Here is a 72089-nt window from a genome sequence, read left to right on the forward strand (position 1 = left end):
AGTGCAGATGATAAACAGAGAAAGAGAAGACCATCTCCAGTGTATCACCATTTAGAAAAAAAGCAACATATTTACAGACAATATTACTTTTTTCCAAAGGCAGCTGTAGCTGCCTCCAAACATACATGAGGAGTTAATCTCATTTAACCTTTCAGTTTCTTTCTGTCATTGCCATTGCATAACCCACTAGATCCATCCCCACATCTGTAATATATGGTGAGACCAGATAGCTTCTAGATCAATCCCCACATACCTAATATACGGGAATACCAGACAGCATCCTGAGTTTATTTGATTACTCAAAATTCGCAGGAGGCACTGTTGTTTTATCTTCATTAACAGTATAGCCAGTAACTGGACCATATTTATTTAATAATTCCCAAAGAAAGAAAAAAAATGCTCCAGAGATGTCAAGAAGATTGGAATGCCATTAGTGAAAAAATACTCTTTGCATTTCATATCTATTATCTTTTTAATACATTTTTTCAACCAAATTTGCTTGTGCCGCTGGTTCTATTTTTATTACAATGTGGAATGGGGAAAGATGGCATTTCTATCTTGTGTTTGACCAAATACCATAGAGATAAAATGGCCGGCATTAACAACCATTGTGGCATCATCATAAAGCTACAACAGAATTTCTAACCAAGGAAGACAGAACTCAAATGCTGTTAATACTTGGTATAAATAATCTAGTTTAAGTTTATCTGAAGCTTTCTTGTCATGTAAGACCGACAAGTGTTGATGTAACATTTTAATTACATATTATTCTGACAATAACAAACCTCAATAAATCTCATTTTAGCCTTATACCCTCTACTAAACACCCACTGACCTACCTGTGCCTACCTATGCTACCTTGTTAAGTTTTTGCTGCTTAGTAGATCTCTATAAAGGTCTTTTCATTCACATTTTATTGTACAATGGGATCATGTTGGCAGCTACTCTTTCCAATGAAGTAAGCTCCTGCTTCCTGTATGAATTCACTGAAAGTCCATTAATAGTTCACTCTACACAGTTTCTTATATATGCTTATATGCTTCATAGGTTAGCCAAGCTGGGATTGATGCTTTTCCTTTTTTTAAGGGGTATAGAATCTGTATTACTTCCTCTTTTATTATCAGAACCATAAGCTGTTTGCTATCCAGGTTTGACAATATTGTTGGAAAAATTTCTTAAAAAGGCTTGAACTTTAATGTTAACATATTTAAATCAGGTTCGCCAGACTATTTGCTTAAAATCTCTCACTAATCCCTAATCATATCAATAGCTAATAACTGTATGTCAAACCACATTAACTCCAGAGTCTGAAAGCTATATTCTTCATTTCTCAAGGTTTTTTAAAATAACATTTTAACTTGTAGGTTCATAGGTTCACAGAAGGTTACTAGACTAACAGCCTTAGAACTTTTACAAGCCTAACCAATTTATGCCAAGTTGCCCCAGTTGTCGGTGGTTAGGTGAATTAAGTTTGTAGAAGAAAGGGTCTGTGTTAGTCAATAACAACTTCCTCTGTCCAGGAAGGACATAGGTGCCATCCCAGGAGTGAATTTGGGTTTGAAGAGGGTCATGGAGGCTCCCAATTTGCAATCATCAGTGAACTTGATCAGAAACTTTCTAAGTAAATTTCAAAATGTTGTAATTATTTTTAATCTGATGCTGCAACTGTACAAGCCTACACTTACTCATTTAGTCATTCGAGTTTAAATATTATGTTTTCATTTGATTATCTTTTGATTCCCAAACCCACTGCCCGATTATAGTCAAGGTAAGACTTTGCAGCTTTAAAAGCAAATGACCTTTCAAAGTATCTCATATGGTATGAGGTGGGATAGTTGTCTCATATTCATGCCTTTAATTTCCTTTCACAAACCTGACATAAGCATATCTTTTCAAGGTAAGCCAGGAGAGTCATATTTAAAATGTCATAAACTAGGTAAAGGCTTTCATCTTATGCTTAATCCTACCAGTATAGTAGAATAATCAGAAAATATTGATAATAATGTCTTTAGCATTTCTACTCTACTGAGGGAGCTGGACCAAAACACATTATCAGTGAATGAATGTGTCTTCATTAATGGAGGGCAATGTGTATACAATGTTGCACTGTGTGATATAAAATGTAACCCCTCATATATTAAAGGCAGCTGCTGAGCCAGTCAAGTTAATGTTCTAGACAAAGGAGATGTTTTTGATTTCTTATCTAAGGCAGCGTAGCTGGGGTCAGTGAGAAAGTTAAAATCACATTCCAAAATGAGCTTATTTGTTGTGCAAATGACTTTGAGAGAAACTTGAGGATATACACAGACCCACAGTACATTGAATGCCTGACCACAAGCCCTTACAGCCCTGCATACCTAACATAAATTTCATGCCATGTATCTAAGACTTCAATATCTAACATTTGTTTAGCAAATATTACAGTTCCCCTTCTTTTTCTTAAATGGTGAAATATTGGCCAATATCTGAAATCCAGCTTTTCCTAATTCACCTTACTCCTTCTTTGTAGGCTGTCTCTTTCAACAGAGCAATCTAGTACATTGCTCCTTTTCACAGAACTGATTAAAATGAAAGATTTACAAACCAGAAAGGTGAAAGGCAAGTTATAAACTCAATAAGATTCAACAGTAAATTTCAGATATTACACATCATTCATGGAATTTATATTCTGTCATAATTTCCACAGAGAACTATTTTCTTAGGAAGAATATTCGTACATCCCATCCCAGCAAAGGGAATATGCAATATTACCAAACAAAAACCTGAGACCTTAATAAAAGTGGTGTAGCCTCCTGAAAAGTATTTATATTTTAGTAGACTTCAAAGATAGTAGCAAAACAAAACATGCTCCCCAGCAAAGTGAATGGGAGAAAAGAACCCATAAAGACTATTTTTTCCCATCCTGGTTATGGATCATATCCATCCAGACAAAACCAGTCCCATTCCTTTATTTTCTATTTACAGTCCTTTAACATTCTTCTAGATGCAGTGATGGCTATTTTATAAGACAGTACCACATAAGCCAAGTCTGTAGTATCTTTAAAAGCACATATGGAATATGTGCATATTCCAAAAATTACTTAGAATAATTCATAATCATTTTTGAGATTGTGAAAACTCTATAGTTAGTAAAATAATAAAATAATATTTATTGTAATTAAGCATGAATGTGACATAATGTGGTTCTTTTCTTTTTTTTCTGTTCTTTTCTTTTCCCTTCCTTTCCTTTCTTTTTTCTCTTACCCCACCCCTTATCTGTCCTTTTTTGTGTGTGTGTGTGTGTTACCTGGAATCACACCATTCTGATGTTACACCTTTCTGACAACAAACCAAATGTATTTCAGCACACATAGGTGGGCCAACCCTCCACAGGCTACTGCACCAACACCCAGCACCTCTGGGGCACAACCTGGTAGTACTCCATCCACAGCCCCTACCCTACTTGGTCCATCTTCATCAGGTAGCAGAACCCTGGCTGGTGGTACAGTGATACCCTCTGGAAGTACTTGTGGAGGTGGTGATTATGTCACCCACCAGGAGCTGTCAGGGATGGTGTATGATCTAACAGAGTCTGGCCTTGGTTCCCAAATCAGACAACTGGAGATGTTGTTCCTAAAAATAGACAAGAGACTCCCATGTCAAGTGGAAACTGAGGAAGGGGACCTGTAAGCACGAAGAGGACTAGATTCTCACTGTTCATGGTGTCCCCCAACATTTTTGTTTCCCTCACCATCCTTGTGTCTGCCTTGTTTGTCCTGTTTACCTGCACCTGTTTCCTCACCTACCATACCTACCTGACCTTCATCTTTTTGAAATAAAAAAATGGGCACCTGTCCCACAAAAGAAAATGTCCCATACATAACTCTCTACTTCACATATGCGTATTCTTGGCCCTTTGGCCCAATTAGCCATACAACTTCGTTGCATTGTTGTCACCCATTAATGTTGTGTTGACAGACCAAATTCATCAAATCTTTTCTACACGTGCACATTAGACTGTTAAAGTATGTATGTATATATATATATATATATATATATATATATATATATATATATATATATATATATATATCTATATATAAAACTACAGATACAGATATAGATATCATTCTTTCCTACTTCTCTCCTGCAAATGTCTGTATTGATTCCCATTCCTTCTGCTTGCCACCCCATTTCAACACTTCCCTATCAACTCCATTTTCACACTTTTAATCTGGTCAAAAAGTAGAGTTACACACAACACACATGGCCAGAAATGGACCATAAAAAAACTTCACTTTTTGTCTGTTGCATTTGCATGGAGTTTGGCATTGCACACCAATTCCATGTGGTAGTGAATGGATGTTCATATCCTATGGCAAAACCTAGTAAGTTTTTGCCATCAGCCACAGTAGTTTGGTTATCTTCATGCAATGGTGCTTAAACGTGCTGCACTATAGGAATATGAAGTTAAAGCAGAGTAAATGTACTACTGAAAAATAGTTACAGTGATAGCTCTTAGACTACTGGATGCAACAAAGTGCAACTTTTTATGTGGAGTGTTAACATAAATCACTTTCCTACTAGCTTCTTTCTTTGCCGATAGCATAAAGGGTTCGATTCCAGATGCATCTCACATTATTTCTAAGTGTGATGTTATTAATCACCCACATTTGCCACAGTTTTGAGTCCATATGGAGATATGCTTAATACTGGCCAAAAAAGAGTATCTGAAGTGACATCCATCTATACAACTATGAGATATTTATCCAACCTTGGTCTGCTTGTCATAAGCCTGTTCTCCCTCTCCTAACCCTTCTTTACCCCATCTCATTCACATAATGCTACAGAACATGGTAGTTAACAATGAGAACAGACCAAAAATATGTCCATGAATGTTCCATTACACCAAACATTGTTATGTGCATGTCCATCTCTCCTTGTAACCATCCTTTCACTCCCACCCCTTTTTTACTTGTGTGTATCTATTAGGCTGATGGATGTACAGACAATCTCATGGTTTCTATATACTGACTTGATTCTGTTGATGGATAATACAAACATGTTACTTTGATTCAATACATGATCAGTGGTCCTGTAGTGTGCAAGGTTTCAAAATCTGTAGCAGGATTCCCTTGCTGTCATGTTCAGGTGATGATGGATGAAATGTTCATCTAATATGATGTGGAAACTGTCCTTACTGTGAAGAAGTATACTACTTTTTAGGACATCCATTCCTACACAAATAATTAGCATATCTGCTCAGTCATACTAATTATTTCAAAAGATGTACCACCCCTTGTCATTTGTAGTGAACTGCACACAATTAAGTTGTGGATTGCAGTGAGGCCTGCAAAACAGCTACTAGTTGCACAAGTGTATTAAGGTAGGCATTACGGATGCAATTTGAGGAAGACACATACTTTAGTGTAGTCATTAATATTAACATTTGCATTTCTGAACATATTTTCTTAGCTAATGACATCCTGACACCATCTGTAAACCTGAATTTGAACTGTGGCTTACACATGTTCTGGCCAGGAATATACTAAATTTTCACCCTGTGCCACAGAAAAAGCTGGACATCACATCTATTTTCCGCACTCAGTACTGTCCAGAAGGCTGACAGACTCACATTGTCTCTGAGCCTGTTTGTGGGAATAAAGTAGTACTACATTACATTTATCACTGTTTTCCTTAAGCAGAGAACAGTCCTTGCTCTGTGCTTAGCATCATGCAAATAGGGTAGGCAAGGTCAACAGTTATTTATGTAATAAAACTTTGGCCCCAAGATTTAAAATAAAGACTACAGCAAGCACCGCAATTTCTCCCATAACATATCTTGCAAGCCTGATGCATGAAATATTAACAACAAACAGATGTATTTTGCAGTTAACTCTGATCAGGTCAGTTACTCTATTCCCCTATTTGTGCACAGTTTGGCAATGAGCACCAGTGGACAATACTACTGCACAAGCTCAAGTTGAATTACCGTAATTGAAATCACACATACGCTAATACTTTGCCATCATCCGAACAAATCAGTATCTCAGCGATACGCTTTGTGAAGAGGTGTTCAACATATCTAACTTTGGTTACTGGACTTTAATCCTCCGGTACATTGAAATGCATTCATAAACACAAGATAAGGGTAGTGACATGCATGCTTCACTGGCCACATACTTTCTGATATTCATGTGTGCCCTGCAGTAATGCAGTTGCAAATGATATATCAGTACTTGGGCTATTGTCAAACAAACTCCAGAGTTAAAGAGCCTAACTGCATTGTTACATTTGGTATGGGTTTATACTGACAGTGGACATTGGTCACCCATGATCATATCCCATTGATATTGTCAGCAACTTGTATTAATGTGGGCATAACTCCATCATTGCACTACCTCTGTTTCCAAAGTGTGTGTGTGTGTGTGTGTGTGTGTGTGTGTGTGTGTGTGTGTGTGTGTGTGTGTTATCTACACAACATCCTGATGAACAGGTACATTTCTGTCTCACTTCTGTAATATGCATTTATGACAATTTCTTTCACCTAAGTTGCCATGATATAGTTATATGTATTTTTGCAAATTGCGATCACACAGTTATATCACAAGTCCTGGCTTTGCACATAAGTCTCATAACAGTATATGTTACCTGCAACACTATGATGATGTCATCCTCTATAAAGTGCACTCTGCTACTATGAAAATCAGATTTCTGTGGTGGTGCGAGCATTACATACTGTATTCTCCAGCTTGTGTAACTAGTTAAGTAGAAGATTGAATTGCACAACAGTCAAGTGGTGTGTGTGTGAGTGTGTGCAGTCAGAAGACCTTGATTCTGTGTCCTATTTCTCTCATTGAAAAAGCATTTAGAAGATACTTTTACACCTCTACATGACTCCACAGCAATTTTATACAGCACTCCCAACATCCTCTTCTCAGCATATACTGATGATGTCATCCTCTATAAAATGCACTCTGAGAGTGTTAAAGTCAGATTTCTCTAGTGACACTAGTATTAAGTAGGATGTTCACCAGCTTGTGTAACTAGTTAGGTAGAGGATCCAAATTCACAGCAGTCAACTGGTGTGTGTGTGTGTGTGTGTGTGTGTGTGTGTGTGTGTGTGTGTGTGTGTGTGTGTGTGTGTGTGTGTGTGTGTGTGAACATGAGTGCAAATGCAGCTCCCTCAATCACGTGGCATGTAAAAGATACTTTTACACTGCTACATGACTCCACAGTAATTTCATACAGCCCTCTCAACATCCTCTTCCCAGCATACACTGATGATGTCATCCTCTATAAAGTGCACTCTAACAGAGTTAAAATCAGACTTCTGCAGTGGCACTGGTGTTAAATACTGTGTTCTCTAGAAGGTGTAACTAGAAATGTAGGGATTTTAATCTGACACCAGTCAGCTTGCGTGTGTATGTTCACTCAAGTATCACTCTGGAGACAATTTTATACCAGGATGTGAATCAACAGCTATTTCAGACACTCATCCCATACATCTTTCTCTCAGCATACACTAATGATGTCATCCTCTACAAACTGCACTCTGACAGAGTTAAAATCAGACTTGTGCAGTGGCACTATTGTTAAGTACTGTGTCTCCTATCATGCCTAACTAGATAAGGAGGGGTTCTAATCTCATAACAGTCAGTGTGTGTGTGTGTGTGTGTGTGTGTGTGTGTGTGTGTGTGTGTGTGTGTGTGTGTGTGTTTGCCTTCATTCAACTATCACTCTGGAGGCAATCTTACACTGGAGTATGAGTCCACAGCTATGTCAGACACTCCTCCAAAACATCTTCTTCTCAGCATATACAGATTATGCCATCCTGTATAAAGTGTACTCTGACAGTGTTAAAGTCAGACGTGTTTTGGTGCCCATCTTACATTGTATGGAATCCAGCTTGTGCAATTACACAGGTATGGTGTTTGAATCTGACCTCAATCAACTGGAGTTGGTGGTATATTATGGTCATTGTATGATGGTTTGAATCTCTTTTCATTTGACTCCCAGTCAAGATAATCTTTTACATAACCTCCCGAATCCAACATCTCCTTTTTCCCCTCTGTCCAGTGGAAAATACGGCCCAAAATGCAGAATCCTTTACAAAAGCATTCTATGGACACCTACAGGAATGCATGGAGCATGCTATCCCAAATAAAACCAAGACTCACTCCTCCAAAGGCAGGAGACCTGTCTGGTGGACCCCAGCCATAAATAAGCTATACAACAGAAGGAGAAAGCTACTACATGACAGAGCAAAATCCCAAAAAGGGAAGGCATCACTGATCAGTACTAGAAAGAAACTACGATCCCTCATAAAATCATCTAAGGCCATCTTCGAAAGAAAAATTGCACAAGACACTAAAGATAATCACAAGGCCTTCTTTAGTTATGTCAGAAACCTGGGAGGCAACTCCCAGATATGCTCTGAGTTAGTGCAGAATGACAAAAAATACACTGAACCCACAGACATTGCCAACATCCTGGCAGAAAGGTTCAGTGCAAACCTCTCTCCCCCCTTCCCCCCCAAAAGAGCAAATGTATATCCCAACAGAGTGTAGCCTTCCTGAGATCACAGATGCACAGGTGAGAGCTGCCCTCTCCAAAGCAAAAAACACAGCATCAATGAGACCAGATGGTGTCCCGGGCTGCGTCTTACATGAGCTCCAGGAAGAACTAAACCCTCATATAAAGTCACTGTTCAATCTCAGCCTTACTACAGGATATGTACCCAAGGAATGGCATACAGCAACAGTGGCCCCACTCTACAAAGGTGGTGCCATAACAGACCCCGGAAACTATCGCCCTATAAGCCTGACTAGCCTGGTCTGCAAAGCTATGGAGCGTATCATCATGGAAATCATAAACAAAGACTTTGGGAACCTCCAGACACTGGATCCTACCCAATTTGGCTTTGTTAAGGGCAGATCTTGCCTCTTGAACCTGGCCGACTTCATTGAAACCACTACCAAAGCCATAGATGAAGCGAAGGTAGTCCACACAGCCTACCTGGACCTCGTAAAAGCCTTTGACACAATACCCTACTCAGGCATCATAAATAAGCTCACCAGTTTAAATATCAACCCCTATGTCACAAGATGGGTTGCAAACTGGCTCAGGGATAGAACCCATATGGTCAGAATAGCAGGTGCCATGTCAGACTGTAAACCAGTTACAAGTGGTGTCCCACAAGGCTCAGTCCTGGGACCTTTCTTGTTCGGTATATATTTCTCCGAGGTACAGGCTAACACAGGTGGACTATGGCTGACCAAGTTCGTAGATGACTGAAACTGGGTGCTGTAATCGACTCTCTGGCTGACACAAGCATCCTCCAAAAGGGTCTCACAGAGATGGATAACTGGTGCCAGAGCCATGGCCTAAAGCTAAATGCCAAAAAGTGCATAGCCATCCCCTTTGGGAAAAACAAAGTGCCCACAAATTACCACATAGGTGGTAATCATTAAGTACGGAAGAAGTAATTAGGGACTTGGAGACCCAAGTAGATAGCAATTTCTCCTTTGACAATCACGTTGCCAAAGTGGTTAGAAAGACCTTCTATGTAGCCCACCTTATCATGAAAGGGTTCACATCTAGATCAAGAGAGGTCATTGTGCCCCTCTACTCATCACTTATCAGGCCCATAATTGAGTGCAATGCCCCGTTTGGGATGTACCTTACCCGACACCTTCAATAACTGGAAAGACCCCAAAAGTATCTCATTAAGAGGATCAAGGGGCTCAAACAGATACCCTATGCAATTCGGCTAAAGAAACTCCAGCTCTACTCATTTGCGTACTGCCTACTCAGAGGCGATCTTTGTCTGACGTATAAAGCCATGTCCAACCCAGAATTAATGGACATGCTTCACCTCAGGAAATCCAAATCCCTTAGAGCTACACACTCCAGGGACTTGAACCACAGCACAGAAATAAATAGGACATGCTGGAGGGACGGATTCATATCCCAGAGGCTCCCCTCACTCTGGAACAAAATTCCAATCCATGTTAGGCAGAGCCCTTCATTGACCCTCTTCAAGAGAAATCTTGACGAGTGGATGGGAGATCGTAAGTTTATCCCTGGGATCCCTTCTGTGTCCCTGCTTGACAGAGGTACAGTAAACTAACCTTAAAAGGGCTACCTTCTGTGACCTACTATACAGAGGCACAGTCAACTAATCTAAAAGGGTGGTGAAAGCCAAGCACACTCTGGCTAGGCTTATAAATGCCCTAGGGCAGATAGCCTAGTATCAACCTATGAACCTATGAACCTATAACATCCTTTCTGCAGAACATTGTGAATGTCATCATCTCAAAGATGCATACACACATTATGAAGCAGATGTCCTCCATGACCCTCTGCAAGCCATTTCCATACCATTGGATGTGCGAATGCTAATTCAGTCATGGGTGGTGCCCATGTCAAATATGGGCAGAAGCAGTCTGTAATAAAATCAAACACATACTCGCATTCAACTTCTATCTTCCATCACCTAGATGTAGTGATTTAGGTTTAAATGGTATAATAATGGCTAAGATTGTATGTGCTCTTGACCATTAGTCTAGTAATGTCATATGACCGTATGAACATTGCACGTGTCAGTGTTGTTGTCATCCATATGTGCTATGTTGAGGTGTGGATGTACTGTAGCCCTACAACAGTGTATCCAATCTATGATTTGAGCTACTGTGCTGATGGCCATTGCTGCCATTTGGTTACATGTTCCTTCCATTACAGTTGTATTAACATGCTTCCTGAGGACTGGGGACATGGGATGATGCTATGTATATTGTTGCCTTACTAAGGCATGTGTTCTGATAGTGGAGTATATCTGCATTCTACACAGTTCCCATTCACCATCACAGTGACAACTGCAGTACTGCACAGGTGTGCATGTATATACCTAGTATCTGTAAGCGTTATCTGACATACAGCTATATTTCGTCATACTGATTACATGGGCAAATACACCTGGGTTGATCCTCTTGTTGTAATGCTGTTATATACACAAACATATGGCATGCTGAGATTCACTTGCAACCTTGGGGAAGTCATTGTATTCACTATTGTGTTGCTATTCACAAGGATTATACAGGTGTCCCCCAGAAGCATTGTGTGACTGTCAGCTATTGTATCATTAACTGTTCTGCATTAACTGCATCCATCAAGGTTGTAATGCTTCCATATATGATGACAGGGCCCTCATCCACACATTTTCACTGATAAACATATAAGCATATGATGTACAACTGATGTAATGATATGAAATAGGTAGAGTTGTATGACTGTGTTAACCATTCCACTATGTTGCATGTGATTCATAACCAAGGATTTATTTGGAGGTGACGTATAGCCCAAAGTCCAATTGTACCATAGGTACAGCTAAATTGTGACTGTACGGCATTATGGATGTACCATTAAATCACATCAGTATTACCACTTGATAGTTGCATTAACATATATGGATGTATGACAGGATTTTGCCACAGTATACCATTTTCAGTGGCATAGGAGAGGGACAGTGATCATGTGGCACATGTGTTGATGTTTGATAATTAATTATAAAGGGTGTTCTAAGTATTATTTCATATGCGTACAATGTTACAGTGACAGCTTCCCCAATCACTGACACTGACTTTGCACTACTGTATTTTCTATGCACATGGGCATAGTTGAGGCATTGCCATCAGTCTCACATAGTGCTGTACCATTCATTATAATGGATCTCTTCTTAATTCACACATTAATTGCAGATGCTTCAGACAATATCCATTGCTATTCCATGTGAAAGATGCATGCACTACCCAGCTGTGTGTAGGGAATCCACCCATAATAGTGTGGTGTCTGTATGTGTTGTTATTCATAAGGGCAATACCTAGGTCAGGCAAGGACATTTTGGTCAATTTTATTGTATTTGGCAGCTCCCACACATCTTGTTGGACAATACAGAACCATTCTCTGGGATGCATTCCCATTATGATTTGACAGTGCAGACTTTCCTACAAGGTGTTCTACTAAATATTTGCGGTTGCATACCCATTAGGATCTGACAGTGTAGACTTCAGTCCAAGGTGTTCTACTAGATGCTTGTGTAATACATGTTTCTGCGTTGCAGCCAGTAAATACATAGATCTGTGACAATATTGATGGCATGGATTTGTTTCTTGCAGGTAAGGATTGTGGCATATGTGTCATGCAAACCTCTCAAATGTCCAGGATTTCCCCAAATTCAACTCCAGGTTTAACACTGTTCCTCTTAATCCCACCAAAATCTGTTCATTGGTGGGTGGTGAGTTCCACTTATAAAGCACTGACAATCATTACAATTGTACACATCTGTTACTACAGAACATCTGTAATAAGTTACAATCACATGTTCTGTAAATGCTGCAGATTAATGGTTATAATATTTTAAACGTGTCCATGATTGTGCCTAATTCTGTCTACGTTTGTCCAGGAGTCTGTCACTATGTTTCTGGAGCATTTCTCCCCAGGCCTCCGCTGAAAGCAGGCTCTGTGGAACCTAGTCAGACTTTCCCGGTCAACAAATGTTACATAAATAAATAAATAAATGTTTCCCTGATTGGTCATGAGCTATGGTGACATGTCAGTCATATTCAAGCAAGTCACTTTGCAGATCTTCACATACCCCCAATTGCACCTATTATCCTTCCTAAATCTCCAGTGAGCATGCCAGTGGTGTTTATATCACAACTACTCACCTCCATTGACATGTAACCTTGTCTGACCATTTTATATATATATATATATATATATATATATATATATATATATATATATATATATATATATATATATGTATACTATCATGTGTGTTGATATCATAATATACTTGCACAGGAGGTGTAAACAGCAGAACATACTGTGGTATCTACATATGTACTTAATGTTATGCTACTTACTTGTCTTGGAAGTGTACCTGCATTAGGTTCATAGGTTCATAGGTAGGCACTAGGCTATCTGCCCGAGGGCATTTATAAGCCTAGCCAGAGTGTGTCAGCTTTTGCCACCCCATTGATTAATTAACTGAGCCTCTGTCAAGCAGAGTCAATGAAGTGATCCCAGGGTTGTATTTTCTGTTACCCATCCACTCGTCAAGGCTTCTCTTGAAGAGTGTTAGTGAGGGGCTCTGCCTAATGTAGTTAGGAATTTTGTTCCAAAGCATGGGGAGTCTCTGTGACAGGAATCTATCCCTCCAGCATGTTCTATTTATTGTTGTGGCAAGGTTTAGCTCACTAGAGCGCGTGGCTCGCAGTGACTTGGATTTCTTTAGGTGGAGCATGTCCATCAATTCTGAGTTGGACATGGCTTTGTAAGTCAGGCAGAGATCACCTCTGAGTAAGCGATATGCCACTGAGTACAGCCGGAGTTTTTTCAGTCGGGCTGCATAGGACATATGTTTGAGGCCAGTAATCCTCTTGATGAGATGCTTCTGTGATCTTTCCAGCTGATGGAAGTGTCTTGTGAGGTACATCCCAAATGGGGCATTGTACTCTATGATGGGTCTGATGAGTGATGAGTAGCGGGGCACTATAACCTCTTTATTTCTAAATGCAAACCCCTTAGTAATCAGATGGGCCACATAGAAGGATTTCCTAACTACTTTGGCAATATGATTGTCAAAGGAGAGACTACTATCTACCTGGGTCCCCAGTTCTCTTGTTACCTCTTCTGTATTAAGGGGGCTGCCGCCTATGTGGTAATTCGTGGGTGTTTTGTTTTTCCCAAATGGGATGACTATGCATTTTTTGGCATTTAGCTTGAGGCCATGACTTTGACACCAGGTATATGTCTCAGTAAGGCCTTTTTGAAGGATGTCCATGTCAGCCGGAGAGTCAATTATGGCTCCCAGTTTGCAGTCATCGGCGAACTTGGTTAGCCATAGTCCTCCTGTGTTTGCCTGTACTTCTGAGAAATATATGCTGAACAGTAGGGGTCCCAGAACTGAGCTTTGCAGGACACCACTTGTGACTGGTTTAGAGTTGGACCTGGAGCCCGCTATTCTTACCGTGTGAGTTCTGTCTGTAAGCCAGTTGGCAACCCATCTTGTGACATGGGGGTTTATGTTCAGGCTGGTGAGTTTTTCTATAATACCCGAGTGAGGAATGGTGTTGAATGCCTTGGCGAGATCAAGGTAAGCTGTGTGAACAACCTTTCCCTCTTCTATGGCCTTGGTGACTGTCTCGAAGAAGTCAACCAGGTTTAGTAGGCATGATCTGCCCTTAACAAAGCCGAACTGGGTCGGTTCAAGTGTTTGGAGGTTTCCAATGTCTTTGTTTATCAGTTCCAGGATGAACAATAAACTCATTTCTTGTCTCTTCCTAGATCTCTCCAAAGCCTTTGAAACTGTCTATCATCCTGTACCACTATCCAAACTTGCAAATCTCCACCTATCCCCCTCCGCACTTGCCTGGTTTAATAGTTACCTATATGGCAGGGAACAATCTGTCAAATGGCTCTCATCCTCCTCACCTTTCCTTCCCATCTGGTGTTTCCCAAGGCTCCATCTTGGAACCCCTTTTGTTTAATATCTTCACCAATGATCTTTACAGCTCATGCAAAGAATCCTCCCTTATTCTGTATGCCAACAACTCCACACTTATATCCATCTCAACTAGCATTCCTGAACTACACTCTCTGACCCAACAGGCCCTACTATCCACTGAACAATGGCTCTCTCACAACCTATTGATCCTAAATCCCAAAAAGACCAAACTCCTAATTTTCCTTCCCCGTTCTCTTTCTCATCACAAAACCTCCTTTTTTCTTACATCTTCTAACAATACAAACATCCAACCTGACACCCACACAAAACTCCTAGGGATCATTATCGATGACAAACTCAAGTTCAACCTACGCATACTCCAATGTATAAAAAAACAAACCAGAAACTAGGTCTTCTATATCGGAACAAAAAATTCCTAACCCCTGAATCTAGACTTACCCTGGGCCAGGCACTCCTCCTCCCCTCCCTCTTATACGTCACCCCAGTTCTTACCAATATCCAGGCCTGCACTCTAAACAAACTGCAACAGACTTATCATAAAATAGCCAGATTCATTACTAACTCCCCATACAACTCACACCACTGCATTTCTTTAAACTCTCTTCAATGGCTTGAACTTCCCCAGTTTCTGCTATCTTATCAATTTCATATGCTACACTCTATTCTTTATAAACCCTCCTTCTGTCCATCTCTATCTTCCTTAGTCTCAATCTACATCCCATCCCAGACCCTCCGTACTTCTAGCCAACAATTACTTGATATCTACCACCCAAAAAGGTCAGTAGGCAAACTACTCTACAAACACTCCCTTGCCCATGCTTGGAACAAACTTCCCCTTGACTTACATTCAATCTCTCACACCTCACACTTTAAAAATGAACTAAAAGCTTATTTTCTCAATTCCAGAACCTGCCCTTGCCATGACCCTACCTAGTCTTCCTTCCCTTTACGTACCCTCAAAAGGACTCATTACACCTCTCTCTCCAATATGTCTACTATGCATTTGCACAATTTTATACAAACAAAAAATGTTTATTGTTGACCTATTGAACTATATTAATGTAAAATTGTTACTTAGCTTTTTAATGCAACTTTAACTTTATGCATGTAACCCAACATATGTGAATCATTTTGCTATAACTGCTATTATATCAATATTGTTTAAAGTTGTACTTGTTTTTAAAATGTATTACTGGAGCTTTACTCCTTGGGTCTCCACTGAAAATGGGCCACAAGCCCAGTTGGACAAACCTGGTTAACAAATGTCAATAAATAAATAATAAATAATAAATATGTGCTCCATAGCCTTGCAGACCATGCTAGTCAGGCTTATGGGGCGATAGTTACCAGGGTCAGTTGTGGCCCCTCCTTTGTGGAGCGGAATAACCGTTGCTGTGCGCCATTCTATGGGCACGTAGCCTGTGGAGAGGCTGAGGTTGAACAGCGTGTTTAGGTGGGGGGTTAGTTTGTTCTATAGCTCATGCAAGACGAAGCTTGAGACACCATCTGGCCCCATTGATGCTGTGTTTTTGGTTTTGAAAGGGCTGTTTTCACCTGTGCTTCTGTGATTTCCGGGACACTAAACTTTTCTGGTATTGTTGTGGGCCCTTTTGAAGGTGAGAGGGAGGTGAAGTTTGCAATGAATCTATCTGCCAGGATGTTGGCAATATCAGTAGCTTCAGTATATTTTGTGCTATTTTGCACTAGCTCAGAGCATATCTGCAAGTTCCCACTTAGATTCTTGATATAGCTAAAGAAGGCTTTGTGGTTATCTTTCGAATTCTTGGCTATTTTTCTTTCGAAGTTAGCCTTGGATGATTTTATGAGGGACCTTAGTTTCTTACTGATACTGATCAGGGATGTCTTTCCTTCTTGGGATTTGCTTTTTTTCTGAACTAGTTTCCTCCTTCTGTTGTATAACCTGTTTATGGCAGGGGTCCACCAGACTGGTTTCCTTCTCTTTGGGGAGTGAGTCTTGGTTTTGCTAGGGATGGCACAATCTATGCATCCTTGTAGGTGCTCATAGAGTGCAATTGTAAAGGATTCTGCATCTTGGGCAGTGTTATCCTTTAGTGTGGGGGCTGTGAAACTTACCACCTCTGCCTTAAGTAAGGTGAAGTTTGCTTTAAAAAAGTTTTTCACTGTTGTTTCCTTGGTTGGGGGTGGTGGTGAGGTGTGGACATCCATAGGTTCATAGGTTCATAGGTTGGTACTGGGTTATCTGCCCAAAGGCATATATTAGCCCAGCCATGTTGTGCAGTATTCACCGCCCCTTTAGTAGTTCCCTAGACCCTTGTATTAGCAGCTAGTACCCTTGGCCCCTATCTAGTAGTGCTGTTGGTGTGATCACCGGTGTGAACTTTCTGTTACCCATCCACTCATCAAGGTTCCTCTTGAAGAGTGATAGTGAGGGGCTCTGTCTTATGTAGATCGGGACCCCGTTCCATAGTAAGGGAAGTCTCTGTGAAGGGAATCTATCCCTCCAGCATTCTATTCATTGTTTTGTCGAGGTTTATATCCCTAGGGCGTGTAGCTTGAGTAGATTTGGTTTTTGCTAAGATGGAGCATGTTCAACAATTCTGGGTTGGACATGGCTCTGTACATTAGACAGAGATCGCCTCTGAGAAAGCGGTATGCAACAGAGAACAGTCTTAGCTTTTTCAATCGTGCTGCATAGGGCAACTGTTTGAGGCCAGTAATCCTCTTGGTTAGGTACCTCTGTGGTCTCTCCAGCTGCTGGAGATGTTTAGCCAGGTACATTCGAATTGGTGCATTGTACTCAATAATGGGTCTGATGAGGGAAGAGTAGAGGGGCACCATTACATCCTTAGATCTTGATGCGAACCCTTTCATGATCAGATGGGTCACATAGAAGGATTTTCTAACCACTTTGGCAACATGGTTATCAAAGGAAAGCTGACTATCTACTTGGGTCCCTAGATCCCTTATTTCTTCTTCAGATTTCAGGGGATTACCTCCTATGTTGTAGTTTGCAGGTACTCTGTTTTTTCCAAAGGGGATTACTACACATTTTTTTGCATTTAGCTTGAGACCATGGCTTTGACACCATGCATCAGTCTCATTTAGGCCCTTCTGGAGGATCTCCATGTCGGCCAGAGACTCTATTATAGCACCCAGTTTGCAGTCGTCCGCAAACATAGTCAGCCACAGCCCCTCTGTGCTTGCCTGTACTTCTGAGAAGTATATACCAAACAGGAGGGGCCCCAGGACAGAGGCCTGAGGCACACCACTCATTACTGGTCTGGATTCGGACATAGATCCTGCTACTCTTACTTTATGGGATCTGTCTGAGAGCCAGTTTGCGATCCATCTTGTGACGTAAGGGTTTATGCCCAGGCTGGTGAGCTTATCATTAATACCTGAATGGGGAATGGTGGTCAAATGCTTTAGCAAGGTCAAGGTAAACCATGTGTACCTCCTTTCCCTTATCTATAACGTGAGTAACTGTCTCAAAGAAATCCACCAGGTTCAGGAGGCATGATCTGCCCTTGACGAAGCCGAATTGTGTGGGGTCCAGTGACTGGAGGTTCCTGATCTCTCCATTTATGAGTTCCATAATGATTCAATCCATAGCCTTATAGATCAGACTGGTCAGGCTTATTGGTCGGTAGTTCCCAGGGTCAGTTGTGGCCCCAACCTTGTGTAGCAGGACCACCGTTGCCATGTGCCATTCTATGGGCACATATCCTGTGGAGAGGCTGAGACTGAACAGGGTATTAAGATGCGGGGTTAATTCCTTTTGGAGCTCGCATATGACACAGCCTGGGACACAATCTGTTCCCATGAAGGCAGTGTTTTAGCTTTAGATAGAGCCTTGTTAACCAACGTATCAGTAATAATTGGACTTACACAAGCCCCTGGAATGGTAATAGGCCCTGAAGGTGGTGGTGGTGGTGGGGGGGGGGGGGATTTGCACTGAACCTGTCAGCCAAGATGTTGGCAATGTCAGAAGGGTCAGTGTATTTTGTTCCATTTTGTACTAGCTCAGAACAGACCTGAGCATTGCCATTTAGGTTTTTGAAGTAGCCATAGAAGGTCTTATGGTTATCCATGGCATCCTTGGCAACTTTCTTTTCAAAATTAGCTTTAGTTGACTTGATGAGGGCCCTCAGTGTCTTACTAATGCTGATCAGGGATGATTTTTCTACTTGAGATTTGGCCTTTTTTGTATAAGTCTCCTCCTTTTATTGTAAAGTTTTCTTATGGCCGGGGTCCACCAGACTGGTTTCTTCTTGCTTGAGGAAGGAGTCTTGGTTTTATTTGGGATAGCACGGTCCATGCAATCCTGAAGATGCATATAGAGTGCCTTGGTGTAGGATTCTACATCCTGGATATCATTATCCTTCTGCAAGGGAATAGTGAAGCTTTCCACTTCAGATGCAAGTAATTTGAAGTTTGCTTTGGAAAGGTTTTTGACTATGGTTTCTTTGACTGGGGGTGATTAGTTTATGGTCTGATCTAACCAGTGACGGGCTGACCTCCAGTACAGAACACCTGTCGCCCATGTTGGTGGTGACCAGGTCCAATATGTTGTGGCTTCTGGTAGGGGAGTTTATCAGCTGATCTAGGGAATTTGAGTTGATAAATTCCAGGAAGCGCTGAGCCTGGGAGTTTGTACTCAAGTAGTTTTCCCAGTTAATGGTAGGGTAATTGAAATCGCCCAATATCAGGGTGTTCAGTAGGACCTTCATGTATTCCAGTGTCTCCAGAAAGACAGAGTGGTGGTCCTGGGTCATGGAGGGTGATCTGTAGCAGGCCACAATTTGCATTGCAGATTTGCCCAATGTTAGTTGCACATGGATGATCTCAGAGGTATCATGCTGCACCACTAACCTGGAGGTGTGGGCATCCTTGATGAATATGGATACACCCCCTCCTTTTGTGTTTTGGTCCGTGTTCTGTGGCCAAAATATGTGGTATGAGTTGTAGCCCAATAGTGCTGGAGTGCTCTCTGGAGCCTTGAACAAGGTTTCAGTTACTGCACAGATGTCAACGTTCTCCATACTTAGGAGTGCTTTGAGTGCATGCATTTTGAGATTTAAACTCCTGGCTTTGAGTAGCATAAGCCTCATTTTTTTACTTGTGCTGTTTACGGTGGTGGGTTTGAATTTTGAGCCTTGCCTAAAAAAGGCACTATGGGGGCAGCAAGAGCTTTGGCCAGTATTCGAAAGCCAAGGGGTGACAGGTGCAAGCCACCTCTTGCAAAGCAACGTGGCTTGTCGAGCATGTCATCCCAGGCTGACAGACACTGGATCCCCTTTGAATGACACCAGAAGCTTAGTCAATTGTTGAAATTGATCATTTTTTCTTTATACTGAGGTATCAATCTTGGTGAGGGCAGGATGCTACTCAGGGTCAGGGTCCTACCCGCCTGGGCTACATGATCAGAGAGCTCTTCCATGTCTCTTTTCATGTAGTCTAGGGAGGTACATCTCAGGTCATTCACACCAACATGAACAATGGCAGAGTCATATTTGTACTTGTTCTGGAGTGACCTGAGTGCTTGTGTTATGTGGCGGATTCTGGCTCCCGATAATCAGCTACCAGTAACCTTCTCCTTGTCCAGACATTGACATATCTTATCTTGGGGACATTTCCATATTTACCATCCCCCCTTCCTCTTTTTTCATTCCTATCATTCATGTCTGTGCCCATTTTCATCAGTATACTTTCCCTGTCCAGTGTACATTTCCTTGTAGTTTCCCTTGCTGTTTACCTTTCGTCTCCATTATTTCATTCTGCAAATAATTGTTTTAGTGTACATAGCACTCAGTACACGTTACTGTGTTACGATTGTTGTTATTGCAGTATTTTCACCCCGGTAATCACTGCGGCTGTTTGCAAGATCTCGTGAAGCAGGTTTGCTTGTAGACAAACCTGAATGCTTCTTGTTCCTGTGCTTGTGCTGCTCTGTACGGTTTCCTGGCAGCAGCACTGTTGCTGGCCATGAAATCGTGCTGCATTCATCTAAGCATAATGACCAGCACGAATATGCGATTAGAGCTGCTGCTCTTCATGCTTACACATAAAGTCCATGTAGACTTCAAGTTTATCAAATTCCCAGAGATATTTGTACATACAAATCCTTTTGTTAAATACTAAGTCATATTCTGGACTTCTAGAGAAATTACCCATTGATGAGGGGAATGAGGAAATGTTATGTGTATTGTAGTAAAAACTATGCATTTATTTATTCATGTAATTACCACTCTGCTGATTTGTGAATGTTCATAGGTTAGTACTAGGCTAACTGCCCTTGTATGCCTAGCCAATTATTCCTTGTACGACTCAAACCCTGCACATTGTGTTAGTAAGGCAAACACCTTAACCATTAGGCCACCCTTCCATCCCCAAATGCTTTGAAGCTTCCCTGACCAGGAAATGAGCCTGGGCTGTGGTGGTGAGAGCACTGAATCCTAACCACTAGACCACCAGGAACTCCCCTAAAAAAGGTATCTCGAATCATGAATTTAGTTTCTGGAATCAAATCTGTTATTCTTCATCATGCCTACCCTAATTTTCTTATCTTGCACTGGCATAATGGTTCCAGTGGGAATTGAACCGAGGACATTCCGCATATAAAGCGGATGCGATAACCACTACACTACAGTACCTACTCAGGTGCATGAAGCCTACTCTTACATTCCCATAGTAGTTTCTAGCCCTTTTTGTTTGCATACATTTTTGTTTTGTGAATATGTTGAGGTATATACGTTAGTTTATTTATTATTTTACTTAGTTTGTCTGATAAGAATGTTAAAGAATTTTTATTAAGAATACTCTAGAACCATTCTCTTATTGCATTCCAAAAATTCAGTTCACCTCATGAACCAGTGGAATTTGGGGTGATTTTCTTTCAGTATCAAAGGAACACTTTTTTGAACATCAGTTAAACTTTAATTAAAATCTTTGTCTTACTGTGTAAATGATACAGGGTATTTGTGAAATAAAGCATGACAGACTGATTGGAAACAAGAATATTGCTAGTAACAGTGTATGTAAAAGGTTTGCATGCGAGTACAAAGTGTACCAAAATAATTGAAAAATACAAATTATTTACTTTTTGAGAAGAAAAGCATCATTATATGTTCACCAAATAACTTTAGATTTAGATGTGACTAAGGTGTGTAGTAGACAGTGCAAATGGTCCAACACTAAACAAAGGAGGGGGCTGAGGGACATGCCCCATGTTAAATATGCCTTTTACCAATTTTGTAATCACTAAAATGTGAATTTACTGCAAAACAGAGATCTCAAAAATTAATTAATGTACTACTTTTTAAATGTACCCATAAAAAATTAAAATTATAGCAAAATTTATTTTATTATTTATTTATTTTATTTACATTTATTTACCAGAAAATTCCAACTGGACACAATATTGGGCGGGAGATACAGTACTAAACACGACATACAATAATAACAGAGCAAATTGGTCCATAGTAAAAACTTACATTAATACAGCAATAGATACTTGTAACAATTTGAAGAAACAAAATAAAGAAAACTTAAGTAATTAAGCTGAAAAGGCAAGTACTACTAAGGTTGAACATCCTCAGTAGCAGGTAATAAAAAGGAGAACTATATTATTTGAGATAGGAGTTTTTTTTTTCTTAAGTCTGGATTGGGGCAAGGACAGAGCCAGTGCATTTTTAGGTGATACTTGTGTGCAGTCTTAAACTGCCTGCTGGATGGTAAAGTGGTTATAGAGGGGGGGAGGTAGTTACATAGTTTGGATATGGCAAAGGAGAATAAGGCTTTTCCTACTGAGTTTTTGGGTTTGATGACAAGAAGTAGATTTTTGCTGTTGGAGCATTGGGGTCCAGAGGAGCAGTAAGTTTGAAGAAAGTTTTGAAGTGATGGGATTTTATGAGGATGGTTTACTAGTTTGTGGGTGAATGAGAGTTGATTCAGGTGAAGAAGTTGTGGGAGTTCCAGCCAGTCTAGTTCCCTAAGTGTGTTGCAGTAGTGGCTGTGGTAGGATGTGCCCGTTGCGAATTTTTATGATTTTATTGTAGCAGGATTCAAGCCTGTTTAGGTCAGATTGTGTAAGGTCGGTAAGTATAGGAGAAGCATAGAGTAAGGTGGATATTAGTTGAGAATTGGCAATAGAAGTTCTGGTTGCCTTGGTTAGGTATTGTTTGTTTCTATATAGTGCGCCAAGTTTTTTGTGTACTTTTTTATAGTAAGAGATATGTGGAAGTCAAATTTGAGATTGTTGTCAAACTCCACACTAAGATGTTTGGTGTGATCTGATGGGGAAATGATGGTATTGTATTTGGCAAGAATATTGGGCTTGAGATTGGTTGGATTTGGAGGGTTGGAAGATAAGGAGTTTGGTCTTGCCAGGATTGAGTAGAAGATGGGCATTGGATAGCCGGAGTTCTACTGATGAGAATAACTCGTGTGATCTTTTGAAGTTTTGGTAAAGTGGGGGCACAGCAGATGAGGGTGGAGTCATCTGTCTATTGTATGAGAGAAGCATGCTTGGTGGAGGTATGTAGGTTGTTGGTGAATCGGGAAAATAGTAGGGGGGCCAAGGATGGAGTCTTGGGGACTCTGAGAGTAACTGGGAGATGAGGAGATAGGTTATCTTTCCAAACAACTGATTGTTGTCATTCAGTCAGATAGCTGTGGAACCAGCTGGTGGCTGAGTAGGAAAAGGAAAGATTAGTGAGAACAGAGAGTAGTATTTTGTGTGATACCATGTCAAAAGCCTTAGACAGATCCAGAAATATAGCGGTGGAAAATAAGCCATTGTTTTTATGATGAAGGATAGTGTTGGTGAAAGAGAGGAAGGCAATAGTAGTGCTATGATATGGCCTGAAGCAATGTTGGGTTTGGGAGAAGAGATTGTTAGCTAAGAGGTGGTTTAATACCTGAGAGTTAATGCATTTCTTGAGGATCTTGGAGAGTGGGGAGAGGATAGCGATAGGGTGGTAATTGCAATGGTCAGTGGAGGAGCCTCCTTTGTGGAGGGGAAGGATGTGTGAGATTTTCCACAGAGTAGGTACATAGCTTTCTGATATGGAGCTGTTAATTAATATAGAAATTGGATAGGCTAGGGTGTCAGCTGCAATTTTTAGGTATTCTAAGGGAAGGGTGTCAGCTGCAAGTTTTGTGGGGCTTAAGTTTTGTAAGGAGTCTTTTTATATAGAAGGTGGGTACTGAGGAAAATGCAAAAGAGGGGGTTGGAGAATTAGGGTTGGGAGTGGGGGGAGTGGATGAGGGGAGTTGTTTGGTTAAGGACAGAATGGTTTCAGTGAAGTGTTTTTTGAAAGAGTCAGAAATACTGCTGGAGGAGGAGGGGATGGTAGGTGGGGGGGTATCCACTTTACCTGGGTGGAGTATGGAGTTTATTGTGAGCCAAAATTGCTTAGGGTTGTGGTGGGAGGAGTTTAGGGTGGTCTCATAGCAAAGGGCTTTGTCTGTTTTTATTTGTTGTTTGACCTTATTGCGCAGTTCAAGGAAAGACTGCCTAGCGGGGGGGGGGGGTTGCTAAGCACCGGTGATCCCAGGCTTTATCTCTGATTTTCATTAGTCCTTGGGTGTTTTTTTGGAGCCAGGATGAACTTTTAGTTTTGACTCTGGTGTATCTTAAGGGAGCATGGGTGCTTAAGATGTTGAGGTAGGTGCTATTGAAGAAGTGGACAGCTTCATCTAGATTGAGGTATTTTAGTGGTGTCTAGTTACAGTTTTGGAGGGAAGAGATGAAAGAGTGGGGGTTGAATTTTGCTTTGTTATGGATTTGTCTATGGATGATGGGAATTGCACTGTTAACATGGTGTTTTAGGAGGAATGTAGGGTAGTGGTCACTGAGGCTATCAGGCAGACAGCCAGTTATGCAGGAATGAGGATCTTTGTTAACTAGTATCCAATCAAGGATGGTATGATTGTTGGGGTTTTTATTTATACAAGTGGGTGATTGTATTAGTTGAGAGAAACCATGTAGATTTAGGTGTATGGCTAGGTGGTCCTTACTACAAGATAGCCAGTTGATATTAAAGTCACTGAAGATGATGGTTTCTTGAGGTAGAGAAAGATTGGCCCAGTTCAGTGGGTTTTCTATGGGAGATATATTTTGGCGCAGAGGGAAGTAGCAGCTGATGATGTTGATGGTTTTATTTGGGTTTAGTTTGAGGTTGGCATATGAGAGTTCTTCATTTCCGATCAGGGAAACTGATATGTTGAGAGTTTGGATGTTGAGGTGTTATTTAAACATAATTGCTATACAGCCCCCCTTTTTTGACAGTCTATCTGCATGGAGGATGCTGTAGCCAGAGGGGAGTATTTCCTCACTTTTGATATGAGGTCTGAGCCAGGTTTCTGTTAGGATGAGAATATCAAGGGAGTATAGTTTTATGGTGGCATGTAGCTCTTGGGTTTTATTACATATGCTTCTAATGTTTAGATACAAATGAGGAGATCAGATGTTTTTTTGTTGGCAGTAATTAGAGAGTAGGGGGAGATATTTTAATGGGAGTTTGAGGTGGGGTTTAAGGTGGTGGGACCAGGGTTTGGGTGGATGTTGCTGCTGAGGGTTATTTTAGAGAAGGAAGCAAATATTAGTTTAGTTTAGACAGTAAGGAACCAAAAGCTGATGGTGGGAGTGAAAAAACAGAACCAAAACCACTGACAAATTCACTCGTCGAGACCCAAATAAGGGTATGAGCACAGCAAACTAGAGTTCCAAAAGGTGTAGACTGTAAAAATAGCAAAATAGAACACCGGAATCACTGAAATTGTACCAAAAGATTTATTTGGGTCTCGACGAGTGAATTTGTCAGTGGTTTTAGACAGTAAGGAACCTGTCATATTTTAGGGATATTTTTTGTTGAAATGTTGTGGATATTTGGTATTTGAGTGGATGTACTGGGATGTAATTTTTGGTGGCTGAGAAAGTGTAGTTGTACAGAGGCTGTTGGAAAAAAGTTGCTGTGAGGGTGCAGTGTAACTGGTTGGAAGTGATTACAGTGTAGTCCTGGTATGATGTTGAGAGAGCAAGAAGAATGCAGGTAAGAAGTGAAATCACGTCAGTTAATAGCATGACTGTATCAGTTTAGATGTGTGGTAGAAGAAAGGACATTGTTATATGGGGGACAAGGATTTGGACATTTGTTCTGATTGGTGTCAAATGGTGGGAGTGGGGCAGGTGGAATTTGGGGGCAGGGTGGGTAAGTGGATTATCTTGTAATTGCTTAAGGTGTAGGTTTTACATTTTTCAGGGATCACTGTTAAGGAAGGGCAGGAAGAGTAGAGGAAAGGGGTAATTAAGAAGTGAGGTTAAAGAAAAAAAACTAGCGCTGACCTGATTGAGTGCGCACTACCCTGTTAGATATATTGTTGCAGTTGTAAATAAAAAAACATACACTTTCTTTTTTTGTTTTTCTTTAGTTTAGGTTGTGGTGGAAGCATGCAAAAACAATAGTCCACAGGTCTTAGGTGGGTGGGGGCCAACTAAGTTAAGCGGCTGAGAAGGAAACACTTTCCCCAAGACATGAATTTCCTTCAAGAATGGCTAACACAGACTAATAACTAATTCCAGATTCATGGTCTAAAACTCAATGCCAAAAAGTGCATCATAGTATATTTCAGAAAGATGGCCATCTCAGCAAGATACTACATTGACAATATTCCCCCAAGGGTAAACTCTGTAGTCAGGGATTAGGAATACATATAGATGGCAATTTGACATTTGACCATTATATGAGGAAATAATTCTATGTTGCATAACTTATGAGAGGAAGTATGGCACCTTGATCCAGATATGTCATTGTTCCATTATACTTTGCTCTCATAAGACCAGTCATTGAGTACAATGCCTCCTTCAGTATGTACCTTGCCAGGAATTGTAACAACTGGAGTGTTCTCGGAGCTTCCTCACAAAAAGAATACATGATTAGGAAAACAAGTCATATGTGAACCACTTCAAAGCCTTGTCCTTATATTCGGTCTCCTGCAGGCTGCTGAGATGTGACCTATGTCTGCCCTAAAAAGAATTCTCCTTTCCAACCCTAATGGACCTGTTGCACATCTGGAAAACAAATAGCATCAGAGATAATCAATCTAGGGACCTAAATCATGCCTGCCACATAAATAGGACTTGGATGGACAGGTACGTGTCTCAGATGATCCCCTTCTCTGGAACAGGCTTACCAACCACTGTAAGCAGAGTTCATTCTCACACTTATTCAAGCAAAACTTGGATCAGTGGATGGGGAACTTTTAATATATCCTTTGTATGGCATCAATGTTTCTATTGGAGAGAAGAAGTTTACAAACACTCTGGCACCCATGCCCAAGTATATATACCCCCACAAAACCCTTGGAAACCAATGCTCACCCAAATTTATTAGGAAGTGTGTCTAGGCTTAAAAAGACTTCTTGGGTTGATAGCCTACTATTCTACTATGATATTGCTATGATGCATCAACCTGGTTGCTTAATGGAATTGTTTATATCACAAACTATACAGTTTTGTGCTCATTAGCAAACATATTTCCAGTAACATTTTATACCTCCCCACCCCTGACCATCATATCTCCATTTGCAACCTACACATCCGTTTATTTCTCCAATCATGCCTGGTATGAGTATTGCACATTAACTCACAGGGGTGAATTCTTTTTACAGAGATTAATGCATTTTGGTGAATGACACTTACCAGCACAGGTAGATACAGGAGCTTGAGCACAAGAGGAGTCTGGGCACAACAGAACCATCATCCATGGCTCTTTCAAGTTTTATGTAATGCTCCTCCCTACTTTGCCTATGGTGGCTGATCCATGCACCTACTGAACTCTGGCTGCTATAGCTTCCTCTGTGATTTCATGCTTTTCTGAAGACAAGATGAGATGAGATGAGATGAAGGCTAGTGCTTTAACACAGTTTAACAAACCAGGTGCATGTCCCTGAACAATATGCTACGTGCTATCAACTCAAACACAGCCATGTGTCAGCAATTCAACAGACCAGACCATATCCCTTCTGGTGCCATGTGTCAAGAATGCAGCAGACCAGACCATATCCCTTCTGGTGAGGCAGCTGTCATTGGTTGCTTACTGTAATCCTTTGCTAGCTTTTTCTGCACTAAGGACACTAGGACACTAGTCAATTGTATTTTGTCTAGGTCAAAGTCATGGCTTTATGTAGCCACATTATTAATATCACTATGCATTACAAAACATTTATAGTAGGAAATTTTACTTGTCTTGATTCCAGTGTCTGACCATCAGCTTGCATCTAAGTCCAGTCCTTGTTCAGTGGATCTACTGCATCCACCTTAGCCTCCCCAGACTAACCCCAATCCACAACCAGGGCCAGTGTGGAGATGAAGGATTTTGATAAAAAGTCATACCGCCCTCAGGAGTGTATTTTCCCCTCCACTGGCATGCTCCCACAGTTCCCCTGTAATGTGCATGTAATAGAATATGCTGGTATATCTACTCAACTCAACAATGAATCAGCCAGTGCCCATCTTCCTTTAGAAAACACCCCTTTGTTTGTCCCCATTCTACATGTGGGATCTAATGTAAGGTTTGCCTGAGTGCATGCCTTCTGGCCATACCTCACAACTGTCCAGACTTTTGCAGAATGTCCAGATTTATGATTGATATTTTTGGTCTGTTTCTCATAAAATTATGTTTTTTTCTGGCAAGTCACTGGCAAATCGAGGACTGAATCAGAAAATAATGGCAGACAATTGAATTTCAGACTTCATATCCTTTAGAAAATTCATGTTAGTGCAATACCTGTTATTCTGTCAACTTCGTAAGTTTGTAAGAGCAATATTTAAAAAGTGCCCCTCTTTTGGGGTCTCTATCCCCCCACCACTATTTGAGGCTTTGTCCAGACTTCTTACTATAAGAGGTTAAGAGGTATGCCCCTGACTGGATGGACACCCCCGTCCTCCCACTACACTGCCTCAGACATGCAAGCCCCTACTCAAACCTGATTTGCCTAGGCTTTATTCCTCTACAACACAGTGCTGGCTGATAAAGAGCTACATTTTACTAGTAAGCAGGAACAGTTTCCTAAGAAACAGACAGGATTCTTTTGAGAACATAAGAAGAAAAAAGTACCCATTGAACTCAAATTAATAGCCTAAGCAAGAACTTGTGCATTTTTTGATATCCTGGATAAGCAACAATGAACTTAACAGTGGCTCAGTTTATGTATCATGTCTTAAGGAGCAGCAGTTTTTAATTTGCGTTTTCCTTGTTTAAACTTAAAAATTCATATTTTCTTTTTTTAGATATGGAATCACCCCAGTGCAAGTCTTTCCCATTTAAATCCTAGTGCAAGTGCTTCTTTTAAAGCCAAACATGTTATGTTGCCAAATTATCTCTCAATGCACACATTATTTCTGTCTGTCTGAGATAATGCTTTTAAAGCTTGGAATGAGTTATTCCTTGTTTTTATTATATGTGAGCCACATCAATGCTGTCAGCTAAGCAAAATATGCCTATTGCTTCATTTTACTTTTTCACTTGCCTTCTCAATGAAGGCTTCCTACCCAAACATTCATCAGAGAGACCACAAGTATGAAAAGTAGGCAAGAGATAAACAGCTGAGGAGGACACTAGAGGTTATGGACATATTGTTATTTGTATCAGAATGTTGCATGACATTTATTTTAAAATTTACTGTCCCTTAGAAATTTCATAACAAAAAGTAATATCTTGCTTCGTAAAACAAATACAGGCTTTTGAAACAGATTTTGCAACTGTTAGACAAAACTACATGAGTAAGACACAAATGAACTCTGCTGTACTAATGAAAAAAATATGTGACTTTTACCAAAGTGAATAAAGTGTCTTCTCCAGCTGCAGTGAGCCTACCAAAATTTCCTTATTCTTGTTTCCTCAGAAATGTTACTGATCTCAAAATATTTCATCATAAACGTAATGAATATATGTGTAACATAAATCAAGTGCAAACGCAGTTTGAACACGGCTAACTTTTATTAACCATTGTCTGTGAGTTTAATATTTTAACCTATACATATTCTTGTACTTATTACACTGCTTGTATTTTAAGATGAGTTATTTCTTAATACGGTATTGAATTTATTATACAACAAATGTATTGCACCCTTCGGTTAATTGCTATTCTATCGTGCATTGTAATATAATGTTCTGAAATTCCCTGTTGAAGAACTGCCTTCTGGTGAGGTTATGGATGAAAACTGTCTTCGTACTGGCCAACTTACTAAATTAAGAGAGGAGTGAGTGAACACATAATAGATGAAGGTTTATCATTAATGTGATCTAGAGTAAATGGAAAAACACAGGTTTACTTTTCCTCACTCCTTTCTAGACTGCAGTAGTAGTAACTATTACATAATGTAAAATAAATGTAATAGCAAAAACTGCACAAACATGAAAAAAATAATCTTGCTCATTTGGGTTTCAAATTATTTGAGTTGCTCTTTGTGCAGAACATCAAAGAAAATCTTGTTGTGCTGAAATATTATAGTCTTCATTGCACACCTTCATGTCTTGTTTGTTCAAATTCTAATTGGATCTGTCCACCTGAAGTATGTAAGTTAGCAATAATGGAAGGAGTTATCTGGGTACATCTTTGTATGCACAATTTCAGAAGAATTTGTTATATATGTTGCTGAACCTGCTGTTCTTTAGATTGCTTTCATTATATCTAATTAATAAAAGATAAATGCAGTGTTTGTAATGTAGCTCATAATATCAAGTCAGCATCTGTAAAATTTAAGATGCACTAAAAATTATTAACATATACATGCCTTGTTTATCACCAATGCTGCAAGCTCCTAACCAAATGACATCAAATTGGCATATCACCTAATAATCACTATCATTGCAGGACTGCACGTGCTCTTGATTTATACACTGTGTTCATCCTGCAACCTAATCCTCCTGTTAATAGATATGGTGATCATTTTCCAAACAGTTTTTGAGGTGTCCATTCTCCAAACATCAGGCTTTGGATCTGCAAGTTCTTATGAAGAATATCTATATTTTAATAGTGTGTCATTAAAAACATTCCATTTGTAACATGATTGTCCAAACACATTGTCACTAACACTTCATGGATATGCCATCCCATAGCACACATTCCTAGTATCTCTTACAGTTCACCGATCTTCCTATATCAGATAGTGACAAGTTAATTAAGACCCTTTATCCAGGCTGAAAACGTTAATTAAATTTTAAGTTGAAAAAGGATAAGACCGAATTTAATTTTAAATAGTCTTTCATACATATCAGATGTAGGAATTTATGTCTACTTGTTCTGAAGGTTAATTAACACCACTTATATTAAGCAAACTATTTTCTTTGATTGATTTTTAGGTATACATAATTGCTGTCGCATATGGACATGCAAATTTGATTTGTAATTGTGAGACAAAGGCACTTCCTAGGTTGCGCTGCATAACCAAGTCAGATGATTTTTAAATTAGTTTTGCAACTGATAGCTTCATTCATGCTACCTTCTGCTTTTATATTGTGCAAAAACACATATAAATAGAAAATAGTTAAACCACAGTGCATGTCTGAAGGCTTAGATTTGGTCTGAGACCTTTTAATAACATTATGAACTAAAGTTTTTCTTAAACTGGTTTCCATATGGCCTCTTTGCTTAGGTATTGTTTATCCTAGCAAACAATTAATACAGTTTTCAATTTACTAGAATATATTAAAAACATAAGCAATGATGAGTACAATGATCTGTAAATATGAACTCAAATTACTACACTATAGGTTATCGGCATTCCTTAAATATGTACTTTTTCTACTGATGCACTATTTTTATTGGAAGTGCTGTACTGAATTCTGCTACTTTTTTTCCTGTGGAGACACTCTGCTTCAGAAGATGAGGAAGGCATGTAGCCAGCCCGAGCCAGGGTCTAGTGAACAACAGTTGTCAAGTAGATTGGTGGTATCAACAATACCTTAACAACCTCTCATCCCAAAACACCAGAAAACTCTACTAATCATCAGTCCAAACTTGAGAAAGAATAGCAAATACTGACAGCCAGTTCTCAGACCACTTTAAAAAAGGGATTATAACCCTTAAATCTACTTGCATGCTGAAGCTGTAAGTAATCTAAATGACAAATCTGGATTTATTCATACCTAAGATAATCATTCCTGTCCAGGAAACATGTTCTGATCTGGAGCTAGATGTCAGTCATACTGGGGCCTACCTGTGATTTATTTTTAAGGTACACAAAGAAAGAAATGGTGACACTGTACATTGCCCTCATGAGATGTGTATAACATATGCTGGGTCATATGTGAGCACTAAACTAACTGCATTGAAGGGCAAGTTTAAAAATATTCAGCAGCTCAAGTTCGGACTCAAACACTACACCTTGTATCTAAGAGAGGAAGACCTTAATCATGATGCCAACCCCATCATTAAATGCTTGATTATAAGTTCCAGTAATATCTAGAAAAAGCTCGGTAGTTATTCAGTAATGATCCCCATGCTAGGGCTAGATTGCATGGAATAGCTGAGTTTCTGGAATTTTATTGAAAGAGTGAACATTGGTATAAAAACAAGCAATTTTAAAATGAAGCATGTGTTAATGAATGGTGGACTTTTTTTCAAAGTTTCACTCCCATAGTTAAGGACACTTGCTAGTCACATCAGGACATCAATTAGGATGTTTCTGGTACTACATTTTGGGTGTAGTATACCATTGCTCTTATGAATACAGCAAATACCACAGTTAGCCTCTTGAATACAAATGCTTCAGTGGCTATATCAAATGTTTTCTTAAATATAACAATACCTGCTTGTCGAAAAATGGCTGAGTGTTTACTTACTGACATCTATGGCTATATACTGGCTTAAAGGCAGAATAAGTTTTTGACTACAAACATTATTTAGTATAGTAGTAGTATTTTTTTCTAATGCAGATAACCTTCCCTTATTTGTCAAGCATATATTTATTTCCTTTAAATCCATATCTCTGTGGCATATTTTAGCGATAATACATAACTGGATGTGGGCAATTTAGGATTTACCCATGGATGGCATGAATTAATCATCAGGGCAAATCCCAAATGATTAAACAAAGGCAACCATGGGTAAATCCTACATTACCCACACACAGGAGTGGATTATTGCTATTATACAATAAGTTTTAAGTTTTCTAAATAATGTTATTGTATAAAAGGACTTTAGAGTTCTTCTGCCATCTTCTGATAGTCTGAGGCATGCAAAATCTATACTGCATATGATCCAGGGCAAAAGATGATTAAGTTAATATTAATAACAGTTTTTGTTGATAAACATTGTCAACAACATAAACATGTTGAAATTATTTTAAAACATATTGTTTTGAAAGTGGAATGTCACTGTATTTAATATGGTGTTGTTTTAAGGAACTGTTTACTTAAGTAAGGAATTTTACTTGAGTTCATTAAATATTGAAGGGGGAATTGATATAATTGTGGATTCTGATGAAACCCAGCTATACAATGGGGAAACCACTTACTCTATTTTATTGATTTTATAGTGATTTTATATTGGCAATGCAATGCACATTGCCAGTATGGACCTTGTTATGACTGCACATTGCATTGACACATATTCCTTTTTTCATCCCCTCCAAATCCGCTGATGTATATTTTGAGAGCAAATAGTCTTGTAGGCTAGGAGACTGCCTAGATTTCAAGAGAATGTGAAGCTGTTTGCCTCATATATGTGATCTGTCCTCCAGAAAAGTCATACTTTTCTAGCATAACACTGAATAAAACATCACTAAAAGACTTTGGAGAAGGTTGTACTGCAGAAACTTAACAGGCAGATTGCTTTTAATATGATTTCTTAGGGGCAAAGGTAGACTTTAGCAGATTTATATAAAATAAAGCAACAGCACAGTTGTCTCTCATACTTAGACTAAACAGCTTCACATGCAAAGCAGAATAGTTCAGCATAGGTGTGAAAGATTCCTTTGCTGTAGTACAAGAAGTGACAGCTCAGAATGAAAACTAACGACCACACGAAACACGAGCTGTCTCCAACTCCAGAACAGGAAAAAGCCAAAAATCCAAGTTGTTTAAATGTGATTTACTTAAGCTTTAAAAACACAATGTTAGCTTTCTGTCCACTGTATCATCAAATGACTTCATCAGAACAACAAGTTGAGGTTCAATATTTTTTTTTTTTACAAATGATCAGCAATTCACTGAATAATTAAACAATTATGTAACAAAATCAATTAGATATTATCTCTGAAGTTCTTAGGTGTTAAATAAACATAACACAAGCTTTTCCTTTATGTGACAATAATTTTATACATAAATTTCAGTTAAAAATGTCCTATGTTCTTATAAATACAGCAATTAAAAATGTGAGCACATATTTTCCTTACTTAAAAAAAAGAACATTCTTCTATCAAATAATTAAAACCAAATAAAGTATATGCATTAATATTCACAATATTAATTATAATTTTCTTGCCTTTTCTTCACGAAGGAGAACCAAAGAAAGTGCATCACTTAGACCAGGTAGATGGTTGGCATCTAATCTCACTTGCCAAATTAAGTCTTTCAGTTCTATTCTCTCTTTCCATGCAAATCATCACAAATTGTAAGGTATTAGTTCCAAAATGGTAAAATGAGAAGTTTTAAAGTTCTTACAGTCCAAAGTGCGCTTATATAAGACATTATTGGTATTACATTTAGAAATATTGTAGTAATGTTCATATATCCTATTTTTTAGTTGTCAGTCAATTTTTCCCACATAAAAGGATGTACAGGATGAACAAACTGCTAAATAAATTAGCAGTCTCATTTTTGTGTTGCTATTCTGTCTGACATCTGGTGATATGCCTTTTTGAAGTTCAATTACATTTTTAATGTTCATTTCTAAATAAAGGTATGTTTTTCCCCATCTACTTTGCTATTTTATCTTCACAGGATAAAATATACCAATTCTCATTTGCTATGTTCTTCACAATGTATGCACTAGCATTCTATTGGACAGTGAGTGCCTTTTGGTATTGACTGACAGTTGGAGTCTCTGCAAGTACATTTTTCTCACTCATGGAACCATAAGTTTGGTCCTGCATGTGAATTGATGCTACAGAATTAGGTGTGTTCAAAGCTGTGGCATCCTGTTTGTTGTTGTAGTTCCCTTTTTCTAGTCCAATGCGAAGTAATAGTATATATTTTGTCCCCCACCCTTCGAATACTTCATCCAAGTTGGACTTAAGCTGCAGCACTTACATAAAATACTGGGTTCTGTAGTCTGTGTAATTAGATAGGTTTGTGTAATTAGATAGGTAGGGGTTCTATTTTCACTGCAGTCAACTGTGTTTGTAGGTGTGTGTGAGCTGTTGCTTGATAAAACAAAGAGCATTTTACACCAGCATGTGAGAGACTGTTATCTTCTCCTCAAGAGACACTGCTGATGTCATGAGCTATGAAATGTTGACTGACATAGTCCAAGTTGGACTTGAGCTGTGGTGCTTGTGTAAATACCGGGTTCTGTAGTTTGTGTAATTATGCAGGTAGGGGGTTCTATTCTCATTGCAGTCAACTGGGGGTGTATATGTGTGTGTGTGTGTGTGAGCTGCTGCTTGACATTACAGGGAGCATTTTACACCAGCATGTGGGACACTGTTATCTTCTCCTCAACAGACACTGCTGATGTCATCAGTTATAAAGTGTTGTCTGACACACTCCAAGTTGGACTTGAGCTGTGGTGCTTGTATAAAGTACTGGATTCTGTAGTCTGTGTAAATAAGTAGGTAGGGATTCTCACTGCAGCCAACTGTATGTGTGTGTCTATGGCTGGATGCGTGTCAGCTTTTGACAGAACACAGAGCATTTTACACCAGCATGTGGGCCACTGTTATCTTCTCCTCAACAGACACTCCTGATGTCATCAGCTATATCAGATTTTTTGATATGCAGTACTCCCACCAGGGCAGGGTTAGACACTGGCCTGGAGGCCAGGCAGATGTCACCTCATCCTATACAATAAAGATTAAGATGACATGGATTTTGTTCTATCCACATACATCAAGGGATGGTTTGTAGGCCCTGTGTTATCTTGCTAAAGAAGCCCTGTGATATCTCCATCTGCTACATGTGTCTGGTGAGGTACATGAAAAAGAGGGCATTATACTCTGTTAGTGTTGTGATGAGGTTTGACTACAGTGCTGTCATACAGTCCTAGCATCTCAATATGATGGTATGACTTATGATGTGCACAACACAGGCTTTCTATACCAGTGTCCACACTGATATAGAAAGCCTGTACACAACACAGGCTTTCTATACCAGTGTGAACACGTGATGGTCAAAGTTCAGAGTGCTAGCTATCTGTGTTTCCAGTATCTGCATCACTGCATTTCTGCATAGCAGGACTGTTGTCAATGCTGTGATTGACATGGAATTCTACGTTTTAGATGGACAACATTACAAACCCACATTTCTGCATTTATTTGTAGATCTTATGCCTTTGTCAGTATTCAGTTGTCTGTTAGCTCCTCCTGTACTATGTTATCACCATTGGTGGACTCAATAATTGCATATAACATGCAAAAATCAGCAAATTTGTTAAGTCAAAGACCATATACTTTAGCATGAGCTGTCAAGAAATAGAGTTCAAACCATGAAGGGCCAAGCAGAGATCCATGGGGGTTTGCCAAAAGTGACAGCTCTACTGGCACAAGTTGATTCACCAACTTTCACATGATGTGTTCTGTCAGTGAGCCAATTGGTTATCCATCAACAGACATAAGGGTTAATCCCCAGACTGGAGGTTTTCTCAATTATACCTGCATGGGGGATTGTGTCAAAACCCAACCCAGATCACAATAGGTAGTATGCACTGTCTTACCTTCATCCATGCCTATCACATGGAATCAATGGGCTATAACAACACAGATAACCTATGGTGTGACTCAGCAGATACACCTTCCTGATACTGTTGAATACACAGTTCAACACACCCTCCACATGGCCTATGTCCCCATACAAGGGTGTACATCAACATGCATCCACCTGAGTTGGAGGGACCATACCTGAAACCTGGATGTACAGAGACATCCTGACTCTTCTCAGCTGTAAGCTAGACCAACATGTCATCATGGACCTCTTCTACATGTACACTAGTAATATTCCAGGTGTGTGCAACAGGCCTGTTACATCTGATAGATGTCCTTAAAGATTTCATTGAAGGCATGCATGATGACAACAGTATCTTATGGAACTTGGCCAGGTGAAGGCATTTCACTAAAATCCACATTGAGGTATTCAATCAGCACTGTCATATGTAGCCCTAAACAGCTATATCACCAGATGGGTAGATGTGTGTATGACATATGTGGCATCGCACATGTTGAAATTTGTAATGTAACCCATATCTCAGGTCCAATGATCAGGTTGGTGCATCAGGGGTGTCTGCAAGGCTCTTTCCTTCCCATTAGTTAAGTGATCAATATCACAGATGATGTACACAAGCTATGTCCAAACAGCTGCCCGAGGGAATACAGACTGTGGGAAATCAGTGACTACAACTGTGATATTAGTATAATATAGGCAGTATCAACACATACTAAAATCTGCGGCCAAAGCCATCACAACACCTACATTGATAAGAAACATGGAGGGATTTGTTGAATCAGTAAACAAACACACCACCCAAGTATAATGTGGACATATCCTAGTATCACACCAATAAGTATGTGACATGTCCAGGGGTAGATGGTAAGTGGTGCATCCACCAGCATGTGGCCACAGTGCTGGCTACTCCCTTGAATGTAACACAAGTAATGGGTATGTAAAGGACATGCACATTGAAGGCCATAATACCTTCATGGTTTCCAGCTTTAATCACACCAATAACTGTGTACAGTGCACCCTTTTTCATGTACCTCCCTACACATCTTCTAGTGATGTGTAATTGAAGTGTTCTACCTTTGTCACAGTGCACTGTCATGCACCTTATTGGACAGACCTAGGTATCCTTTCTGTGGAATATACATGACTGCCTGATGGTGTGGAACAGCAAGTTGTTACATGAAATGCATGTGAACTACCTGTTCTGCTTATGCACACACTACCTACATAGCTGCTTGACAACATTAATGGCATGTATAGCATTCATGACAGTGTGGAGTATGCCATATATATGTATATACATATACATATATATATATATATATATATATATATAATGTGTGTGTGTGTGTGCGTGTGTGTGTGAGATTGTGTGTGTGTGTGTGTGTGTGTGTGTATATATATATATATATATATATATATATATATATATATATATATATATATATATGTATATATATATGCCGTGCACATAAGGCAACTAGCCTGTATTCCCCATATTGTCGCATACAGTTATAGCAGTGTCCCTCCTAACACCTCCTGCAGATATTATGGTACCAGGACAGTGTTCATGATTACCCTAATGGACTGTGGCTATATCACAATAGTTGTTCAAGTGTATGTGTTTGTGGTAGACTCGTTTCTTATCACTCCACATCACATATGTCAGAGGCATGGGATTACTGGTGGTATTATTCTGATATTGTCCATGATTGTGGTTGGTTCTTGTAATGTTTGCCATAATCCTTTACCTGTGGCCAGCTTGCTGGAGATCTTAGCTGAGAGTATACTTACAATCAGGCATATCAGTTTACACATCTTCACAATATGCACCCTACCTCAATTGTATGTCAGATCCCCTGACATATGTCCTCTGCATTATTCATGTAAGGATACTCATCTCACACAGACATCCACCATTATTATGTCACCTTGTGTGACAGTCAAAGACAACAGATTTTTCACTGTAGAGTCTGTACTGTACTATATAGATATGTGGTTGGGGTTGCTACTAGAATTGTCTTCCATTGATAGGCCCTCCTCTGCTAACTATGAGGGAGTTTCACCTGTCCTCCTTCCCTGTGTTCATTCCTGCAATTCTTCTGTGTGACCTTGTTCAATATACACACTTCCCCTGAGTGAATATTTTACATGGCAGTCCATGTCCTGTTACAGATCATTAACATAGCTTCAATACAGCATGCCAGGAATAGGCTATCACAACACTCTGCACCATAGGTACACTGTCCTGTACTGGATTTGGACCATTTACTTCTCATTCATACCTCTCAACTGTCCAGATATTCCCAGAATGTCCAGATGTTCTCCTTATCAAATATGTGTCTTTTTGTCATATCACTGGGATGATTTTGGGACTGATGTGACTCAATATCATATACATTTGAGTGCAGACCTCTCAACTGTCCAGCTTTGTGCAGAGTATCCAGTTTTGTCTCATATTTGTGAGCTTTACCTCTTAACATGTTTGGTATCTGGCAAATCATTGGCATGTCATTGCGGAGTAAAGTCAGAAACTGATGACTGACATTTGAGTTTCAAACTTCATGCTCTTCAGAAAGTCCATGCTAATATACCACCTCTTTATTCTATCAACTTTCTAAGTATAGAGGTTCAATATTAAAAATCTGTCCCTATTTTTGGGCCTTTGTCCCCCCATTATGCATGCTTTTGTCCCCATATCTTACTGAAAGAGGATGACTGCTATGTGTGAGTTTCATTCTACCACATGTCTATTACTGGTTAAATGTCCTCTCATTATGCTGGCTGTTGTGGAGTTATGCTATGATAACAAATTCACAGCTATCTGTGAAACCCTGGTGGTCATTGTGGATTCTCCACAAATCCACAGACCGTAGCTGATCTGTTTTACATAGAATTGATATCCGTGTTCACTTACATGGTTTCCTGGCCTGCAACATTGTTGCCAGCCAGGAAACCTAGCTTAAGAGTGCCATGCCTCATTAATATGCATTGTGCCCTACCTCGCACTATGCATCATCTCACTAACATGTAAACTCAGTGTAGACTCTGCGCGAACCCTATACATTGTTTATTGAATCCTGGGGTATGTTGTTAAGCTGTTTTCCTGATGTAAGAAAGGTGCTAAATAAAGTTTTATTAATCACCTTTAAGTATTATTAAGCCCCTGTCTTGCATTAGAGCACTAAAAGCAGCCTGTGACGCCCATGCCCTGGCCCAGCAATCAAGGAGCCTCATTCATCACCACTAACACCAGAGAGGTCATCTCATATATGAGGAAAGGATAACAAATACACACAGTAAAGTGCAATTTCCCTTAAGAGCACACAGAGATCACAGTCAGTTGGGGGCTGGTCACTCCCTTGCTCCCCAGGTCTCCAAAAAGATTCCTCACTGGCACAGCTATAGGGTGCAGATCTCAGCCTAGTGGGCAAGCTAAAATCTTCAGCACCCTCTCTGTCCAACCAGGGCTTCCTGTCCTGCCCAAGTAGCTGACACACACACACACACACACACACACACACACTTTGAGGTAAGAGTTTACACAACCACATGTACACTTCAGGGGAAGGCTGGCACAAGTTCTCCAGCTGTGCCCCTTTTTTCCCAGACTATACAGTAGTACCAGCTGCCCCCACTAATAATTATCATATACTCAAAGGCCCTTAAAAGGGTGTCCAATTATTACTGTGCAATATTATTATCCAATTGGTAGATGTGACTAAACAGTCAAAGCTTATTAGAGTGGCTTTGTACAGTTTTACCAAAGGTGTGCAAGTACTCTTAAGAGCTTAAATTATCTCTACACAAACCAACCACATTTAAAAGGTTTTAAAATATTTAATAATAAATAATTAAAACCACAAGACAATACTTTTTACTACACAGTCAGTGCTAGTCAAGAGTTCAGATATCACACAGAAATACTTAATATAAATCAGTAGTACAGTTCTGACATCATAGAAAAACACTTAGTCTAATATTTCTAATTTCTATCTCTCTACAAAAAACACAAGTCTAAGATAACTTACATAAGACAAGAGGCAGTGCTGATGAGTTGGATGAACAAGACAAAAATGCTTCATAATCTCTGGTTCTCACTGTTTAAATTGAAACTGCAGTTCTGATAAAACATTACATAATTTCACACTTTCCTGGTATTCCCGGGCTGACCGAAACTGCATTTACATTCTTTTACACTTAGAGCAATAAAGGACATTCGACATGTAAATTCTGGTCATTAACTTTAGCCTTAAAACAATAGGCAGGAAGCCTTCATCTAGCTGGACTGGAGCCAACTTTAGATCAAACGGTCACAACATGCTTTTACTGGTTCAGTAGAGGGCACTGCTGCCACATTTTTGTAACAGCATTTTTTTCATTTAAGACAACAAGCCTGTAGTTTCACATTCATATTTACAAACGAATTATGTATAAAATTCTATCTGGCTAGGCTGGCAGCCTTTACCCATCTCTACCGTCTTCACATTTCTCCCCCATGGAGAACTCAAGCTAGTTTTTCAAGTGACCCTTGAGAAATGTCGCTTGAAAGGGTTAGGTTTATCTGAGTTTACCTCACCCCATTCCCTTTCTTGAGAGCCCAGCTGCACTGGCATTGCTAACCCCACTGTGGTGCTGCACTGACAAATATGCTTGCAACCCCAGGCTCCATCTTAGCAACTTTGCATTTTGCTGGCTGGCTCTGTTTAACCATATTAGGGGGTTGTGATCTGTCATAACAGTGAATTTCCTAACATAAAGATAAGGCTGAAGTTTCTGCAGTACCCACACTATGGCAAGACATTCCTTCTCTACAGCTGCATAGCATTCCTCCCAGGGTTGGAGCCTATGACTGAGATAAACCACTGGGTTCTCTTCCCCCTCTGAAGAAATCTGGCTAAGTACAGCCCCCACCCCATGGTTTGAAGCATCCACCTGCACAACAAATTCTTTAATGTAGTCTGGAATGGCTAACATAGGGGGTCGTCCCAAAGCTTCTTTAAGCTTCTGGAATGCCTGCTCACATGCTGGAATCCACACTACCTTATCTGGCTTGTTTTTCCTTGTCAGGTCTGTGAGGGGAGCAGCTATTGTACTATAACTGGGGAAGAACTTTCTGTAGTACCCTGCTGTCCCTTAAAATGCCCTCACCTGCTTTTTAGTAACAGGTACAGACCATGCCTGAATGGCTTCCACTTTTGCAGGTTCTGGTCTTATCTTACCACTCCCCACTCTATGTCCTAGGTAGGAGAGCTCTGCCATACCCACCTGAAATTTGCTCGGCTTAATGGTCAACCCTGCCCTCTGTAGCCTGCCCAGCAACTCCCTGACATGCTGAAGGTGCTCTGGCCAGGAATGGCTGTAGATGGCAATATCATATAGGTAAGCAAGGGCAAACCCTCCTGCTCCTGCTAGTATATGATCTACCAGCCTCTGGAAAGTCACTGGGGCATTCTTCATCCCAAAGGGCATCTTTGTGATTGCATACAAACCAAAAGGAGTCACAAAGGCTGACTTCTCTCTAGCACTGGGAGTCAAGGGCACCTGCCAGTAACCCTTGCTAAGATCAATGGTTGTAAGATACTTAGCCCCACCCAGCTGCTTTAGGGCCTCATCTGTCCTAGGCATGGAGTAAGCATCCGACTCTGTGTGACTATTTAATTTCCTTTAGTCCACACAGAACCTGGTGCTGCCAGCAATCATTGGTACCAGCACCACTGGGGAGGCCCAGGGATTGTTAGACTCTTGAATCACCACTAGTTCCAACATCTCCTGTACCTCCCCCTAAAGGTCTGTCTGACTCTCTCAGGCACTCTATAAGAGGCCTGCCTAATAGGCCTTTGGGGTCCTGTATCCACCTGGTGCTGCACCAGTATGTGCACCCTGGTTTCCCAGTGAATATGTCTCTAAATTCCTGCAACACTGCTCGGATTTCTCGAACCTGGGTAGGACATAGCTGCTGGGACATTGCTACCCATTCCACTGAGGTGTCAGCATGAGCCTCACTGAGGAGATCAGTCCCCAGATTTTCCTCAGATGCCTCCTGCAATCCACTACAAATGCTCAGCACAAGGGCCTTCTTATCATGCTAAAATTTCATCATGTTAACATGGTACAATTTGTGCCCCTGTCTTCTGCTAGCAGATCCACCATGTAGTTAACATTACTTACCTTACTTACCACCTTGTAGGTCCCTCCCAAGCTGCTTGCAGCTTGTTGTGTCTGACAGGAATGAGAACCATTACCTGCTGCCCCACAGCATACTCTCTAGCTCAAGCATTCCTGTCATACCACACCATTTACTGTTGGTGGGCTTCTACCAGGTTCTCCTGGTCCAAGCCCTTGAGCTCCCTGAGCCTTGTCCTGAGGTTTAGGACATATGCCACAACAGACTCCTTATGAGACTCTTACTCACCTTCCCACTCACCTCAAATTAAATCTAGAGGTCCCTTTACCGTATGCCCATACAGCAACTCAAAGGGTGAAAACCCTGTGGATTCCTGGGGGTCCTCTCTGTAAGCAAACAACAGATGGGGCAAATATTTGTCCCACTCCCTCTTAAACTGAGCTGCAAATGCCTGTAGCATGGACTTGATTGTAGAGTTTAACCTCTCAGCAAGACCATTAGTCTGGGGATGGTAGGGGGATGGTCTTCAGGTGCTTCACCCCACAGGACTTCCATAGACAAACCAGCAGGTCTGACATGAAATTGGAACTTCTGTCAGTCAGTATTTCTTTTGGGAAACTTACCCTGCTCAAAATCTCTAACAAAGCATTTGCCACCTTCTCTGCCTCAATGGAGGACAAAGCCACTGCCTCAGGGTATCATGTAGCATAATCCACTACCACTAGGATATACTTCTTCCCTGTGGATCTTGGGGTACTCAGAGGACCCACAATATCCATAGCTAGCCTCTGAAATGGCTCCTCAATCACAGGTAAAGGCATCAAAGGAGCTCTCACCTTGTCTCCTGCCTTGCCTACCTTTTGGCACTGCTCACAGGTTCTGCAGTACCTTGTTCCATCTCTGGAAATTCCAGGCCAATAGACATTCTGCATAATATGCCTCTTTGTAAGTTTTATGCCCATATGACCTGCAAAGGGAATATCATGGGGCATGGCTAGAAGCACCATATGGAAGGCTCTAGGCACTACCAACTGCTGTACTCTCTCACCTTCTATCCCTCCCTCAGGGGTCCACTCTCTGTATAGTAACCCTTTGTCCCAGTCTACAGATTCCCCCTGTCCTTGAGAATCGGGTGCCTCCCTAGCTACCTGCCTCAGGCCTTGCAATGTAGGATCTGAGAGCTGAGCCTGTCTCCACTCTCTCCTTGTAACCCTTCCCAGCTCCTCTTCCACAGGAAGTCTGACATCCTCTGACAGTGGTGCCTCACTGTCAGCCTGGGTACTACTACTCACCGCTACCTTTGCAGTCACTCTGTCCAAGGGACCATCAGTACCCACAAGCAGCTGTGGCTCACCTTCAGTCTCACTGCTACAGCGTAGCTCACTCCCTGAAGTAACCACCTCACCAGTCTTGGCTGCAAGTATGCAGTCTGTCTGGGTCTCCCCCAGGCTACTAGACCTATGTGCTTGTCTCCTAGCATGACCGGGTGTAACTGCATAAGTACATGGTACTGCCTCACCCAAATCCTTCCCTATCAGGAAATCTGCAGGATGGTAGTTTAGTACCCATGTTGTCTCAAAACAACCTACTATTGGCATTTTGTCTTTCCCACTTACTGGCGCCATCACCTTTTTTTCCCCCACCTTGCCTCTGTGGACACCTGTATGCCACATGGACTCACTGGTTGCATTCAAAACATTTAACCCTAGCTCCTGGACATGTACCTAGACTAGTGCCTTCCCTTGCTACTTGCAGATTCTGTTGTGGCAGTCTGTGCTGCCCACCATGGGCTCCTATAGACCCATGAGCAGTACTGGGGGTCCCTTTCCTGTTCAGGGCTGCCCTGCTTGCCAGGTATAGGCCTCCCTTCTTCCCCAACTCATCTGAAGTAGCACATTGTCTATCAGCTAACCAGATCCTCATGTCCTCAGGCAAAGTGCTAAGAGCTTCTTCCCTCACCAAAAGGTCTGCCAACCCTTCAAAAGTGGTGACCTGACATCCACTCACCCACCTATGGAAATAAATGCCCAATTCAGCAACATATTCATACACACTTTCATCTACCCTGCTTCTATGCTCACAAAACCTTTTCCTATACATTTCAGATGTTAACTTAAGCAGTTCTAAAATACATTTCTTAACAGCAGTATAATAAAAATATGCAAAGTCAGACATTTTGGACAGAACAGTTACAGCTTTATCATGGAGTAAGGGGATCAGGAACCATACCCAGAGCCCTTGGTCAGCTTCATATTGTTTGCATACCCCCTCAAACATATGAATGAAACTATCAAAATTATCCTCCTTTTTAAACTGCAGAAGAAATTTATTGACCTTTTGTGCTTCTGGGTTCCAGTTACTCCCTTCTCCATTACCTCTATGACTCTGGCAAAGAGTCAGTATCTCCTTTTCATGCTGCCTCTGCCTCTCTTGTTCCACAGCTTGCAGACATAACAGTTTCTCATTGTCCTCAGCCTGCAAACATCGCAGTCTCTCATTTGCTTCTAATTCCACATGCCTGGCTTCCAACTCAAGTCTCTTCAGCTCCAGCTGGATTTTTAAGTCCACTGAAGAAAGGTTGAGCTGTCCATTCTCCGAGGGAATTATATCTCCACTGCCAGTCTAATTGTCCTCCTGGTTTCTGTTTTCTGATGCAGCTGTAACAAAGGCTGCAATCAGGTCTGCCTTAGTCAGGTTTCCATGCATCAGTCCCCTAGCCTGTCACATGTCTGCCTGCTGGCTCCTTTTCAGCTTTCCATACTCCTCTGCTGAAATGCTGCCTGCTCACCCTGACTAACTAACAAAAGAAATAAAACAATTGTGATCTGAACTCTTGAGTATTCATTGCGTGGCTGTTTTAGAGTACAAAACACATTCAAAGCTCACTGTACACAAGCTACAGGATTCATTCTTCCCACACCACTACACGCCAATTAGTATTTGCCAAGTAATTAATATGTGATGTGGATATCCCACCACTGCCAAACAATTAATATGTGAGGATATCCCAACCACTGCCACCAATTAATATGTGAGACTATCCCAATCACTGCCATAAATTAATATGTGACGCCCGTGCCCTGGCCCAGTAATCAAGAAGGCGCAATCCTCACCACTAACACCAGAGAGGGTATGTCATATATGAGGAAAGGATAACAAATACACACAGTAAAGTGCAATTTCCCTTAAGAGCACACAGAGATCACAGTCAGTCTGGGGCTGGTCGCTCCCTAGCTCCCCAGGTCCCCAATAAGACACCCCACTGGCACAGTTATAGAGTCCAGATCTCAGCCTAGTGGGCAAGCTAAAATCTCCAGCACCCTCTCTGTCCAACCAGTGCTTCGTGTCCCTGTCCAAGTAGCTGACACACACACACACACACACACACACACACACACACACACACTTTGAGATAAGAGTTTACACAACCACACAGACACTTCTGGGGAATGCTGGCACAGGTTCTCCAGCTGTGCTCCTTTTTCCCAGACTATATGGTAGTACCAGCCGCCACCACCCACTAATAATTATCAGCTACTCAAAGGCCCTTAAAAGGGTGTCCAATTATTACTGTGCAATATTATTATCCAATTGGTAGATGTGACTAAACAGTCAAAGCTTATTAGAGTGGCTTTGTACAGTTTTACCAAAGGTGTGCAAGTACTCTTAAGAGCTTAAATTATCTCTACACAAACCAACCACATTTAAAAGGTTTTAAAATATTTAATAATAAATAATTAAAACCACAAGACAATACTTTTTACTACACAGTCAGTGCTAGTCAAGAGTTCAGATATCACACAGAAATACTTAAAATAAATCAGTAGTACAGTTCTAACATCACAGAAAAACAGTCTAAACTTTCTAATTTCTAGCTCTCTAAAAGAAAACACAAGTCTAAGATAACTTACATAAGACAAGAGGCAGTGCTGATGAGTTGGATGAACAACACAAAAGTGCTTTATAATCTCTGGTTCTCACTGTTTAAATTGAAACTGCAGTTCTGATAAAACATTACATAATTTCACACTTTCCTGGTATTCCCAAGCTGACAGAAACTGCATTTACATTATTTTACACTTCGAGCAATAAAGGACATTCCATGTGTAAATTCTGGTCATTAACTTTAGCCTTAAAACAATAGGCAGGAAGCCTTCATCTAGCTGGACTGTAGCCAACTTTAGATCAAAGGGTCACAACATGCTTTTACTGGGTCAGTGGAGAGCACTGTTGCCACATTTTTGCAACATCATTTTTTTTTCATTTAAGACAACAAGCCTGTAGTTTCACATTCATATTTACAAATGATACAGTTATGTATAGAATTCTATCTGGCTAGGCTGGCAACCTTCACCCATCTTTGCCAGTCTTCACACAGCCATGACAGAACATCCAACAATTTGTCATACCCTTAAAGGTTATAATGCTCTTTACTGTCATAAATAAGAAATGCAATGCAGACCGATGGCTAACAGCTTTAATAGATGTGCATTCATCAGAGGAATATTTTGCTTCTGTCCACTGTCTCTGTAGCTGCTTTAAATATTTTATGGCTTTCAAAGCTGTAAAACACTTTGTACTTAAACACTTTTTTTCTGTGATTACTTGAACATCATGATCAGTTAATATTCTATGTACTGCAAAGAATTATGATTGTCATTTTGAGCTTGTCATTTTTATGATTGGTTGTCTGATCTTGTTGTTTTTATGTGTTGTAAATGTGGATGTCAAGATGAACCTTTCAAGATTTACTTTTCTGGATTCTCAAGGGGAATTTAATGTCCACATCTTGAACACATAGCAAGTTGGTTACGACTGGATATCTGATCTTAATCCTCCGTGTTTTATTACATGCTATTTCTCCATTTTTATAATTATATCTAGGTACGTTTTCATTTTACTATTCTTCAACCACAAACATTCTCTGATTTCTCTATTATCTAGGATGGGCAAACTGTGCTGTCAGACTAAGTTTAAAAACCCACCACCATACCTCTCAATTGTCCAGATTTTCACAGAATGTCCAGATTTTTGCCTGATGTATTTTTGGTCTGTAATAAAATTTGTGATTTTCTAGCAAATCATTGAGGGCTGAAGTCACTAAATAATGACAGATACTTGAGTTGCTTACTTCATTTCCTCCAGAAAATGTGTGCTAACACAAAACCTGTTGTTCTAGCAACTTTCTACATTTATAATAATAATATTTGAAATCTGTCCATATTTTTGGGCCCTTGTCCTCTCGTTATTTGAGGCTTTGTCCACATTTCTTGCACTAAGAGGTTGAACGATATGCCCACTACATTGCTGCATACTTTACAGGCAATATAATATATGATGCTTATTGTGAATTTCCCATTAATTGTTATTAACAACAATCTGTAGCATATCAAGGAGTATCTGTTTTGTATTTCCTCGATTCCTTACTTTTCTGACAACATTCTTTCCAGCTCATTATTTTATCTTATGTGTTATGCACATAACTATGACATTTTAAAATAAGTTGTCAATAACAGTTTGTAATACTCCAGCACTATCTATCTTTCAAATGAGGGGAAAGCACCACACATTTTATCTTCCAGGTGAGACTAAGCCATAACCTTTAAAACTCATACATCACTCCTATAAAATTTCCATAGAAGTCACTCCTATTAAATTTCTGTAAAACCAGTAACTTATGGTTAACGACTACTATTTGTTAACAACTTAACTTATTCAAACAGATATAAAGACAACATTGGAAGAAAAATAATGTATACAAAGAGAAAGTCGCTTACCTTTGCGGCAAATTAGTAAAGAGCAGAATTTAATCAAAAAAATTGCAACCTGTTGGGACATTAACATATTTTAACATCTTTCTCTTTACTGCCCTGTCTTACATAATACATTATGACTCACAATCTTTCATTTTCCTTAAACTGCCAGTTAATGTGGTACACCTCATTCTAACTAACCAGTTTGTACCAGATGGCATAGCTGCACACAGTGCAATCTTCCATGTCAAGCTAGATCTGTTCTCCTACTCATCTTCAGCCTCCCTGTCTATATTAATACCTCTCCATTCAGTCATACTCTTTCCAATTTTCTTCATTTTAAGTGCATCAGTCTCACTTATAACTGTTTTATTTTCTCAAATGCCTCACCATGATTGCCAAACTTCATTTTTTCAGTGCATAATACCTTTAAAAATTTAGCAAATAACATCATAAATTTTGGTCCATTATGTTTACACTCTCTTATCACATCAGCAACTGAAGAAAGGGTTTTTAATATCATTTCTGAGAAATCTGACCTCTCAGGCTCAGGCATCATTCTACCTGCCTCCACCTTTCTGCTTGTTTGTGACAGTTTTCATAATGAATGTCTCTCTTCCAAAACAAGTTGAAAATCAGTCTATACTGGCCTGGGTTTCCTATACCTGGCATTGCTTTTCCAACAGTGGAAAATACTTTGCTGATGAACACCCAAAACATATTTAATAAAATCAGTTCATTTAACAGTTTTTCCTCTTGCATAGACCAGTATATAATCTTTTCCTTATCCTCCGAAAATGCTTTCAATTATTTTAAAGATTTATTTCCAGTCCAGGTATATATGACTTGATTGGGTCAATTTTCTTAACTGTCATTGCAGTATTCTCCTGGATCCCCTGTATTCTCTGCCTAATAGATCAATCATCTCCTGTTGGAGGTGAAGGACTTTTATGTGTTTTTGCTCAGATTTAAGTAAAGACTTAAATTTAAGACATTGCTTAATCTGTATGTCCTCCCTGCACTCGTGTGGGTATCCTCCCAGTGCTCTGGTTTTCTCCCACGTTACAAAGACATGCATCTGGAGAGTTTCTGCCCGGGTCTGTGCTGAAAACTGGCTCACTCCAAATCAGACTTTCCCGGTAAACAAATGTTAAATAAATAAAATAAATAAATTGGAAGATACATCATGGGAAAGCTGCACAATGCATACATCCTCCCACATTTATGCATTCAGTGTTAATCCTTTTATTTGTTCTGCAATATGTTTATAGATTACTATATCACCAAAAATGCAAATACTCCGTAATAAAAGATAGAAATTCTTAGTGTCATTTTTATAGATGTGCATCTATATATTTGTAGCACTAGTAAAGAAAACTTGCATACACGTAAGATGATGTGTGGTACATTTTATTGGGATGGCTCTACAACTGCTAAAGAACTGGTAGTACTCAAATATTTGGGGTGTGGCCAAGGGTCCACACAAAATGCTATTATAGTATATTTGTACTTGCATGGATTAGCTAAAATATATTATTTGTTTTTGTTTTCAAGAAAATAACTAAAAATGTTCATCCAAGAATGAATACTAGAGGTGAATTATCAATAGATGAAAAATGTGAGCTGAGTTGAAAAAGTAGAATAGGCATTCACAGCGCTTCCAAGAGTAGCATGGGGGAGGGGTTAGAATCCAATAAGAGTATCATCTCAGATCTGCAAAAACATCTGGAGGTTATAAAAGCAGAAATTGTGGGAACACACAAGAATGCAAATGTTACTAAAATCTTTGTGTCACTTTGCATAAAAAGAAAGTTATAGGTGGAGCTGGAATCAGAAGACAGTTAAAATGGAAGGCTGACTAATCTGCAAACATATCAGAGACAATGTTAGAGGAGGGGCAGACTCCAGGATCAGTATTCACATCTTCTTGAGAGAAAAACAATTCCAAAATTGTACATGGCCAGCTAAAGGTACACCCATCCTAGCTGCCTAAATAGATAAAATGTATAGGGTGGGTAGACATGCTTCAGGAACTACAGTAAGAATCCTATTCTGTCAAATGGATGCATCTACCATAAAAAAATGACTAACAGAGAAAAATGTCTGAGTACTAGAGAAAGCAAAGATATTAGGTACTTATCTGACTTTTCAACAGACTTTTCTAAAAGCAGATATCATTTAGTCTGCTGAGACATGAGCTAATCTATAACAGAAAGTCAGCCCAGCTGTTTCCAATGACCTTGCCGTAACTGGTAAAAAAGGCATCAGAATCAGATGAACAAATCAGAGGAAGGTGAGCTATTTATCTGCTCAAACTCTGAACCAGCTATACCTAAAAGGAACAGCCTTGATATATCAGCTAGAGGCATAAAAATAACAGACTGGTAAGGAGGAAGCAGACACCGTGCCAGTCACATCCATTCACCAGTTCATTTGTTGATTAATAACAGGGATACTTTACAAATTCCCTAATAAGGCATTACAATAAATTAATAGCAGCTTGTTAAGTCTGGAAGATATAATTGGAAAAGTATGTGATTCTATGCTTTATGTAATCTATACTGTTTTTATGACTACAATAGTTTAAGAAAAACTAAGCCCCCCTGTCCTCTGTTGTATATCTTATTATTTTTAAGATTGTACCAAAATGGTTTTCTGCTAAATTTTCTGTACATGTTGGTCTTACTGGTATGTGTTTAGAAATGCAGTTCATAAAATCATATTCAACAAAATCTTGAGCAGATTTATTTGTGTTATTGAGTACATTACCTCTGTCTACTTTTATAAGTATTTTAGATGTTGCATCACAGTCTCCACTTGTAAGATCTAGATATATTTTTGTGATTGAGTTTGGTTTCACTTTCACATTAAAAGACAGTGCTATCATGATCTGTGTTTTTTGCGGTGAGTATAACCATGGCATCAGAGCATAAAGAGCCTTTATTTGGCAATTTAATACCAAGGATACTTCTATTCTTAATTTTAATTCATATCATACTTTTTTTTCTAAATTGTACCAATTAACCTAGTGAAATGATGTTTATTTGATAGTAAGAGTTTACCTTATGATGCTTGGGTAGTTAAAAATCCCCTGTAATGATGGCATTTTTTATATCATTTTCCTTCATACTTGCTTAACTGTTAAAGTTTCTCCTCTGATTGACAACTTCCATCAGCATTTTTATTCACATTACATTATGGTAACCTCCAGTCAGTGAGTGAATTCATGTAAGTGGGGGATATGTTATTTAAGTCCCTTTTTCCTCCTCTTACAGCTAACATATACACTCAAGCTAAGATAAAGCCTGCTATATCCACTATAGGTATGAGCAAGGTCCTGTATTCATGCTCAAAGGGCTGTTTTCTGTACTGATGGTTTGGCTTCATCAGTCATTTATTCCTAGACAGTTTTACTGTATGTTATACACACTGTCTCCACATTATGGCTGCAACGCTGAAGTCTAGAATGTCGTCCTTACTGGTCACTCATTCCCACCCTCCCTGGCTAAGTACTCTAATGCTTAGTTCATTAATGGTGTGTTGCTACTTGGGTCACACTCAGAGTTTGATCTCCCTGCACCACAGAATGGACTTATAAAGAATATATGCTCATTGATTTTTACATTCTGCAGTTTAGTAAAGAGATTCTCATGCCCACTGTGCTGTGGAGTAGATTCTTATAATAATATGATTCTTATAATACTATATTCAGTAATAATGATATTAATTATTGTATGGACGGTTCCTAGTCTCTGTGTTTTTTCTTCTGTTTTTAGGTGCTGTTTTACAAATATTTAGCTATCACCTGTTATCCTGAGGGATATACAATAATAAAATGAGGTATTCTGCTGAATTTGTGATAAGTATTTTAGGTCATTAAACCAACCTTCATTTGTGGTACAGCTATTAATATTATACAAAATGAGGAAATATTCTAATCACTCATTTTAATTTTGTGACAACTGATATTCAGCAAAGTCACTTTCTCAAGTTTGTTTGGTGTTCTTCCTTTTTTTTTTTTTTTTTTAATTTTGAAGACAGCTAAATTTACCCTGGCTGGTAGCGTATCTCATTCCAGGCTGACGAGCACAGAGTCCACTGTGCATTATGCAGTGGCTTTACTCACTATTAAATTACAATTCATCTTGATATTCAGATACTGTATAAAGTCATAGGAGGATTTTGGTAGTTTGATACATTTCCCTATTAGCTGGGGCAGATATTTAATAATCCTATTATATGTGGTTACATTCCAAAGATGGACAATATACTTAAATTGTTCACTCCTGTGTGAATGTGCATTAATTGGTGAAGCACTCACCAAGAGGAGAAAACGCTGAGAGAAGAAAGGAGCCACTTTTGAGATTTTAAGTATTTTTCCTCTGTTTATTTGCTAAGTTTTTCTGCATAGCCGCCTATTTTGATCATTTTCTGGCTTGTTAAACTTGATTTCTGCATTAGTAACTGTATTTAGAGCACAACCTAGAGCTGTTTACTGAATTTCCTGTTTGCACTTATTTTTAAAATCATTTTTTTCTCAAAACTTGTATTTTATCTGTCTTTGGCCTATCACTCTTGTGTGGGGTCATTTACTGCACTGTTATAACTTGTTGATACTTGTGAACCTCTGCTATCTCTGAAAAAAACAAAAAAAATCTTGTTTTTTTCCCACTTTTCTGAGATTTAAAAAAGTTCAGTTACAGGCTTGCTGTTCTTGAACTGTTTATAAGTTTCTTGGAGGCCATTTTTTGCTTGGGCTAAAGGGAAGTCTCTCTGTTGATCAGTGGCAGTGAAAAACATTGAGCAGCCTGTCTGCCCCTGTGGGAGTGGTTACTGACTTGAAACTATAGTTTTATTGGCCATTTTGGGTCAGTTCCAAACTCCTTCATCTTCCTCTCTTAAAACCTGGCTTCCTCATGGTTTTGGCATCTTTTCAGGCTTGTTGGCTGTTGGTGAAGAACCCACCAAGAGGAGAAAATGCTGAGAGAAGAAAGGAGCCACTTTTGAGATTTTAAGTATTTTTCCTCTGTTTATTTGCTAAGTTTTTCTGCATAGCCACCTATTTTGAGCATTTTCTGGCTTGTTAAACTTGATTTCTGCATTAGTAACTGTATTTAGAGCACAACCTAGAGCTGTTTACTGAATTTCCTGTTTGCACTTATTTTTAAAATCGTTTTTTTCTCAAAACTTGCATTTTATCTGTCTTTGGCCAAGCACTCTTATGTGGGGTCATTTACTGCACTGTTATAACTTGTTGATACTTGTGAACCTCTGCTATATCTGAAAAACAAAAACAAAAGAAATCTTGCTTTTTCCCACTTTTCTGAGATTTAAAAAGTTCAGTTACAGGCTTGCTGTTCTTGAACTGTTTGTAAGTTTCTTGGAGGCCATTTTTGCTTGGGCTAAAGGGAAGTCTCTCTGTTGATCAGTGGCAGTGAAAACATTGAGCAGCCTGCCTGCCCCTGTGGGAGTGGTTACTGACTTGAAACTGTAGTTTTATTGGCCATTTTGGGTCAATTCCAAACTCCTTCATCTTCCTCTCTTAAAACCCTCTTTTTGGCGGTTTTGCTGCTTTTGTGCATAGCGCAACTGGGCAGCGCCGCCTAATTGGGTTTAAACTATTCCTGGCTCCACAAAGTCTGCTCTTCACTTTTTCCCTTAGAACTGCTCTATCTTTCAATTTAAACACCATATTCTCATTCTAAGGCCCTTCACTGGTCCAATTAAGTAATCCTACAAGTTAGCACTATTAAACCATAAGCACTACTTATTCTTATACTCTCTACGATTACCCTGTCCTCTATTGGTCCGTCTTAAATTCAGTTTCCCTATATTACTCTAGCATGTCCAAAGGTCAGTCAATGGTTTCCTCTCCAGTCCAGCTGGTGAATCTGGGAATTTTGAGGCTATGTTACAACTGTCTCATGTACACGGACAACCCTCTCCTCCTCCAAACAGGTTCAAATATATGTGAGAGATGCAACTATTTAGCCAAACTGGAGGCTGAGCCCTCTCATCTCAAAACTGGTGTAACCAGTCAGGAGGAGAAGGTAACCTCACACAACACAATTCCAGTATCACATAGTCCCACCACATCAGCGAACCAAACACATAAATACACAAAAACATACTCTGAGGCTCTAAATAAAAATCTACCTAAGCAACAGAGACCTCCAAAGCAGACATCCAAGCAAATGCTACCTCAAAACAAAACACGCACAACACATAGCCCACAAAGTCAGTGTGCCAAGCAGCCACAGCCCTTAAGGCTGAATAACACACCTGATACTCTTGTAATAGGTGACTCTATTGTCAGACACACTGACATCCCGCTCACCAGGCTGAATAAAGAGAAGGTCAGGTGCTAGGATCCGCCACATAACGCAAGCACTCAGGTCACTCCAAAGCAAATACAAATATGACTCAGTCATTGTACATGCTGGTGTGAATGACCTGAAATGTACCTCCTTGGACTACATGAAAAGAGACATAGAGGAGCTCTCTGATCATGTAGCTCAGGCTGGTATGACCCTGACCTTGAGCAGCATCTTACCCTCACCTAGAATGATGCCACAGTACAAAGACAAAATGATCGATTTTAACAATTGGCTAACATTTTGGTGTCATTCAAAGGGGATCCAGTGTCTGTCAGCCTGGGATGACATGCTCGACAAGCCACGTTGCTTCGCTAGGGACGGCTTGCACCTGTCACCACTGGGCTTTTGGATATTGGCAAAGGCTCTTGCCACCCCGATAGTGCCTTTTTTAGGCAAGGCTCAAAAGTCAAACCTACCCCCATAGACAGCACAAGGAACAAGAAACTAAGGGTAATGCTGCTTAACGCCAGAAGTCTTAACCTCAAGATGCACGCACTCGAAGCTATCCTCAGTATGGAGAACATTGATATCTGTGCAGTGACATAAACCTGGTTCAAGGCTCCAGAGAGCACCCCAGCACTACCAGGCTATACCTCATATTATTAAATAAAAAAATAATAAAGAGTGCACCATGTAAAGCCAAGCTGAATAAAACTCCAAGAATCTTCAGATAAAAACGATAATCCACATTTATTGGAAAACAGACATCAAAGACTGCAGTAGTATAAGCGCTTTCGCGTTGCTTCTCAACACTTCATCAGATATAAATGCAGTATAAAACCCCCCCTCCCTTTGTACAAAAAACATAATGACATCACAACATTCATTAAAACAATTAAACAATTAAAGCAATATGACTTAATAAAAAATAATAATTATTGTTAGTGCTTTAGGGGCCTAGATGTTAAGAAAGGCTTAATAGATAGCTTTTCATTAAGCCCAAATCTATGGGCTTGTAATTTCATTATCCACTTACTCTCCCTTTCCTCTATTCTATTTTTTGAATTACCCAACCTTTTCCCTATGTTGACCAATTCCAAAACTTGAAAACTAAAACTGTGTGTACTTCCTAGTTCTACTATGTGTTTTGCGAGAGCATTAGTAATGTTACTTTTGCTGATAGCATAAACATGCTCTCTTATGCGCTCTCGTAGCGACCTAGTTGTCATACCCACATAGAACTTCATGCAAACTTTGCACGTTGCTACATATACTAAATTCATAGATTTGCAGGTGGCATGATGTTTAAATGAATATCTCTTGTTGGTTATAGGATGTGTAAAGGTGTCAGTAGTGGATACATGTTTGCATTGATTACAAGTGTAGCAGGGAGAAGTGCCTATTTTATGACTCTGGGGTGCATTAGAATGACCTCGGCCATAGCATAACAACCTGTTTAATGAGGGCATATTCCTGTATGCCACTCGGGGTCTTGTGTCAACTAAAGAACTAATCGTATCGTCAGCCATTAAGATGCTCCAATGCTTCCTAAATACATTTAAAATGTTGTTATTCCTATTAGTAAAAGGAATGACAATCCTACTATGGTTGTCACTAATTTTGCTTTTAAAAGGCTGTGAATATCTGTATGTTCTGTTGATCAAAGGTGCTCCATCAGATTGTCTATGTGAATCACCCAATGAAATGGCTTCAGATACTTGTCTTTTATTATAACCTCTAGATAAAAAGTTCTTAGTGAGGTTCTGTTTGTGTTTATCATAGGCTGTTGTCTGGGATGTTAATTTGGAGACACTAACCATTTGATTAGTAATAATGTTGTTGTATATATGCTTAGGATGCATACTCTCTCGATGTAATAAATTATTTCTCCAACAATCCTTTCTATAGAGTTCAGTGTCAAAGCCCTGATAGGTGTTATTTACTTTAACATCCAAAAAATCAATGGTATCAAAAGAATAAGTGCACTCAAAGCTAAGGAAATCTGTGGTGTTATTGAGATATGCTACAAAAGTTAAAAGTTGTTCAACAGTTCCCCTCCACAACAAAAAAACATCGTCTACAAATCTATTATAGAATACAAGATGGTCAACAAAAAGTGAATCTTCGTTCAAAACAAAACAATTCTCCCATTGTGCCAACACCAAATTAGCATAGGCGTTGGCACAGGGGGTGCCCATTGCTACCCCTTTAGTTTGTAAGAAATAATTGTCTTGGTAGCAAAGGACATTGTTTTCTAAAACAATCTCCAAAAGTGACATGTACCTATAAATTAATCGTTCAGACAATTTATGTTGCACCAACATAGCCCTAACAAAATCCATCCCAGTTGTATTTGGGATGGAAGTGAAAAGAGACTTCACATCTAGTGTAACCAACAGATCATTTCTACAAAAAAAGGATGAATCACCATGATTAGCTAGCTTCTCAAGAAAATCCATAGTGTCCCTTAAAACATGTTTAACTTCAATGAGTATAGGTTTCAATGCCTTGTCAAGATATATGGATGAAGGTTCAGTCAACCAGCCACGGCTGGACACTATGGGTCGCATAGGTGGATCTGTTCTATTTTTATGGATCTTGGGTAGGCCCCTAAAAGAGGGCACCAAGGGTTTATCTACCACCAAATATGTATACAAATCATTGTCAATGATTTCTGTTAGCATCAGATCATATAGGCTAGCATGAACGTCTTTAATCAAATTGTTAAGCTTAAAGTTAGATAAAGGTAAATAGGTCTCAACGTCATTAAGCATGTTCTCCATTTTATTGCAGTAATGAGAGCTGTCCATAATGACAACGGCACCACCTTTATCGGCTTGCCTTACTACAATGGTTTCATTATTCTTTAACCTATGGAGAGCATCAGGGTTTTGACACTGAACTCTACAGAAAGGATTGTTGGAGAAATAATTTATTACATCGAGAGAGTATGCATCCTAAGCATATATACAACAACATTATTACTAATCAAATGGTTAGAGTCTCCAAATTAACATCCCAGACAACAGCCTATGATAAACACAAACAGAACCTCACTAAGAACTTTTTATCTAGAGGTTATAATAAAAGACAAGTATCTGAAGCCATTTCATTGGGTGATTCACATAGACAATCTGATGGAGCACCTTTGATCAACAGAACATACAGATATTCACAGCCTTTTAAAAGCAAAATTAGTGACAACCATAGTAGGATTGTCATTCCTTTTACTAATAGGAATAACAACATTTTAAATGTATTTAGGAAGCATTGGAGCATCTTAATGGCTGACGATACGATTAGTTCTTTAGTTGACACAAGACCCAGAGTGGCATACAGGAATATGCCCTCATTAAACAGGTTGTTATGCTATGACCGAGGTCATTCTAATGCACCCCAGAGTCATAAAATAGGCACTTCTCCCTGCTACACTTGTAATCAATGCAAACATGTATCCACTACTGACACCTTTACACATCCTATAACCAACAAGAGATATTCATTTAAACATCATGCCACCTGCAAATCTATGAATTTAGTATATGTAGCAACGTGCAAAGTTTGCATGAAGTTCTATGTGGGTATGACAACTAGGTCGCTACGAGAGCGCATAAGAGAGCATGTTTATGCTATCAGCAAAAGTAACATTACTAATGCTCTCGCAAAACACATAGTAGAACTAGGAAGTACACACAGTTTTAGTTTTCAAGTTTTGGAATTGGTCAACATAGGGAAAAGGTTGGGTAATTCAAAAAATAGAATAGAGGAAAGGGAGAGTAAGTGGATAATGAAATTACAAGCCCATAGATTTGAGCTTAATGAAAAGCTATCTATTAAGCCTTTCTTAACATCTAGGCCCCTAAAGCACTAACAATAATTATTATTTTTTATTAAGTCATATTGCTTTAATTGTTTAATTGTTTTAATGAATGTTGTGATGTCATTATGTTTTTTGTACAAAGGGAGGGGGGTTTTATACTGCATTTATATCTGATGAAGCGTTGAGAAGCAACGCGAAAGCGCTTATACTACTGCAGTCTTTGATGTCTGTTTTCCAATAAATGTGGATTATCGTTTTTATCTGAAGATTCTTGGAGTTTTATTCTGCTTGGCTTTACATGGTGCACTCTTTATTATTTTTTATTTAGTTACTTGGACTTTAATAAGAGTGCTTTATCTGGCGGTATTGTTTTATTTGCTGTTATACCTCATATCATGCTTTCCGGCCCCAAAACCCGGACCGAACCACAAAAGGAGGGGGAGTTTCCATATTTATCAAGGATATCCACACCTCCAGGTTAGTGGCATTGCACAAAGTATCGGAGACCATCCATGTGCAACTAACAGTGGGCAAGACTGCTTTTCAGTTTATTGCATCCTACAGAGCACCCTCTCAAAGTCAGGAATCCCACTCGGCTTTCCTGAAAACATTGCAGAACATGAATATCTCTCCAAACACCATTATATTGGGCGACTTCAACTACCCAAACATTGACTGGGAGCACTACTCAAGCCCCAGCACCCTAGCCCAAAGGTTCCTGGAAATTATAAGCTCAAATGCTATTGAACAACTAGTCACCACTCCCAGAAGAGGGGAGAACATACTAGACCTGATCATTACCAACATGGGGACTCTATGCTCCACACCAGAAGTATATCCCTCATTGGTAAGATCAGACCATAAATTAATTTCACTGGATGTCCACATCCCGACCCCACCCCCAGCCCAGAAAACCACAGTGAAAAACTTCTCAAAAGCGAACTTCTCACTTCTCAAAACCAAAGTGGAATCCTTCAAGGCCCCAGGCAAGTGGAAACTATGGCCCAAACTGCAGAATCCTATATAAACACATTCTACGGACATCTCCAGGAATGCATGGATCATGCTATCCCAAACAAAACCAAGACCCAATCATACAAAGGCAGGCGTCCAGTCTGGTGGACACCTGCCATAAATAAACTGTACAACAGAAGGAGGAAGCTACTACATGATAGAGCAGAATCCCTAATAGGGAAGGCATCTCTGATCAGTACTAGCAAGAAATTACGATCCCTCATAAAATTCTCCAAGGCCAGCTTTGAGAGAAAAATTGCACAGGACACCAAAGGCAATCATAAGGCTTTTTTCAGTTATGTTAGGAACCTGGGATGCAACTCCCAGATTTGTTCTGAGCTGATTCTAAATGACAAAAAATACACTGAACCCACAGACATCGCCAATATCCTGGCAGACAGGTTCAGTGCAAACTTCTCCCCCCCTCCCCCCCAAAAGAGCAAGTATCTATCTCGGCAGAGGGCTACCTCCCAAACATCTCTGATGCTCAGGTGAAGGCTGCCCTCTCCAAAGCAAAAAACCCTGCTTCCATGGGACCAGATGGCATCCCAGGTTGCGTCCTACATGGACTCCAAGAGGAACTAATCCCTCAAATAAAACAGCTATACAATCTCAGCCTCACTACAGGATATGTGCCCACAGAATGGCGTACAGCAACAGTGGTCCCACTCCACAAAGGTGGAGCCTCTACGGACCCTGAAAACTATTGCCCCATAAGCCTGACTAGCTTAGTCTGCAAGGCTATGGAGAGGATCATCATGGAGCTCATAAACAAAGACATTGGGGACCTACAGACACTAGATCCTACCCAGTTCGGCTTTGTCAAGGGCAGATCCTGCCTTTTGAACCTGCTTGACTTCTTCAAAACAGTCACCAAAGCCATAGATGAAGGGAAGGTAGTCCACACAGCCTATCTGGACCTTGCAAAGGCATTTGACACAATACCCCACTCGGGCATAATAGATAAGCTATCCAGCTTAAATATAAACCCCTATGTCACAAGATGGGTCGCAAACTGGCTCAAAGACAGAACCCACAGAGTGAGAGTTGCTGGAGCCATGTCAGACTCGAAACTGGTCACAAGTGGCATCCCACAGGGTTCTGTCCTGGGACCAGTCTTGTTCGGTATATACTTTTCCAAGGTACAGGCAAATGTCGGAGGACTATGGTTCACCAAGTTCGCAGACGACTGCAAACTGGGCACCATAATCGACTCTCCAGCTGACACAAACATCCTTCAAAAAGGTCTCACAGAGACAGATAACTGGTGCCAGCACCATGGTTTAAAGTTAAATGCCAAAAAATGTATAGTCATACCCTTTGGCAAAAACAATGTACCCACAAATTACCACATAGGCGGAAACCCATTAAGTACAGAGAAAGTTATTAGGGACCTGGGGACCCAAGTTGATAGCAATTTCTCCTTTGAAAACCACATTGCCAAAGTGGTTAGAAAGACCTTCTACATAGCCCACCTCATCACGAAGGGTTTCACATCTAGATCAAGAGAGGTAATCGTGCCCCTTTATTCATCCCTCATCAGGCCCATCATAGAATACAATGCCCCTTTTGGGATGTACCTTACCCAACACCTGCAGCAATTAGAAAGACCCCAAAAGTATCTCACCAAGAGGATCAAGGGTCTCAAACAGATGCCATATGCTGCTCTGTTAAAAAACTCCAGCTCTACTCAGTTGCATACCGCCTACTTCGAGGCGATCTATGCCTGACATACAAAGCTATGTCAAATCCAGAATTAATGGACATGCTCCACCTCAGTAAATCTAAATCCCTTAGAGCCACACACTCGAGGGACTTGAACCTCAGCACAGAAATAAATAGAACTTGCTGGAGGGACAGGTTCATAACCCAGAGGCTCCCTTTGCTCTGGAATAGAATTCCAGTTCATGTGAGGCAGAGCACTTCACTGAATCTCTTCAAGAAGAATCTCGATAGGTGGATGGGGGATCATAGGTTTGTCCCAGGGATTACTCCCGTGTCACTATTAGACAGAGGCACAGTAAACTAAACCTTAAAAAGGGCACAGTATACTCAAATCAAGGGGTGGCGTAAGCCATACAGAATCGGGCTAGGCTTATAATTGCCCCAGGGCAGATAGCCTAGTATGAACCTATGAACCTAATTACCATTAATCCTTTAATTGCTGCATTTTTTAGAACCTTCAGAAATGTACTATTAGATTTTCTAGTGTCTGAGATTAAGCTTATTATATAAATTGCTGGCTGAAGGAACTGGTTTTCCTATAAAATGTCCTGATATGTACAAACCTTTTCCTACAAAGTTGAATCATGCATAAACTATTAGAGTGAACTTGTTACTTCAAAAACTCAATGTAACCAGCTGTCAATGTGGCATAGAGGGAAAAAGACCTGACTATGGCCTATGTGATTTAATTAATGGCTTGGGTATCTGAGGTGCTCACAGGTGAAGGATGGGGTGCCTATCTTGTGAGGAAGGGCACATGGTTGGGTCGCTCCTTGTGACTGAGTCCTGGTAAAGGCTGGGGACTTCTCTTAGAGGGCATTGTTTAAAATGGGAATTGGCAGGGGATCTTGCACGAAATGCCATGGAGATGGAATGATATGCCTGTATATCTCCATTGCATGTCTGCCCACTAAAGCTACAGCTGTGTGCAGGGAATGGGGAAGTTAGAGCATAATACAAAAATATCACTTGGCAGTAATATCATTTTCCATCAGGAAAACTTAGTCCCTTCTCTGGCCCTAAGTGTAGGTGAAGGAAGGTCCTGGGGAAGAACAGTGGTATCCAGTAGACCCAGTGGATGATGACATGCTCTGATGACAGATAATGGTCAGCTGCAAAGTGACAGGAAAATAACAGTGTAACTAGAATAATATCCAGTTTGATATTACAATAGTTCCTTTGGTCTAATTGTTGACTTCTTACATGAGCTCATTTAGCTTTGTTAAAGGATAAAGCACAATCAAAGTACTTCAGTAAATCAACATTGCTCTTCGAGGTAAAGAACCATTCATATGTTCGAGCTTGATTCCTAGTGCCTATTTCCTGGTGACTTCACCTAGTAAGATGAACCGCTGACCATATCATATGGCATACTATACCCATAATTTTCCTAGGTTATAACTATGTAATTTAAGATCTTCCATAATTATACTTGTGCTAGCCTAGCTTTGTAATATTTACTCTGGTATTTGAGCAGTGGCCTAATATAATAGCAAAATGCTGTCTGAAAAATATTCCTAAGTGTATTTCCAATAATATCATTCTAAATAAATAGAAAGTCTATAGTCTCCTCCTTCATTTTCTCAATCAAAAGTCACTATTGTCAAGCCATAATAAAAACTAAGAATCATTATAAGACTGCAATACTAACATTCTTGAAATCTGTAAGCTTATAGCAACACAACTTGGATATGGATTACATAGTAAAATTTCATCAGCAGTCTTTAACTGAATGTAAAACCACAATCATCATTTAATTTTTCTTCCATCTTTTAACAGTGAAAACCACTGTACCTACAAGAAAGAAAAAAAATGTGTATTATTTTTTTTTTCTTTTTGCCTCTGCTGTCTGTCAGTCATCAGCCTCCACCCAATCAGATGGCCCATTCATTCCTAAGCACCAAGATGAGATTTGACTGGGATAGGCTGTTATTCATTTGTCCATTAAGGATGGTTCTAGACTTTTGCTTCCTTAAGCTTTAATCCTTGCACACGCCAGATGAAACACCAGGCTGGGGCATGTAGTAGACTGACCACAGAGGATGTTCCCCTTATTTCAGCAAGGGACATTTTCTTCCAAGCTATTCTGCTGTTCCCCCAAAACATGAGTGATAAATTCGCCAGTCTCCATCAGGAAACTTGCACTGGCCATTGTGCCTCCCCAATTTTCTTCCAAGCTATTCTGCTGTTCCCGCAAAACATGCGTGATAAATTCACCAGTCTCCATCAGGGAACTTACACTGACCCTTGTGCCTCCCCAATTTTCTTCCAAGCTATTCTGCTGTTCCCCCAAAACATGAGTGATAAATGCACCAGTCTCCATCAGGGAACTTGCACTGACCATTGTGCCTCCCCAATTTTCTTCCAAGCTATTCTGCTGGTCCCCCAAAACAAGAGTGATAAATTCACCAGCCTCCATCAGGGAACTTGCACTGACCATTGTGCCTCCCCAAATTCATGCAATCCTTTCCATCTCTTGGTAGAGGAGAGCAGGCTATTCCCCTTCATTCTCTCTCTTCATGCCTGGCTCTTCCAATGCAATGATCATTACATGAACTCCAGTCACATGCGTCACAGTCAAGGCTCTATCTGTCTACACTAAAAAGACAGTCAAGTAAGAGAAATACTAGTTAAAGTAGTGCTCCATATGTGCATCATATGAGCTACACATTTAAATGTGTGTGTGGGGGGTGCCTGTGTGCATCTCCATTTTTCTGTCTGTCTGTCTATTTGCCAGTATACCTGTTGGGGGAATGGCAGGTATGTATGCATTGCTTAGTTATTAAAATTGCCAAGTTCCTAGCAGCCCTTGTCTGTAAATTTATATGTAAGGCCAATAGTCAATTATAACCCTTATTACATGGAATAGTATATCCTATGCTAATATTTAGTAATTCTGTTTGACAGGAACAATTGCAGTAAAGCAACTTGTTTGGTGCGTAAAGTACATTTGTAAATGCCAGCTGAGAAAAACAATGTTTAGAAAACTGCATTATAATATCCTGGATATGGGAGAAGCATTCATTCTTAACACAGGAGTCCTTTTATTCAATCATTATGTGCTGGGCGAATCTGCACTTAGCAAGTTGCACATGAAGCATGTTTTTGTTCTTTTTCTAAGAATTTTATCAGATCATATTCCCCATTCATTTCTGAAGGAAGTGAGTGTTCATCAGCTTAAATGCATCTAATATTTTACCTTTATCACTAATTCCACCCTACCACCCCACCACCCCACCACTCCAAGCCCTTGGTCTTCAATACGTGCATCCTGTGCTGTCTCATAAATGTTGAGGTCTTTATGAAAACAAATTTTATGTACTGCCAGGAAAAGATCCTAACTCTGAATACTCACAGAGTAAATTTCAGAAACCAGTTTTCTACATCTTGGTTAATGACACAATGCAAACAGAAGAAAATTCAGCTAAAAAAAGCACACTGTTCTTTTTTCAACCACATGTGCGTGGCAGACATATCACAACTTAATACAAACAGTAAAACAATTACAACTAATTAATTAATACACAAAAACCTAATGAATCAAGTGTTTCCAATTAACTTCCATATTTAACCCTTTAGGTGCCATATTTTAAAATACATATGCTCTGCTTATTCAAAAGTCTTTGTTTAATTAAATATCCTAGAGTTTCTTTTACTTTAATCTGCAACAAAATAGAAGCCAACAAAGCATTAGAAGTTCTATTATGGTCCTTTAAAAAAAAGTTCACCCATGGCTATATTTAATTTGGCATGTCTTATGTCCCAGAGGTATTCCTTTAATCTATTACTAAATGTCCTTTTGCTTTCACCAGTACAGAACAACCCACAGGGACAGGTCAGGGCATATACTACCTACTTTATGTTACAAGAAATATTTCAATATTGTCATACAGCAACTTCATGGCCTTCTGAACCTGTAAGATTATATTGCCCACAAAAATTTCTGTATGTTATAATGCATTTATACCTAACCAGGGATAAATGATGTTTCATTGTGCCTCTGAAAATGCAACTGAAAATGAGAAGCACCTTCAATAGTGTATGTATGTTACAGATCTTTAAACCATAGCTGTTTGTACCTTCAAAAATTCTGCACAGAAAAGTGTTGGCAAAAATGTATGTCAGCATTTATTTATTCAATGGTTAAGCATATGCACCAGTACATATTTATAGATGTGACCTAAGGGAATATAAACAGCATACCATCAACTAAATTGACAGGGTACATAAATAATGGCATAGAAGAAACAGTGCAAATTAAAATAAATGATGGAGTCACTTAATATACATAATAACAGAGCTAAGCAAAACGAGTGGTGAACACTGTTCTGATAACATGACAACATAAATGGGAAACAGTGCAATTAAGATAAATACTACATCACTGATACAAATAAGAGCTAAGCAAATATAGATCAGATAACTTGACAATGAAGCCTAATGTGGAAATAATGCAACTTAAATAAACCGTGTTTCTCAGATAAATATATAATAGCAGCCAGAGTTACAAGCAAAAATAAGTGAGGAACGAGGATGTGTTTGTAGAAGCTGTAAAGTAATACAGAGAATAAAATAATACTGTATTTGCTACACTACTAAACTAACGCCATTGGTAATCTCAAAAGGAGAAAGTTAACTGACAGTGGTCCAGACAGTATGATAAAGGGAAAAGGTAAAATAAGGTAGTGGGAAGAAGGCCGAATGTTTGTAACGACAGTACTTAGGATACAGAAAAGCAAGAACTTATGGAAATATCCAAGAAAATAATTACAGAGATTACGTAAGAGTCCCAAAATGGACACTTATAGCTGGGTGGAATGAAGGGTGATTGCCTGACTGATTTAGTGAAAGGGAAATACGAGTTTTATTCAAGGAGACATTACATTTCTGGAGGTGGGAACTAAGGATAAAGTAAAGACATTTAAGGCCTGAAGAAAGTAGACAAAATGAATACTATCAAAACTCAAAATAGCACTAGGAGAAAATGATCAAGAGAACTCAGTAGTGGGCACTTGAGTAGTTTTGACTGAGAAAATAGAACATAAGTTATTACATAGAGTGTTTCAAGCTGACTGTGAAAGTGTCCAAGGAGAAGATAATACAATGATCCCACAGAAGACTAATGAAAATAAATCCACAGTCAATAAATAAACTGTAATCAAACATTAAATATGCTTTAAGACTGTAAGCAATATCTACTTTTCAACCAATAGATATGTCAATAGTTTTGACTGCCACGTCATAATCAAGAGACTGGTCTTGTGCCAGAGCCATCCATTTATGTAGGGGAAGACACAAACACCACATAATGTCCAGCACACTGACTAAAGGAAGATTGAGGACAAGATTGTCATGCAGATTAAGTGTGTAAACTTTGGTCATTTAGTAACAATTAACTAGTGTGAAATAAAACTGGGGAAGTTCATAGGTAATTTAAGATAAACTACTTAATAGATGTCTTGAGATATAAGAAATATAGAGACCTGTATTATCTAAATTCACTTATACGAATAAATAGGTGGGGGAGGAGGAGGATACATTCTTATTTATGCATGTATGTACTATTTATGTATTCCAGTTACTGGGATAATCAGAAAATAGCAGCAGTGAAATAAATCTCTTCAAGATATTAAGAAAAATAATATGTTGTAAAACTGTAGACAGAGTGCAGTCTCTTCTGATGACTATAACAGCAGATAGGAAGTTAAGAACAAGCCAGCTGTCAGTGGGGGGGGGGGGGTATCCATACATCTTAAACTACATGCAAGAATGAGGAAAATGACAGGTCAAACATTTCTGTAATTTCAGAAGAAATGTTCCTTATAAGAAACTTTGAATCTATAGTGAACTTACTCACCGAGATGAGTGACAAGAGGCAGAAGATTTGTCACAACTTGACCAAAACCCGTACTGACTTAATCTAACATAACTAGATAAGGTAAATCAATCTGCAATGTATAGTGAAGTTAATTTTAAAGATACTTTCAACAGAAAGAGGGGATAACACTAGAAGGATTACTTAATGGCAGGTTATCTTCAATCCAATAAAAAGCTGAAACCTTATTGAATTGACAAAACTCATAGAGTATGTAACGTATGAAAAATTAAAGCTGAGGACTGTTGGAGATGCTTTAATTTTTAAGTCACTAATTTCAGCAGGCCAGGCAGGAGCTAATGCTGTCAAATGGCACTGATAACTATGTAGCAATAAATCTTCAAAAATACAGCAATGAGGGCATAAACACTGAAGTGAAGATGAAAGAACTGAGCATTTATTGAAACATTGTGCCACATGTAAGAAATTGCTGAAGTGTACTCCACTCCCCATCATCTTCTTAAGCTATGGAGATATGAACCTACAACAAATATCAATGCAAAAGTGCTGTTAGCAGCATCATTATTTACACTTTTCATTTTCTAATGACTGGCATGTAAATCGCTTGCACAGTACACACGTGTCTCATAAGATTCTAAAAAGTAAACAAGATGAATAACTGGTCACTGAAATCATCATCATCAGCCCACTTTTTCACATTTTTCTACATAAAAACTTAATTTCCAAAGCCAATGCAGCTTTACATTTACCCTTGAAAACTGAATTATTTAATGGTCTTCCTGGTGAGAGTTAGAAATCTTTTTTTTTTTTTTATTTGAAAGCTGGATAACATACAGTGAACCATAGGAAGCATGGAGGATTCATCTCCTTAATGTGTTGAAAATTGGCAATTTTGTCAGATAGAAATATGGCAAATCCTTTGCTGTCTGATAATTATTCTTTTTGTACAAGTTTGAAAATGTCATATGATGTTATCTTTTCATTTTTTTCAGTCTCTGAAACTATAATTGCCTGAGGATGTCTAAACATTTACAGAAGGATCAAAATATTTTCTAACAGCTAAGAAATAGTTTACTTTAAGTGAAGCTTTTCTGCTGTTGAGTACACAGCTAATTGTTGTTTGTCTTTCAGCTTTTTCCTGGTAAGGGGTCGCCACAGCGGAACTCTGGTCCACTGATGATTGGCAGTAGATTTTTACGAAATGCCAAGGTGCCAGATCGATGCCCAACCTTCAATGAAGGCATGCCTATTTACGTACACATGTCTTTTGAATGCTTGAATGCTACCCAACCATGGGGAGGACATGCAAACTCCACACAGAAGGCACTCCCAAGCCAAGCCGAGAATCAAATGGGAGAAACTCTTGCTGTGAGGTAACAACGCTACCACTGTACCACAGCGGAATCCACACAGCTAATATTCTTCTTAATTGCAATGGTATACCAACTGGCTTTCTGTGAAACTTGAAACAATCCAGATTCATGCTGAATTTCTTGAATAAGGTTAAAGAGGCAAATATCTGAACTATTACCTAGATGATTATTGATAGTTCTGAGGTATAGCTTGGATAGCAAAATGTGTAAATGTTTTAAAGTAATTGAAGACCTTTTTCATATGACAGTATTTTTCTACCTATCAGTATTTCAATCTATCTATTTATTTTATTTCATTAACTTATTTGTTTTATTTGTTTATTTTATCTGGTCTAGCAAAATTAGCTCTCCTGCCTAGATATGCACAATAATGTTAGCAAATCCAAAACACATTGAATCTGTGAAAAAAAGGTTCTGATTCACTTACCCCTGGAAATATAATTGGAAGCAACACAATAAAAAAAACTAGTGTCTCATTCCACAATTAATGGGGGGGGGGCTATCTAAGACAAATGAATATTGTCTCAGTATATAAGAATGGAGAAACAATGAGCATAAAGCCAGAAATATTCGCAATTCAGTATATTAAGTAATATCTGAAAACCAGCTCAGCAACAGCATTAGAATAACATTCTTCATCAATGTGATCCACTGCATTGCATCAACTGTAAACCATAAAATTTCATAATGAATGCCAAGAAAAATGTATATAATTAGAACAAGGTATTTGGGAGTTGGCCACAGTGGTGCAGTGGTTAGTACTGTTGCCTCACAGCAAGGGGCTCTCTGGTTTGATTCTTGGCTGGGGTTCCTTCTGTGTGGAGTCTGCATGCCCTCCCTGCAATAAACTGAATGTTAAAAACATGCAAGTAGGTGTGTAAGTCTGCGTCTGTGCCTTCTCTGAAGGCTGGGTACTGGGCTGGCAACGCGGCACCATAAAAATCCAATGACAATCATAAGCAGACCTGTGATCCACTGTGGTGACCCCTAACTGGGAAAAGCCAAAAGAGAACAAGGTATTTGGGAGAAATATGAATCTCATTAATTCCAGTGCTCACAAGTAACAGATAAACTTCAAAGTTTAAGAATGAGAAAGAAATGACAATTATAATGTCTGACTGAGAAACATGATAATCAAAAAGTAAAAATTCAAGAATCTTAGGAATTCCAGAAAATGGAATAAATACTATGGTATAATGAAATGTTTATACAAACATTACTTAGTTGTGTTTATTATAGTATCCCTAGACTGTGTACATATGTTTCTAATCAGAACTCAGAAATAAACCAGAATGTACTCATAATCCTGTAATTTATGTTTTCTAAACACTAAGATGTTTAAATGATGGAAGATGGAAAAAAGATGACATTGAATGTAATACCAATTTGCTGAACAGAAAATTTATGCTTAAAGTATTAGAGTTACACAATCTAAAGTACAAGATACGACTCACAAATGCCAGAGGAGAAGTCTGACTTATAAGGGTAGACAATGCACTTTTGAAAGGATGACCTCATCAGTGTGTTGCAGAGAAGAAATTGGTGTTAAAAGTGGGATAAAGTGCAGAAGGAGTTGTCTCAAAAGTTAAAGTTTTCTTCTGAGTGGAAGTGGAGGAAGCACATCAGTTGTAAAAGCTTTACTTATCTGAAACTAGAACCAGGCACACAAAAGTTCACCACTGTCTGATCTGAACAACTACCAAACTACTTACACAATATAGAGTACACAGTATGACTTGCAAGTGCCACAGGAAATATTTGACTTTTAAGGGCAGAGAATGCACTTAATGTGTTGAAGAGAAGATGTTGGTATTAAAAGTGGGATATAGTGCTGTGGGAGCTCTCGCCAAAGTTAAAGTTTTCTCTGGAGTAGAAGTGGGCACAGCACATCTGCAGTTAAAAAATTTACTTACCTGACAGTAGAACCACACACACACACACACACACACACACACACACACACACACACACACACACACACACACACACATGTTGACCACCATCAGATTTGAACCACCTACCTAACCAGTTACACAATCTAAAGTAAAACAACCAGCACCACAGGAGATTTTCAAGGGGACAGAGTGCACTTCAGACATGACCTCATCAGTGTGTTGCAGAGAAGATGCTGGTGTTAAATGTGGGTTAAAGCACAGAGAGAGCTGTCTCCAGCGTTAAAGTTTTCTCCTTCATAGAAGTGGACACAACATATCTGTTGGTGAATCTGACACTAGCACCATAAACACAAATTCATCACTGTCAGATTCAAAACACCTACCTAACTACTTATGCAGTCTAGTGTACACAGTATGAATTGCAAGCACCATAGGAGAAGTTTGACTTTAAATGTGTGAAAAATCACATTTGAAAGTATTAACATATCACTGTTTTAAAGATCAGCTAGTGGCATTACAGGTTTTGTGGCAAATGTATGTGTCTGAATAGGCCAACACACCAGCACTGCACTTGTCCATTTAATTGCACACTGCTCTGATAACTTATAAATACTGTCATCCATGTACACTGCGTAACTCTGATCAAAATGTACCTGTTTCACAGTATGGTGTTTCAATGACATCGGAGGTTCATAGGTTCTTAGGTGTGTACTAGGCCAATGGCTCTGGAGCCTTTACAAGCCTAGCCCATAGAAGTGCCCTGGCATTATGCTGCCATTAGCTCCCAGTGCCTCTATCAAGAAGAGCCACTAGAGTGATCCCTAGGTGAACTTTCTATTTCCCATCCACTCATCAAGATTTCTCTTGAAAAGAGGCAGTGAGATGCTCTGCTTGACATGTATGGGATGTATATGCCATAGCATGGGCAATCTCTGGGTTATGAACCTGTCCCTCCAGCACTTTCTGTTGATTGTGGTAATGAGGTTGAGGTCCCTGGAGCATGTGGTGTGGAGGGATTGGGATTTCTTTAGGTATAACATTTCTAACAGGGCTCAGACATGGCTTTCTAAGTCAAGCAGAGATTGCCTCTTAATAGACGATATGAGACAGAGAAGAGCTGGAGGTTTCTTTGAGTCTGTCCATGTAGGGCATGTGTTTAAGGCCTAGGATCCTCTTCAATAGGTATTTTTGTGGCCCTTCCAGCTGCTGCAGGTGTTTATTGAGGTACATACCAAATGGGACATTATACTTGATGATTGGTCTAATGAGGGAAGAGTAGAAAGAGATGATGATCTCTATCTTCTTGGATACAAAACCCTTGGTAATGAGATGTGCCACATAGAAGGACTTTCTGACCAGAGTGACAATGTGGTGGTCAAAGGAGAGGTTGCTGTCAACCTGTGTTCCCAGATCTCTTATAATGCCTTCAGTGTTCTGTGGGCTACCATCAATGTGGTAATTATTGGGAACTGAGTTTTTCCCACAGGGAATGACAATGCATTTTTTGGCATTAAGCTTATGGTCATGGTTTCAACACCAGTCGTTGGTCTCAGTGAGGTCTTTCTGTAGGATGTCTACATCACTTGGGGAGTTAATAATGGCTCCCAGCTTGCAATTGTCAGTGAACTTGGTCAGTCAGATTCCCTCCGTGTTGGCCTGGACTTCTGAGAAGTAAATGCCAAACAGGAGAGGATTCAGGTCGCATCCCTGCGGGACTCCACTCGTGACTGGCCAGCAGTCTGACTTGGAGTCTGCTACTTTCACACTGTGGGTTCTGTCTGTGAGCCAATTTGCAAAGCACCTAGTGATACAGCGGTTGATACCTAGTTTAGTGAGTCGATCAATAATTCCTGA

The sequence above is a fragment of the Protopterus annectens genome, chromosome 2.part2 (assembly GCF_019279795.1).
Source record: "Protopterus annectens isolate FY-2018-M chromosome 2.part2, PAN1.0, whole genome shotgun sequence".
Classification (NCBI taxonomy): domain Eukaryota; kingdom Metazoa; phylum Chordata; order Ceratodontiformes; family Protopteridae; genus Protopterus; species Protopterus annectens.